At 37.7% G+C, this 72,089-nt stretch overlaps 1 long non-coding RNA gene across 1 annotated transcript; it reads right to left on the bottom strand.

The window, feature by feature from the left end:
- Positions 1-34,213: 34,213 nt before the first annotated feature.
- Positions 34,214-68,065, bottom strand: LOC109144728. The gene is made up of 4 exons (XR_005604008.1): positions 67,862-68,065; positions 41,402-41,573; positions 38,834-40,563; positions 34,214-35,176 (listed from the first exon to the last, which is right to left on the bottom strand). It is a non-coding gene; the product is annotated as an uncharacterized LOC109144728 (long non-coding RNA).
- Positions 68,066-72,089: the final 4,024 nt, after the last annotated feature.

Below are 72,089 nucleotides of genomic sequence, written 5' to 3'. Positions count from 1 at the left end.
ATAAGCATATATCTGTCTCTCAGGCATCCATGTTTTGTCTGTAAGTTTGGGATTTATCTCACATCATTTAAAACTTCTAAAAAAAGCTGCTCTCCACCCTAACACTGCTGAATCACTTTTCGAAGAGGCTTGTCATCTATGTCTATTTCATAGAGTCTAGCCATTTAGAACTCAACTTCAGCCACTTGGTCAAGGGTGTGACCGTCTGTGTGAAACTCCACTGTGTAGACATGACCCAGCCCAACTCTGACTCGTAGCTGTCAACATTAATCTGTAACTATAGTTGACAATGAAGTTGTACAGATTAAGAGAGCACAGAGTGAAGGAGCAAGGCTATGCTCATAAGAAGATATTAACTCAATTTAAGAAGAGAAACATTGGCATTAAAAGCTATAAAACTTTCAGGGGAAAAGTGGAGAGTAAAATGAAAGTGATTTAGCAAGTCTGAGGATAAACCCATTCCACAGTAGAGCAATAGAGTCCAATGCTTTTCCCAGGTGCCTTACCAACAAAGATTCCTAAAATATCTGCACCAGAGTGGTAAAATTAAAAATGCTTAACTTAGTAGTATTTTTGTCTCAGCCTTTGATATCCATATTAGCCAATAAGCAATTGCTGTGTACACAGAGACTGTGCACGTGATTCTGAGTGCAATTCTTTACACAATGTTGTCCAAAAGAAAGGTCTAAAAACTCACTAATGGAAGTTATTCAGACCACTAAACATAGATACCTAGTACCATTTTGGGTGTTTAAATGGTCTGACAAACCAAAAAATATACTTTATTCTGGCAGATAAAGATGCAAGACCGTCTGGACTACCCTGCTGAATTCAAGCATTAGAGCGTAGGGTATACCATTAAGTGCTTATTGTAGTGTCCTGAATCACATCCTTATAACCAGATCAAATTAAGCTTAAGCTTACAAACTAGACCTGAATACTAGGCAGTGAACTGCAATAGTCATTAAATGAGGAAGTAATTAATTTCCCTAAAAGCAGTGTATCTGTGTCTCCTTCAGTTTTTCAAAAGAGCTCCCGGTACCCATCTTAATAAGGAGATTTCAAGCACAGATCTCATATGCACATGCTGTCACTCACTATTTGTGTGCAATTTAGTAGCACAAGAAAGCATTCATCGTGGTCCTGGAGTCTTATGTTGTGCTTAGCAAAACATAAAGGACAAAAGGAGCATTTCCCAAAGACCTTAAAATGTAAACACAAGTTTCTCCCAGTAATCTGTTGGACCAGCAGTCTCTTTTTTATATCACTTTTTGTTAAGAAAAGACGTGGATAGCTGAGAGAGCTCATATTACACTGCAAGAAAAACAGAAGATGGAAGAGCTTAAAAAATGCAGAAGAGAAAAGCTCAGGAGGAGATTAAAAGGGTAAATAAAAAGAAAAAAGAAATATAGACACAATCTCCTAATAGGAAAGAACAGAAGAAATCTTTTTATAATGAAGCCATCCCCAAGGAAAACAGAAGAGAAGCATTTTCTTGAGAATGTCAGAAAAAAAAATTACCATTCTTTTCTCTTTAAGATGTTGCAGGGAGAGAAATGCCTCTGCCATAATTTAGTCAATGTATGAGAATGGAGATAACCCTATCAAAAAATCATCAGTAGCACAGAGATCTTATGGAAAATCATTGCAAAACTTACTCTGGAAGAAGATGCACTTCATGGTAGAGCATAATTATGCAAGAGTTTTGCTGCAAATTATATGAGAGTTGCCATTAATAAAAATGGAACGCAACATAGAATATCTCAGCATTTATTCCACAGGCTGATAATTTTAATGTTTGCTTTTGAAATCCATGTATGGTATAGCTGACTGCACACTTAATAACACCATACTAAAAAATGCTGTAACCAAAGTTTACTATACCAGCAATGAATTAGCCATGCATAATCACCATGTTGAGTACTTAATGCATTTTTTAGAACCTGTATTTCACTGTACAACTGTATAACACATAAATATGAGATACAAAGACAAATTACTGCGAAACTGTGGTGTACCTATAGGAATGAGCCAGTCAAAACGATGCAAATGTTGTGACTCCCCAACACTGTGTTTTACAGTGCATGTTAAAAGTCACCTCATTAGTCCCTCCAAAAATTGAGAAATAGATACATAAAGATCTTATGTGGAAGAAGCAATAAGGATATTTAGAGAAATAAAATTCAATCCACTGAGTCTTGGGGAAAGATTCAAACACCTCAAGAAGTCAGTGAAGTGTTGACCATGAACCGCCCATGTAATACCTTGAGGGTTACAGGTGTCCTTGGAGATAGTGAAGACGATGATGATAATTATTTGTCTTGCTAATGGCTTATAGAAATAGAGAAAACAGGCAAATAACACAAGGGGAGACAACCCAAAAGAGTAAGCCCACAGCTGGCTGTGGTCTGCACCCCTGAGTCCAGAAAGAAACCTCAGCCATAGGTGAAAGGGAATGAGTGGCAGCCTACCCATTTATGCAAGGCATTGTGCTCTCACCACTCCTAAGGTTTTTTCCCTACCCTTTCTTTTTTTTAATGTTTGGAAGATAATTGATAGGGATATTAAGGTGTTAATCTTTCCTCTGTAGGAATCTCTTTAGTGTCTAACATCATTGCCAAAATTTCAAAAGTCTTAAAAAAATCAACAAATGCCAGCAATCCTAGCAGAAGTCCTCATGAGCACCATTTAAACCCCTTCCACTTTATAATAGTCAAATTCTTGTATCCATTTAGTCTGACAAAATACAGAACATGGCTTCACATGCACCCCCCATGCTGTTAATCCCATCTGGCTGGAGACTGAGACCCCTTGGATTCAAGAACTAAAGAAACAAATGTTTGTGGTGGCCGCATACATTCACACTTCACACTGTTTGGTATTTATATCGTGTCAGTCAGTGTTTCCCAGCATAAGGAATTCTCATGGATTCCTGATGTAATTTGAAGTTTGTGCTGTCATTGTTTGACTTACCTGACTACATTAGAAAACACGCCTGAGTAGCAAAATGTTGTATGATTATGGGTCTATAATGAGATAAAAAGGAGAGAAAGACTTGGCTGTGCTTTCTTAGATATCTATAAATAGGTTGCATGAACCATGTTAAAATTTATAACCTTGCAATCTCCCCCTCTTTCTCTTCCCTTTCTCTTCCAGCTAATGAACACATGGTAAATTCTTCCTCCATTTGTTTCAATCGTATCTGATAATTATGCCTTTTTATTCGTGTGTTATTAATACATATGAGTTCTGGTCACGGACTAAGAACTTGTGGTCACAGACAGTGCACACATAGATCAGAAAGATATTCCTACTTTACCTTTTATTCCACACAACTTCGGCAAGCAATTTACTAGACAATAAACTATAGTCATCTTTTCTATGAATGCAGAGATTGGTATATCTTAACCGAGAAACTGGAATTGTTGTAGGCTGAGACTGAAAATCATTTCTATAATATTGATTCAAGTGGGTGATTAAGTCCATCAGGGCAACACAGAAGAATGCTTTATGACCCTTTTCTTAATAGGGAGAAAGAGATAGCTGCAAATTTTCAAAACACTTCACCTGCCATCTCCTACATTTCCATTCTAGTACCCCCTCCCACAGCTACCTTGAGCCAGAGATGGCATCCTGGAAGCAATGAGCTGCTCACAGGAGCCATCCTTTCCCATGAGAGCAAACAAATGGCTCCAGGAAGAGAAGGTGGACAGGAAAGACTATGCAAGTGGTAGGATCTGCAGGCTAAATTACATCCTGACAGCAGAGGGCCAGACCTTTCAGGTGCAAGACAAAAATTACAACTTTTCATGCACAACAGGTTCTTTTCCTTTGAAATGAAGTCAGAGTTAATAAGCGTGGTATTATATAAGAAAAGATTTGTTAATTTATTTCCCTAGAATTATAGTAGTGCTGGGAAAACATACCTTCTTAACAAAGCCTGGGAGCTGTGGTCAGCTACAGTGACCATGAACACTCTACAAAAAGACATGACTTACTCCTCCTCACCCCCTTCCTGCACCGAGGACGGCTGTCACTCTCTGACGGCTCTGCTTCGGCATTTCTCTTGCAGCTTTCGACATTTTATTTGGGCATAGAGATAAAGTTGTAACAGGAGAACAATGGAAGCAGCGTCACCACAGAACAGTTTTCCTCCCTCCACCTCCAGCTTCTCATCTTCCCCCAGCAATGCACAAACAGATAATGAGGCTGGCAGCCTTTTAACAGCTTGGGATCGAGTCCACACTTTCGTTCAGGGCACTGCCATGGGATGATTCGCGTTTATCAGAGCCACTGAAGTAGTCAAAACACAGACCTTGGTATAACAGCAGTTCATTGGAGCATTTCAGGCTTTTTCTGGCTACTTCTGGATGATCTTCCACAGAATGGATTCCAGTGAAAAATATCAATGTTAAAATAGAACAAGCAAGACTTATGCCCATCCAGTGCTGCAAACCTTCCATTAGTGGTATTTAAGATCTAGCCAGTCTTAGAGTTCAGAAGGTGAAAACTTCCTCAGAAGGATCAAAGTGGCTATTTTTGAGGTGAGAACAAAAATTTTAAATCACAGTGGAAAGACATGGAAAAGCAGATATATCTCTTTTTGTAAATTTACAATAATTCAGATGTTTTCTAACAGGCATTCTGAGTTTCTTGCATTATTTGAAAATGGGGTATTTGGTATTTTTTCTTAAAAAAAGATAAATCTCATTAAAATGCCAAACAGAAACTAAATACAAATATTTTCAGATACCTCATCATCTTCCCTTTACCTGGAACCCAAGTTTCTTTTCACTTCAAGAATTTAACAAGCCATTAATGTAGTCAACATTTTTGTATAACTTTAAATATTATTTTGTCTTTCTTATTATTTGTTTTTTAATTTCTGAGACTTTGAGATATATGAGTAACTTTTGTAGTTTCCTCCCTAGCCAAAATGTTGGAAGATTATGGCTTTTTGAGAGTTTTGTTCTGAATCACAGTTTCTGACTTAATTTCATAACTCCAGGTGGCCATCTTCTATACCAGTAAATAAAATACATAATGCAGTTACAATATTGCCCGCCTTTCTTTAATCTGAATATAACAGCTGGCAAAAGAAAATCTAAACAACTGTAAACAAAACAAAAATTTTGCAGAAGATTCTGCTTTCATCAAAAACCACACGTTTCCAGACAAAGATTTTCTTCTGAAATTTTGTTTCTCATTTCATCTGAAAATGCTACGGAAACCTGTAATTGATAGGAAAGTTGTGAAATCTTCCGATATATCTTTCCCCCACTGCTTAATCACCTTCTCTGTGTAAAGATGCTTATTTTATTTCTCCTTTGCAATTGTCTGACTTCAGCTTCCAGCTCTTATTCCTTGTAATGCCTTTGTCTTCTAGATTAAAGAACACTTCAGTAGCAAGTGTTTTCTCCCTGTGAAGTTACTCCATCTATGTTATAATCAAGTCACTTCTCAATCTTCTTTACTTTAAAGGAGTGTGAAGGATGAAAGACTGAACAGGCTATGAACTCCAGAGGGGTACTAGAAGGGGAAACCCAGTGTTCATTATGGGACCTATCGTTCACCCTCAGGCAATCCGGCTTATCTACCCCCATGTGTTCCTTCTTACAGATTTTTCTTGGTTGTTTAAATTGCAAAGCCTTCGGGTGTGTCTGCAGCACAACAGATTAGAGATCTTTTTCAAATCTTTATTAGTGCAATAAAAAGCAGCTAAACCATAGTACAAAGGGGTGTGTCCATTGTAGCTCATTTACACTTCTTTTGTTGGTAACTGTTCTTACACTTTTCTCTAAAGTTTTTCTTTGTTTGCTTGTTTGTTTTCTAGATGAAGCATTGATTTAGAAGACATGAGGATCTCTCTTGATCGCTGCTGACCTGATTTCAGAAAATGTAGGATCCAGTTAATATCTTTGTGTGGGTTGTGTGAACAGCCAGATAACTAACGTAGGAAATTCTGTTATTTTGGAATATTAGTTGCTCCATTTTAATTAAGCATAGACAGGAGGTCCTACCTTATAGAAAAAGCTTAATTAATAATATCAGTACAAAATGTGTACTTTATACATTGCTTTTGTACATATTTTTGCAGTAATTAAAGGCCTTAAGTGACTGAGGCAGAAGTAAAAGGCATCATTTAATGATATCTGAACTCCTCTCCATAATGCTTACAGGTTTTGATGTAGGTTGAGTTAATTAAACTTGGACTAAAGGATAAAATGTTAATCTAACCCAGGGCAAAGTGAAAGATTTTTGAAGGTAAGAATTTCCACAGGTATAACTGCAGTCAGGACAGAACAATTCTGGGAGTACTTCAAAAAGACAAAATAGCATAGTAGGATGAAATAGGCAACCTGTGGCAGATAATTTGTGATAGATAGCATTCCCTCTGGCCACACAATTCTTCCTGCATCCTATGGACGTCACCAATGCCAGCTAAACTATAAACACTGCTTCAGTAAAAGAGACCAAACCAATGAAACAAGAACATAGTATATTACTTTCATCAAGGTATTCACTTCTTATTGAATTCTGCAAACAGGACTGGAAGGAACAGTAAAGTCCCTGCTCGTGTACAACAAAAAAAAGACTGATGAGGCATAATAAATAAATAATTTTTTTGTTATTTTTTTCACTGAATTCACATGGGAAAAGTTGGAGGCACAAAAAATTAAATTTTGAACATTAAGTCAGGAAATTTTGAAACACTACAGGGGTTCTTTATCTTCATGCTGAACCACCTTAGATATGACAGCGATTGATTTTAGCATAAGCCCTAATTTTGAAATGTACCTTTTTAAAGCAGAGACCCTTTATGAAAATTGTGGAATCAGAATTAAATTAACATTTAGACAGGTACATGAATCTACAAAGAAATACACTTGCATGAATTTCAGTTAATTATTTCTTACCCATCCCAAGAAATAAATAGAAGTAGGGTTTATTCTGTGTCTCAGTCCACTCTGGGGGTCCTCCAAAATTAATGAAGCTGAATTTGAAGCATCACTCCAGAGAAGAGCAAGCTAAAGCGCTAAAGTGCTGTAAAAGACAGAAACAAACTGATCAGGACATTGTGAGGAAGTTTGCTTTCAGTAGCTAAGTAAGCTGACTTTACTTCATACTTCTGTATAGCAAATTCCATTCCAACCCAATTAATAAAGACAGAGAAAGACAAGGAAAAAAAGGTCTGAGATGAAGGTTCATTAAAGTGACACTCGATCTCATTTTAAAGTAAGTGTTAGGGTCATCATGGGTCACCTTAATGCCAGTACCTTATTTACGCTGTCCATTTTGTGCCTTTGGGCAGAAGCCTAAAAGTAAAGCAGGTGCGCTGAGATTTCCTCACAAAACCCATTCCAAGGCTGAATTCTTGTAACTGTGCAAGACACAAATTGATCCTCATGACAAAACTGAAAAGATGGTCAACCTATCCAAGTATGTTGACCCTGCTGTATCCAGGGATAACTACCGGTGTCATGAACCTATCATCCCTTCTAGTCTCTGGCCTAAACCTAGCTATCTGCGTTCATATTTTGTGCTGGCTTTTTCCCACTCTAACATTTACACTTTGGCTCTCATGGTTTGAACTTTAACTTTAGGGATGGCCCATATTAACCCTGAAGAGATCTGAATTGTCATGTGGGAGCAGTTCCTGTGTGAGCACAGTGCCTTTTGGATATGTTTGCCTGTACAAGCCTCTACCCTCTCTGGTCCTAATTTCAAACCAGAGGCCATTTCCATAGCCAGAGATCATAAACTGGGCACAGGTCATGCTGGCTGATCCTGCTGGTTGATCCTGCTCTAGCCCTAGTCCAGCTTGGCCCAGTTTGGCTCTTGACACCTCCTCCCTTGTATGTGTATATGTCACATAGACAAGTAGATGAACAGGTATAAAATTCAGGCCCATATATGTCTGTAAGTGTATGCACGTTGTACACGTCTACAAATACACACCAGAATGCACAAAAAAATATATGAATATACACATATACAAATATGTATGTATATGTTTAGCTATGCTGGTGACAAATACCACTGTTAAATTGTGACCTGTAAAAACACAGGTGATATCTGCCTATGTCAGTGTTAGTTCCTGCTATATGCATAGCTCAAACACATAAACCCCTTTTAGCCCCACCTCTCAAAATGGTCTCATAGTAGTCCTTTCTGGTACAATAACCTGTGCATGTTTCTCCTTCTCACTAGAATTCTGACAAGAATATTATTAAAAAAGAAAAACATGGGCAAGGGCTTCTGGAAGCTTGGTTTGAGTTTTGTTTTTACAATCAGCAAATCTGATGTGATTCTGAAAGTAACTAAAATGTTCATTATGTATCAAGGACGTAGAAAGGCCCTTTAACTGGTGCCCTGGATGGCTTAAAATTGTACTGGCGCCTTCCTGCCTGCTTCAGTATCTTAAACTAGGCATGAATCACAAGTAATTGCCCAGTTTAATCAAATTCTTCCTGAATATATGTTACATAGAGTTACAGAAAGTGTGCTATATCTTGAAAAATGGAAATACTTCAAGGTCTAATCAGATCACTATAAGTAGAAAAGCAGTGATCACTAACACCAAATGAAATTAGATTGTGAAAAGTACAGAGTGGGTTATTAGATAAAGGCCAAGTGATCGCTAGTATAAATTATTGATCACTACATTCAAATTCCACTGTATGACTGACATCTCCTCCAGTGTTTGTAAGTGTGGCTCAATTGTTATGTGATCTAAGAACAGATCAGTACGATATATAAAGCCTGATACATCACGCTTTAATTTCAGTTTTGGCAACATATGCAATGTTATTGTGTTCAATGGCAAAAAAAGTAGAGGTAGTGAATAAAGCTATAATGATCAATAAGACAATTGACAGACAACTAATCTTAAATTCCAGTTCTAGTGCTGCAGGATTGAGTTGAGGGAGAATGCTGAAGAAGATGCAGATAGAGAAACAGCTATGTGATTTTAAAGCACATATTTAGTCAGAAGCTAAATCTTTTTTCACTGCCATAGGTGCTCAGAGAGTAGAGTATGCATGTCTGTGTTGATGTATAAGGAAGACAGGAGTAAGAGCAAGGATATTAACAGCAGTGGGCTAAGAAATCCCTTTGTTATGAAGGGTAACATCCTGCCTATTTCTTGGAAGGCTTTCAGACACATCCAAGAAAGATTCAGTTTACTGAGAGCAGAGAAAGCCTCAAAGCATCCAATTGGCAGATATTTGGAAATACAGAATCCAAGCCCAGCAGCTCATGGAGGTTTACCTGTGCCACAGAAATAAGTACTGACAGCACTAAGCAGATACATAAAAGAAGAGAAAAACCACAGAATGACTCACAAAATATGGGTCATTGGACTGATTTGCCTTCAGAGAATCACTGAAAATCTGTATCTTTCACTTACACTGCAATTTATACTTCGTGCTGCCTAGTCTTCTGAACCAGGTGCACACACCAGGTTTTTGGCTCACTTAACACTTTACTTTCCTGTGGTTTTCAAGACTCTGCTCCTGAGTATTCTATCATATTCCTGTGAAACATTTAAAAAAGAAATCCATATTTCTTATGCAAGAACTCTACTGTCTCTCTAGGGTGTATGGGACAGATCATTTTTGTATGAATTCCAAAAAGGGAGTGGAAAAGAAGATGAGCAAAATGAGAGGAAAAGCCAGTGGCTCTGAATTGCTTTGTTGCAGTCAAAACTAAGAAGTTCAAGTACTGTGAAGAGAACAAAGGATGCCTTTTGGTTTTCATACAGAAGTGTACTCCTCAAAGATTTCCAGCTCAATATTCAAATAAAAAGCACTCAATAGAACTGTAATATGAGTTCACCTTCTGCTCAACATCACGCACTGTATGTCAAACGTATTATGTAGGTCAAAAGTATAATTTTCATTTGATCCCTTAGTCTGAATGTTCATATCTGACTTTGGTTTTTTTGGAGTGAAACAAAAATTAACATTGAAACAAGAGTTATTGCACACTAACTGTCCACATTTTTCACAATACTTTTGCTGAAACAAGTTTCTGGATCAATTGAAACCAACTGGCTTGGGAACTTGCTATCAATTCAGATTGCATAGGTATGAAATCAATAGAGCTGTTGAAATTAATGGTGCTATTCTAAAGACTATGACCTGCTAACTAACCAACATTTAAATAATCACTCCTGGGCTCAATATAAAATTTACTTGGCTTTAAACAGTAGTTTGAGCAAATATTCATTAGCATGTCAGATTTTTTAGATATGGTTTATTGATTTTCAAATCAATGAAGGATGGTTTTGAAAATGCAACAGAGACTATTTATTAAGAGCTCTAATTTAAATTCACAGAAGTGTTAACCAAAATTGCTAAAGATAAAACCCCTAGTATATGAAACACTGAGATCAGTTAAGGAAGGGCATCATTTTTGAAAGCAGATTATGCTTCTCTGCATCCATCTGATCTTCCTAGTGTACAAGCAAGTGTCAGAAGAAGTCGGAAGAGGCATATGAGAACATATCTACAGATGCAGCCAAGAATGTTTTTAAAATTCTTAAAAATCAAGAGCAAAGAATAAACCTGTAGAAATCTAATTGATCCCATGAAAAGAAAAAGTAAGGTCAGGAAAAATACACTGAGAAGCGTACACTTCAGAACAGTTCATCGCCACTCAAAAGTAAACAGATTTATAGTTACTATTTTACTCTTAAAATTCATCTTGCAATGTCAGTTCTAGATCAAGGCAAAGAGCTTCACTCAATTTTTAAATGAATTTCCCATTGTATTCACCTCCTCAGCAATCCTGTTTTCTGGCACAAATGCAGAAGTGTATTTCAAGTATACATGGAAATAGGATTTTCAGTTCACCCATGCAAATACTCACCCTGGAAGAGCATGCATGGTCATTCAGTCCAGAAATAGAAATTATATCATGTGGGTTTCTGACCATCTATAATTGAGCAACACAATTATAAACTTTGGCTGTTCACATATCAACTACTCATGGAAAATTGTTTATGATTAATGCCTTAAGGCAATAAATATTGAAGAATGGCAACCAGTGTCCACTCAAAGAAACAAGGAATCCTAATCTGAACACAGCTGTTTCAGAGAACACATACACACAAAAACGATGAACTCATATAAGTGATAGACATCCAACTATTTCTGGGATGGAAACAATCCATTATTATTTTAGATATGGTGGGTCTAAGTGCAAAATTAATTCTTTCTATTTATCCAAAAAAGAAAACCAAGTCAGCTTTGTCATTACTGATTCTTCATTTACTTATTAAACTGTACATGGGAAATTTTTGCAGTACTTAGCCACAGCATAATAAGCTACAGAGAAGCAAAAGTGGATGAATTTCTGGACACATAAAAATTCTAAGTGTTATATTCCTTTAACATATATTTTGTCTGTACTTTTGCATTTGATCTTCACTTGAAAAGATTTTTTCTTCTTTTTGCTTCTTGCAGGTATATACTCTACTGTAACACTATATTAATACGCAATTTTTCTTGTGTTTCTTTAAGTTGTACAATAAGGAGAAAAGTACAGTCCACGCTGGCTGTAAGAATACTGTCTGTATAGCCCTTCAGGAAGTCAGGCTGTACAGACAGATTATCAGCAGGTTATTTTCTGCTGCTTGACAGTAGCAGCTGCATTGTGGGATTTTTTTTCTTTTTACTCAGACATTTGGAATTGTTTGTTTCTGTTGGTAATGAGTCAGTGTTCCTAACTCATAAGTGCTTGAAATTTTCTTATTTCAGAAAAATGACAGAATAACATGAAAGATGCTGTCACTTACTGCATTTTTCTGCAACCTCTGTGACACATCTAAAGAAAAATAAAGAAACAGAACATTTACTTCCCCCCTCCCTCACTAGGAAGAGAGACTGTGGTGGATTCGAACCATTTTAACTCTTTGGTATCTGGCAGCAGAAGAGAAGCAAATGGCAAGAACTAAAAATGTAAGTATGGAAGGATGCGTCAGGCAGACAGGAAGAACAAATCAGAGATCCACCACTCTCTCCACGAATAAGGCAGAGGGACTAACCATCTCAGGGACTTGATAAAAGATGTCTGGAGTTCTTGGGAAGAAAGGATTGCTGAATCCAGCCCAAACCATCATGTTCCGTATGAACACAGCAGGACATTACTCTAAACTAATTAAACTGGATTATTTTTATTAACAAATAAACTCCAGGAAGAAAAAACAGCCCCTCTCACAGCACTAAGCTGAAGATATCTCATTTAGTACCTCTATCAGCCCTAGCTACAGGATCACAGAGTGTCAGCTTAGTTGCTTATTACCACAAGCACTCCATCAATGAATATAAAACTGGCTTAACAAGCGTCAAATCAAGAGAACTGTGACTGCGATGGCTAATACCTACTGTCTCCTCTCAGAGTGACACAATAGCAGTGATCTTTTGTGACTGACTGAGCATGAATGTTATTTTCCCCAGTGTGGCTTAATCTACCCTGTCAGACTCACAGGGGGTAAACTAACATCAGTGGGAACCCTACAGTTAAATCCCTGTGAACTATTCTTTAAATTTCCCCCCCACCACATCACCTTTTAGAAAGGCAATTGTACTGCACAACTACACCCCCTGAGTCTCTGGCATCTCATTGCTGCAGAAGGAACACAGTTTCAAGCTATCAGGGCAAGTAGGAGTAATGCAGACCATTCCTTCTAAAGAAATCTCTTCTAAGTGGAATGAGAATAGAAAATTTCTAATGATAAATGGGACACACTAACAGCAAGAGACCCTACCTTGTCACTAGTATCTTGTCTTCTGCTGAAGCTACTGATACTGACCTCTATACTCAAAAAACATTTCCAGAGCCATCTACTGTGTCTATATTTTGCCCACTGACTGAGAGAAAGAAATATTTGAGGATTCAGGACCAGATCTATGCAATCAAACAGGCCAGGTGAAGTTCGTGCTGCTCTACTTTCATTCTTAGGATTACTATCAGGAAGGCAAAGGAAGCCTTAGCTAGCAAAAATAGATTATAATGATACTTGTGGGCTGAGGCATGCTAACACCTGATTTACCTTTCAATAACTTTAAAATTTTACCTTTGAATATTAATGCCTTTCTTCCTTGCAAGTTCCCTGACCTCACATGTGTCATGCCTACTGCTCTAATTAGAGTTACAGCAGTCACCACCATCTCATCCTTCCCTACCATTTACCTTGCAATAGGAATTAATGAACTAAAGGACTAAGAAATCTTAATTCAGATTTTACTTCTTTGCTTTGCCTGTTGCCAACTATCTGCCTGCAGTGACACAGAGCATTGTTTTCTATCTACTGTTGTGTGTGCTGTCTTCCAAAGAGAGTCCAGGCACTGCAAACCCAGACATAGGTCACTTCAAATTTCTGTTTATCACCTCTCAGAGCATTTTTGCCCAGCAGTATTATTCTTCTACACCTCTTTTGCCAGGAAGAAAACTTTAGGTTTGAGATGCTGGTAAGTCATTTCTTCTTCTTTCCAAGGCCTGATTATTCCACCGAAAGCAATTCATTGTTACTGTTTTGTAACTAGGTTTGCATTCAAGGATACTTAATACCTCATTTTAAAAGGGACACATAGAAATAAGTGACTTTTTTTCCATTACAACTATTCTCCTTACACTCTAATTCTTCTTGTCTCTTTATATAAAGTAAGGAAAAAACTTCTTTTTAAATGTGATTTTTCAAAAAGCATTGAGAATACATAGTCATTTAAGACTACAAAATTTTGTCTTTTTTTTTCCTGTACCTATTTGCAGCATTCTTTTCATCAACTTTTCCTGAAATTCCCACCAGTTTCTCCCATTACAAACTCTACACAATTTTTTTTTTTTCTCTGTAAACATCCTGTGAATACAGACTTTAATTAGTAGAGTGTTTTCCCTAAGGGTAGATTTTATTAAGGACCCTCCGAGGCCCACTGGAGCTCATCAGCTTTAAGTGAAGCTGAGAAATAGGGGTGGAATGAAAACTGTTAGAGGAAATTCCTTGAAGTATTTCTATCCCATTATATACTGCAGAGGAGTATGCTCAGGTTAGTATCAAGAAGAGTGGCATGGAAATTTTCTCCCATCTTTTATGGCACTGAGTTACTGGTATGGGGTTCATGAAGTTCAGCTGCTCTGGACAGCTTAGATGTGGAAAGGGTAAAAATATTTTCACTCAAAAATGTGAAACATATTGTGTTAAAATTTGGATAAATGCACAGCCACTGTCATAAATGGAAAACATGGGAAAAGGAAAGGGCTTAAACAGTCCTATGGGGACCATTCACTGGCCTGAAACTTTAGCTCACCATGGAATGTTTGCTCATGTTATAAACATACTAAGCAATTTGGAGTTTGACTTTATTCTTTTTTGTATTCAGTACTGGGTTGTACTTTGTGTTTCACATACTATCTTTGCATTGTATAGATCAAATACAATCCTCTTCAGAGTGATAGAGAAAAGATGAAACCTGTAAGTAATGGCCTGAAAAGCTTCTCAGTGAAGAACAGCTTTTAGTGCTCTTGTCTGAGCACAACAGAGCCTGGTAGGACATGGTATTGAAATATTACCCATGTTTCCCTCTCTCAACTAGAAGCTCTCCTTTGAAGACTGACAGCTGTGCAACCCTTTTCTGCACTGCCTTGCGATGCTTATTGCTCGGATACCCTGTGAGGATCAGGGGTGAACAGCAGCTAAGGAATGAGGCAAAGCACTCAAAGGTAGTCAAACTACTGCACTTTCCATTCATCAGAACTGCAAACATTTATTCTTTTTAATTTCATTTCTGCAGCATTTAGATGGGGACAACCACCTCTTCATACTTCCACACAGGGGAAATTATTTCACTCATCTTCCAGTTTGATAGCCGCTGTTTCTTTTATTACCCCCCAACACTGTCTGAGATCTCAAATAAGATATTTATTCAGTGCAAACAACCTCTGCCCTCCAGGCCAGCACAGGATTTCTTAGATAAACAGCTCCGTATATGCTAATGATGATGTCTGCCTGGAAGTAGGGTTATAAAACTCAGAACCACCCCTAGCTGCTTTTTTCCACCATAAAAGAAACAGGTCAAAACATGCCCCTTGGGCTTCAAGAGCAGCTTAAAATACCAAAAGAAAAAAATCCATGACAGCGTAAAACCCCTGCATGTTATTGCACAGGGAAGGCTAAGTTCTTTTAAAAGAAGTGATGGATGCAAAGTCTAAAAGAGAGATGAATCTATTTTGGCACTTGCAGATGCAGGTTGCTCTCAGGTGCAGCACAATGTAATTCCTCTTACTAATTGACTAATTTATGCATGACAGAACAGTCAAATATGCCTTTCAGGAACATTTGCAAAGACCTGATCCTGCTTTCCTCTCTTACACTATCAGGTGAGATCTTTCACTGTGACTGGACCATTGTCAAAAAAGAAGGAAAAATGCCACAATGGTGGCTCAGACTACAGAGGATGGATTTCGTGCTGAGCATTCTTCCAGGACTCTGGAGCATCTAAATTACACTTGTGCATTTTGGGATCCTACTTCAGTGCTCTTCTCATACATCCTAACTGCCTCCATCAGGAAGGCAAGACAGAGCTGTAACACCCAAGATTTCCTCCTTCTTTGAGATAACCTTCTCTCCTTGTGACATCCCTTTTTTTTATCCTGACAAAACACAAAGCAGTAGCTAGGGGAGTGATACAAGGATCTAAGTCTCATCCATTTCAAGGGATGCTCTATTAAAGTTGCAATTTGGATTGGAAGTCTTCTTATAAGTGCCTATACATTAAGGTTGTTAACACCCTGTACAGTGTTTCTTTAAAACAAACAAGAGCATCTTTTTCCTGCTATTACTCATGGTTGAACGGTGAGGCAAACTAAGTAACAGATCTTTATTCTCAGCTGAAAAGTCAACCATCAGTTGAGAGAGCAGTCACTACTACTGAAAAGATGCAACAGCAATGTCAGGAAACAGGGGGGAGGGTGGGGGTGGGGCTGTTTATGAGACATATGTGAACCAAATGCCCAGACAAGCCTAGCCCACAAAAAAAAAAAGAAAACAAAAAACGAACACCAACCTAACTGTTCAGGTTTTCTCCTAGAGACTGACATGAACTTAACCAGGAAAAATTCTCATCAGATTTTTCTCAGGACAGATGGGTATAACACTATTAAAAGTAAAAGGAAAAAATTAACAAAAAAATAGGAATAGCAGGCTCATTACATGCCAGCTGGGATGTCTGGTTATATTACCCCACTCTTGTCTGTTAAATACTTTTATAGTTATTACCATGAAAATGAAACCACTGGGTTTGTTGTGTTGTTTGCTTTTTTTTTTCTTTACAGCGTTTAAGAATGACATGACAGAAATCACATTCCAAATGTTCTGCAAATTCACTGGTTTAATGGTTGTTAGCAGGCTTCTCTTTGGGAGGAATAGGTCCTCCAGATCAGTAACCATATCAGAAACACTCCCACCTTATCAGCTTAGCATTTGTTCCTATTTAGGAGTGTTATGGATGTGCCCAAGGAGGCTGGGTGGGAAGATGCCCTAGAGAGATGGTACTGCTTAGCACTGAGGTTTCAAAAGTAGTTTAGCAGAGAGAAGAATAAGATGAAAACACTGCCACTGAAAACCAGGAAATTAATGTAAGGAAAGTCCTTCCACTGTATGCATTTAGTCCTTGAAAATGGCTAATTGAAGCACAAAAGAAGAGCTTATGTGCTCAAACATTCCTGTATTTTCAATGTTATGACTTGCTCCCACAGAAAACAGTGCTTCTTTCCACAAACCTGGCTGATCAACAGGAGAACACTGCTTCAACTGAATCAGCAAAAAGAAGAAGGCAAAAGGAGAGAAAAATAATATTGAACCAAATCTCAGCAACAATAGTGCAAAGGCCTGTGTTAGTTTAGTAGTTTGTCTATTTTAGTTTTGGGTTAAATGTGCACAGATAATTTTCTGGTTCATATTAAGAAATAGGAAACAAGTTTCATTGTCAACAAACAATCACCTCCAACCAGGATGTGACAACATCTTGAAATTAAACTCACTCTTGGTCTAAAATAAGTTTAGCAGAAGGAAGCAATTTTCTTGCATTTTTATCATTAGAGATTTTTTTTGCAGTACATCAACAACAAAGTGACCATTTAGACTTATTCTACCAGTCTGGAATTTAGACAATGCTTAAATGGTTATTTTTGCTTACACAAGCTCTTGAAATATTTTCTTTGGTGTTTATGGGCCTGATTATCAAAAGAACTCAGCAGATTTTGAAAATCTGGCCACCACATTTTACTTGGAGGCAGAGGGAGATTGATTGTGTGACTGAAAACATTTGTTGTTTTTTATTTTTTAATTGATACCAAACATTCATCATCACTAGGCACTGTACCTCAGACCTTTGGCATCAAACTGCTAACCTCTACCTTTTGAAATAAGGAACTAATCTGTTGGCTTCTAACTTTATGTCCACAGTCTTTAGAAAAGAAAGAGTTTGTATGGATTGTTCATATACATGACATTTATATCAACTGAAACTCTTCAAATTCTGACACATGTCCTTTGGACAATCAAAATTGAGAATCATGTGCATAGACCAGTGGGTCACAGCCAACACGCATCTGTGAAACTACACCTGGACACCAAAATCCCATTGAGTCCTCAGGTAGGACTGACTACCTATACCTATTGGTAGCTACACATGCTTTAGAAAATACTGCCCTCAGTGAGCATGGAGTGTTCTTTAGCCATTCCACTTTCAGCTTTCTGCATGCCTGTGAAGGTATGAGCCTCACCACAGCCCTACGTGGTTTTATTTTGCAATGCAATGTACCCTCTCTCCACTGCACCAGAACAGTTATTTCTCATCACAGCTGTGCTTCCCAGTATAGCATAGAAGAAATCTGCTTTAACGTCCACAACAAACTTCCCACCCCAGGAGTGAGCTACTCTCTTCAGGTACTGGGGAGGTCACTGGGCTACATCATCAGGAAAAAGCTGCCTCCTGAGAGGACTGCTGATCTGCCTGGATCAACTTTGGATTGGACCTGGAGGAAGCAATGATATGAAAAAACAGATAGAACAGTACCTGGAGATTGCAGCATCATGTTGCGGTGACTGTTCTTGCAAGCAGTCACCTTCCAGTCAAGACTAATGCTGTACCTGTGGAACAAAAAGCAAAATATAGAACAAATATGCTTACATGTTCCCATGTCATGAGAAGAAAACTGTTTTCTCAAGAGCACAGAGTATCACTCAGCTCCATCCTCTAATGACTTCTGAGAGTTCAAAGTTCATCTGATAGGAAACATTCATTATTAAAAGCAGGATAAACTGAGATTACATCCAGTACTAAAACTTGTATTTGTTTTGTCAGAAGATACACCACTACCCAGTTTCACAAAAAATGAACTTTATTCACCTCATTGTTGTATGGGATAGGGTCAATAGGGTTTACAACCTACTGTTGTATAACAAAGAACTGTTATCATATTGGTGTACCACTTGTTTTCCCTGCAAAGTACAGATGTTTTACACCATAAAGGCTGTTAACTCTACCTTGTATCAGCTTCTGAGATCCTTGAGACTCTAACCCTAAATGTCACTAACTAGCAGTTCTTCTTGAGAAAGGTTTGCTGCTAAATTACTTTTATTGAAAAAATATGGCAAGTGACACACATTCATGGTAATATAATACATCACCCTCCCCATCATAATTCAGCAGGGTCAATTACCATTTTTGACATAAAACATGCATCTTATCATCACTACAATCTTGAAATGTATGCTAACTCATGGGAACACACTAAATCATTTCTTAAAGAAATAATACAGCATATTGTTGGTAAGGTATAAACCTTTTAATAGAATTATAATCTAGTCCGTCTGTATTTCAGCACAATGTTTGTGTTACTCTATAATCCTGGAGTGTGACATTCTGTGTCATGTATTAAATATTTACTTTTGACTTATTGGGCTCTCAATCTAATATAAAACACCTTTTGGGTCCACTTATCCTCTCATATAAACTAATATTATTTGCTAGGGAAAAGCATTCCATATTCCCAGGGGCATATTAACAGCTGCCTGGCTTAAATCCAAAATCAAAATGAACAACAAATAAAAAAAATTCTTTTCAATGACTATTTTATTTCTGAGGGGTCTAGTATCACAGGAGGCATTATGAAGTATGGCAAATGATTTTCTTGAGTTACACACAAAATCTCAGCCACATGACTCACTATTCTTTATGTTATACAGGACAGTGACTACATCCTTCATTTGACACCTCAATCACTAATTTGTCCAGACCATCTCTACATCAGGAAACTTTAATTCCAAACTATTTGAAGGAATAATCTGGCCCAAAATCAGTATTTGAAAAAAAATACAACAAATAATGGAGAAACCTTTACAAATTAAGACAAATTTCATAATTTTTCCCACCTTTCAGGCATGGCATATAGCCTTAGACTGCATCTGCAGACGTCGGGAAGGAGAGCATGTTTCCGTGAATACCAGAGTGCTTGTTTTAATGTGACTATGGCACCAGCTGAACACACTCACATGCACATTAGTGAATGACTTGCAGAATCAATTCCTTGGTCCTGCAAAGCACTTAAAAATACATGACTAATGACTTTTAACCTAGCATCGGAATGAACCTGAAACTTCAATGAACACTGATTAGATGACAAAGTTATGGTGGGCTGTCTTTTACAAGCATTTTCATCCATGTCTTGTTCTGCCTTTTTGGCAAAATGTTGTAGTCAAACAAAATTTATGAAAAGTACACAAAGTAATGACCCTCTCAAGGTCATTCTCTTGCTTCTGGTAGCCTGCCACACCTTACTATATAGCTTTCTTCAGCTTCTACCTAAAGTATTTTAACAGGAAGTGTTTCCCAGGAGCCATTAGTGTTGTATAGTCAAAATTTCACATTAACTGCAAATATTTTCTCCTTATAACTGCTCCTTTTAATTTCTTTCCATTAAGATTCTTCATTTGCAAACTGTTTTCCTTATAAAAACTAAGCATTACACCAATTAATTTCTTGGCTTTATGTGTGCTGTGCCTATGGACACATCATGTTATGTTCTAGCTCTAATGCTTGTCATGCAAGTTGTAGCTTTACACAACACTTTAGCCTTTATTTTATCGTGTCCTGTTGGGCTTACTGTATAGTGGAAAAAAAGACCTCCCTTCCAACAACCCATAGAAATAAAAAACCTGTCTAAATGAAAACAGAAATCAGTATGTTACTTTACTGCAGTCACAAGGAATATGAGCAGCTATGACCAGATCCTAACACAAAATAGTCTTTAACAAGCATCAGTCTATCTGTACACGAGATCACAGTTGCCTAATTACTAGGTGAAGATATTTTTGAAATGTTGTGGATGGAAGGAGTCACTGAGCTCCCTAACTGAAAAATGATACCTGGGAAATGGCAATTTTCCAAGAAGGCAGGGAGCTGCAGACCTTGTGCAGCTCCCTGAACTGTAGAGAAAGGATAAGGTAAAGAAAGATCCATGAACAAGCTTTGAAATAGGTATTCTGTAAATCAAATTACCTAAAGCATTTCTGGTTAAAAAAAAAAAAAGTAAAAACCCCCTAGGATTCATATCAGCATGGAGCAAGGAAGACAACAAACATGCAAGGAAGTGACAAACCTCAGAGCCACATGGGGACCCATGTCAGTGGGAATCCTCTGGGGCTTGGAAGACTGAGGAGGAAAACCAAAAGTAATACCAACTCTGCTTTGGGAGATCAAGATAGCTCCAAGACCTGCCCATGTGGGAAAAGCTTGAGTGCTTCATACACACAGATAGTCTGACATATGTTTTTTTATATATAACATATGGTCTGTGTGTGGACTGTAATTAAAGGGAACCACTCTTATGAATCAATATATGATCTCACATAAGTTCAATATGTAAAACATATGCTATTTAGGCATATATAGCACTTGCATATAGCTTACATTTATGATGCATCATGGGCAAGGATAACAGGAGACGTTTGGACGACTGTGGATGCAGAGGGAAGGAATTTTCAAGGTGGAAGAAGACAATGTTCTAAAAGAGTGTACAATAGTGGGAATGATGGAAAAGACACAAAGAAAAATCAGAGAAATTACTTAGAGACAGTAAAACCACAGTGTGAGAGGAGGAGGAGGAGTAAAAGGGGTACTTCTGTTTTTTAGCTTGGAGTGCAAAAAGCCTATAGTGAGAAAAATGCATCTTATAGAACAATTTCTATGACAGATGGGACAGAAGCAAAAAGAAAATACAAAATAAAAGAGTATAGGAAAAATAAATAAAAAACCACTATCAGGAAAAAAATAAAAGTAACAGAAGAATGAAAGAAAAATTAATGTTAAAAACAGGGAAGTAAAAGAAAATCAAATGCTAAAAAAACCTCACACTAAAAAAGAAATGGGGAGTACAAAAAAAGAAACAAAAAGCAGTTGATTATTTTATTGATAGCAATTAAATACATTAATACAGCTTGAAAAATAAAGTATCATTTTCTGTGTATTAACAAAGTAATATTAGACATTTTTTCCTCAGCCTTTGTCACATCATGCCTCCTCCGGATGTTGAGATTATACATCATTAGGATCCATTCTGATGAAAGGCACTATGTAAATTTAAACTTATTAGCATAGTAATTGTGACATTTTCACAAATGCATCATGATTCACTCTAATTTATTTGTTATTTGAAATAATTTGCCAACTAATTTCTATAATTCTTGGTCTGCAGCTCATCCATAGTTCATTGTGAAGAACTGAAATTCATAACCCAAGCTATTTTGGTTAAAGAAATAATCACATGGTGAATTTTTTGTTTCCTGATTGGAGGACTGTGACTCTCAGAATATTCATTTTTCTCCATATATCTCCTTGATTACCAATTTAAAATCTGTTTGTAGCTAACAGTCTGTATTTTTCCTATAAAACCCTGTGCTCTAGAAAGAAATCTTGCAGAAAACTTGTTTGTAAGAGTGGATATGGATGGAAAGTGAATAAAATAGTTATATCTACAAAGTCATTAAAATTCATTTAAAATTGCAAATGAATGTTCACAGTATGTTTCTTCTAGCATTTGCCAGCTCTGGAAATAATCATGGCCTAAATTACACCCAGGAACATGTGTGTACACCATATTTAAGACAGATTTAAAATTCTCACTAATTTATGTGTGAAAAATGGAGTTGATAACACTTCTAATTAGCTTGGTTTACAAAAGAGCAACATACTATTGTTCTTCTAACGACAATAACCTGATAGGCCCTAATATATCAGCAGCAAGTGTAGTTGTATCTGTATTTGTGAGTCTTTTTCTAAAATGTAGATTTTTTTGGATTAATTCAATGTTTGATACAAGTAAGACATGACTCATTAAACCTGAATTCACAATAAACACCAAGAAATTTCTTTATTCTTAAGGAAAGATTGTGTCAAACTCTGGGATGAAAGCACTGCTCATGATTTCATCTCACTTAGAAATATTGTGTGCATTTACATTTGTATTGAAGAATTGTCTTTCCATCAGAAAGATTTTAATTTGAATCTATAATCAATGTCTAGTTTCTATAATGGCTAATTTCTGTTTCACATGGCACTTTGCCACATCAGCTTGTGTTTCACCTATAAAGAGAGAGATGAATCATAGCCAGGATACAGCAAGATGCTTCCAGATGCAGACTTAACTGGAATTTTTTAATTACATCCATGTACTCAGTTATTAGTCCTGTATATCACATGTCAATTTTTTGGTCCCCATAGCCATGGCCCATCGTCATTCAAAGACACAGTTTCTTTTATGACACTTTCTGCCAATGAGTGAAGTTTTTGTGAGGCAGAGAGTTTTTGTATAGTCAAAGACATGAGATACCCAAATTTTGCTGAGAATTTGAAATTAAACTGAAGCTGTCAAGAGCCATTTGCTTATGCAAGCAAAATATCCACACTAGTTGTAAGTTTGTTGTCATGTGTGTCCCCCCAAACTACAGAATAAAGTGGCAGGTCTACACACAAGCAGAAACACATGATGTTCATAGGTAGACTACAAATTTGCACCAAGAATAACAAAGGTTAATTTCTAATTCTATTATTTCATTTTATGTCAACTTGATGCTTGCAAAAATGACAGAATAATTGTCTATGGGAATTAGTTCCTGTGTTCATCAGCTGTGAATTTAGAGTAGCAGTAAGAGGAGTTTCCAACATTTTCCCTGAAAAATGCCTCAAATCCTCATTTTGAAGATCAATAAAAAAATCATTCATCCACTTTTATGTTTCTGTGTTAGATTCCTAACAAGTGGTAACTGTCATGATTTTATGTAGGTAACACACTGTGGGCTTGGATACACAGCCGGTCAATCCAGATGTGTAAGATAATGTTTAGATTAGTGAGCAGATGTTCTAGACAGCTATACTTTAAAAGTGCAGGGAATTTCAGTATTGCCTGCATATTCTGTGGTGCATATAAATATTCTTCTATTGTTTCCTTCACATTTAGGAATTACATTCCATTGAAGCAGGTAAATTTGTGCAAAATACACTATACACTAGATGTTTGATAACGAAATTATTAAAATAAGAAAGGGTTAAAGCAGTGAATGCAATTAGATTGTCTAAATCAGTGTTATAATTTCTCACTGAAAATGGATACAGTAATGGATACATTTTAAATGACAATTGTCTGTGATGAAAGAAGGATCAGGCACTGAGGTATACGAAAAATAATTTTTTTTCTGCTAAAAATGTGTTCTGTTTTTAGCTCTAATTATACACTTCTAGGAGAATAAATTGAGCAGTTTGACGTACTTAGAGGTTCTCCATAGAACATCAATAAATGTCAATAAACTTCAGCAAATTTTCAAGAAAATCAAGCTGTGTTTTGGGCAAACTTGATTCAAGTTATGGAAACCATTCAGATTGTACAGTTTAAAATTATTCTTGTCACTAAATATAACAAAAATACTGTTGCCAGTCTGATTCCATTTTAAGAACCTAGTACTCTTCAATTTAACATGAAAGCAAAACTCTGTGGGTGAAACAAAACCAGAAACAAAATTATTGACGTGAAGTCAATCTGTTGAATCTCATAGAGTCCTATCAGTATCTCTGTGAAATCAAACATGATATTCAGAAACAAGGGGAAGAAGAAACAGTACAGTTGCAGTTTACTACTATAAAAGCTTTCCTTATTGTTTTCCTTTCAAAGCTATCACTCATTCTAAGATTTAATTGGCTAGCTATAAAAGTTGCTGAACATCTATTATAGAACTCAACATGGTACTTAAGCATATATATTTAGACCTTCGCATCTGTTCCCAAGCCCCCACACACTCTTCGATGCAAAGAGAATTTACAATCCGGTGGAAAACCTTGAGTCTCAGATCATAAGACTAATTCAAAACACATTCCAAATAGACAAAGAGTGGGCACAGCTAGAATCTAAATACACCCAAAAAAGCACAAGAAAAATATGTGGGCAACTTCCCCTTATGGTGGACAATACTATTTGTAAAGACTGTGCTTACTATATAGTAAATTACGTATTAAAATACAAATTAAACTAACCAGGTTTTATGTAGAAGAAACTATCAAATACAATGTGAAGAAGGTGCCACCTTACAAAGGGAGCATTGAAGTACAGAACAGGGTTACTGCTCCTCTTTGAATGAGCAGTATACACTCTTGTGTGCAACATAAATTTATTGAATGGCAGTGTAAAACATAGTGCATTTATTAAAGAAATAGACGATAATGTTTCCTCTCTAAAAGAAAAAAGCATCACATCACCGATTATCTTGTTTAACTGGGGCAGAAAAGGCAACTTACATAATTCTCCTAACAAATCAGTAGTGAATCTTTTTTTTTTCTACTGTATCACCTGAAATATTTTTCTTTGCCACTAGGGCAAGGAAAGGCTTTTGAAAGATAAATATCGTAGCTTGCTCCTGTCATTTTTTTCAACCACAGTGTTCCTGAGACTCTCTGACCATAGACATTTAAAAATCAGAGGTGATAGTTTGTATTGTGAGTCTCGGTAGCAATTCAGGTATCATCTCAGCCACACCACAATGGGCAGTCCAGCATATAGATCGGTATTTTTGGAAGACACTTTTGGCACCAAATTACAGGACTGAGAGTGTTTATGGAAGAGGGCTTCCATGGATCGATGCCGTGTGTGTCCCTACTGGGTCCCTTGTGGATCACCTAGGCAGCACTCTTGTAGCACCCACACGTGCACATGATCTCACCTTCGCAGGTGGTCACGAACAGCCGCTCACACCCACAGTCCATGCACAAACCGGAGATAAAGAGGCGAGAGGGGTTCCCTGCATGCAATTCCAAGGCATTTAATGGCAACACACCCAAGGGAACAGAGACAAGAAGAACCGCCAAACCAAAACCCGGGCCTGTTTTGTCCCAAAAACTCCCAAAGGAGGGCAGAGCATCCAAATCCAATTGTCTGAGGGCTAGGGAGCAGAGGCAAGGTTGAATGGCACCACAGGGGCCAATGGGAAAAGGGATGGGAGGGGGAGAGGGCCAGTGACCAGCAGGATCTAGACAAAGGGAGAACAAAGGGAGAACCTTCTAGCACAGTGTTGTAAGGAGAGGTGACCACTTTTAAGGCAACTTGGGGGGTGTAAAGTGGACTTAGCCACTGCAACAAGTGTTAGCTACTTGAATGAGCTGCTTGGCTGAACATTGCTAAGTGCTCTTTAATAAGTACTCTCTTTATTCTTCTCATGTGGAAGGCTAGGTTACAAAGCTGGTGAGCTTTGTAGGTGGAAGCAGGCAATTAAAGTCTTTTTCAAACATGTAAGCCTCTTCAGGAAGGAATTTTGTTTCTTGAATTTTATTTTAGTTGCTTTGAACTTTAACTTTGGTGTTAAATTGTTTTCTTCTGTTTTTATTGGTGTAATTTCTATGCAGACCTCCCACACACGTCTAATACAATATACTTCATGTTGCACTGTGTTTTTCTGTTTTTTCAGGCAAAATTTTCATTCAGGCTTGAGGTTTTTTCTAGGCTCCAGTGCTCCTGAAAAGTCAGCTAACTGCACTAAGAGCAAAACTGCTTCCACTTGGAGGTAGTAAGCATGCACCATCCTCTCTTGGGCTCACTCCTGCATCTCCCATACTGACCTGCAACATGTCCAGGAGGGAACTATTTATTGGCAGATCTTCCCAAACACAGGCAATTTGGTCACTGCCTTTGATCCCAGCACAAATCTACCAGGACTGAGAAAAATATGCAGACATATTTCAGCTGATCAACACTCGGCCCAGGTGTACAATTCTACCACTCACATTTAGGTAGCTGCCATGAAGATACGTGCATCTGAGCTAGTCACCCTGGGTTCTGTTTGTAATTGAGGGGGGTGAAGTCACTCTGAGATGCATCAGATCTACCATCAAGTGTTAACATTAGAAAAAGTTAAACCTTATGCTGGAAATGCCTAAGAGGCATAAAAGAGAAAGATGTTAGAGCAGGATGGAAGAACTATTGGGAAAGTTTTTCTGGCAGATGGAGACTTTTCAACTGTCAGCATGTGAGAAAATGGGAAGCTGGCAACAAAGGAAGGAAATGTAAAAGGAAAGAAGGAAATTACTATTCTAAAGAGGCTAGTTGAAATATGTGAAGGCATGCACTACACTGAAATTCCTGGACTCCTAAATGACCCAAAATATTTAAGTATGTTAAGAAATCTGATGTTTTTCCCTGGATTGAATAGCTGTTTTTCTTTCTGGATTTTTCTTTTAACTAACTAAAATGCAGTTGGCTCTGCAAAGCTTGTAGGTTTGACTGTTTTCACCATCAAGTGTCAAAGAAGCAATGAGCTGTAAGCCAGAGCTGTGACAGGGTGAATCTTCAGGGAAGTTTTCCTGGGGGCCTTTAAATATCAGCTAGTCTTGAAGAGCTGAAGCTCTAAATTCCCATTTCTATCATCTGGAAAGTCTTTTTACCTAAACAGCATGCAAAAGAGGCCACGAAAAGTACTGATCCTGGAATGTCCTTGGAAGATAAAGGCCCACGAACCCAAAACAGAATGTGCAGACCCAGTGCCTAAAACTGCCAAGTATTCAGCTGAAGTGCTTGGCCAGAATTTACTTTGCAGAGTGTTTGATCTCATGCCAAAGTAACTCTCAATCTCCTACAAGTGCTCTGTTGCAAATCTAAGATTGTATAACAGGATTTAGATTATGGCAGTAGAGTATTTAAGAAATAAAACCTGATCTAATAAGCAAAAATTCCCAATTCACTAACAGTATCACTGTGTCTTAAAACATTTGTTCTAGTTTTAATAGGCTTCCAACACAGTGACCCATACAGACAGTAAGAGAGAATTTTGCTGAGTCAAACAAAGTATTAAACCATCTATGGGAAAAAATGGTTAAAGGAAAGGAAATTAAGAAATGTTTTTGCACCTCAAGGTGCAAGTCTGGAAACATCAGCATATTAAAATCTGGAATTAGCAATTTTCCTGGGAAATAAGAGAAATTTCATTGTTTTAATAATCTGAATTGCACAATATGCTGTAGGTTATAATCTTAACATGGCCGAAAAATGGACAAAATGGTGTTGTGTCATTATTGTCTAATTTACATGACACTAGAAGTCAGATGCTTGGTCAATGAGAATTTGCATAGGTCCATTGAATTCAACGGACCCTTGTTGATCTACAGGCAAAGAAGGAAAAGAAGTGCACTCCTATGTACAGCAACTGGAGATTTATTAATTATGGAACAAGTGTTTACATCTCCATTTGAATGGAATACCATCCTATTTCTTTTGCAGCTCTTGAGCTCTTCAGTTTAAAGATATTCGAAGCTGGCTTTAATTCAGTTCTGAAGGTCTAACAATTTTTTTCAGAGCCTCTAATTCAGTTCTTGCATTTTCACTCTATAATGAATTGGAACATGTGCTCTTGACACAACATAACTACATGATTACGTATGTAAAGAAGTACTCAGGATCTTAACTCTTCTGTCAAAATATACAAAATGCAAGTGCTAGGTTAAGAGCATATGTGAATGCCATCACAGAAGCTGATCACACATTTTCCTTTCAACACCTCTTTTCATCTGTATTTAGCATTTAGCAATAGTAACATACATTAAATGATTTGGAGCCTTTGCAGGTGTAATTAAGTGAATAAACACAAAAAGAATGGAGAACATTTACCTCTCTAGCAACAACATAATATTTATCTTTCAGATATTGAGCAAATGAATATTTGATCAGTACACTTGATTTTTTTTCTACTGCTGTGAGGGCATCAAGCAGCCACAAAAAACAATCTTAGTCAAAATCTTAGCTAACGTGTAGTTTTCACAAACTGAGACAAAAACTGTTTAATTGAACAACAAATTTCAGAGAAATTTAGCAAAAAGTTTTATTTAAAAAAATAATTGAGATTTAGACAGGGAAAAAGAAAGTATGTGTGTTAAAGAACTGTGGTTCCAGGAATATCCCTATAGAAAGTTTAAGGGCTTAAATTAACTATGATCTTATAGAAAAAGGAGAAAGGTGGAATATAAAAGTCCAGAGCTGCATTTAACACCAAAAAAAATTGCTTAAAAGACAAGGAAGTAACCCTTATATAATTCAGCAAACCTTAATACTTAATTTTAAACCCCCAAAAATATTAGTTCTTAGCACTTCCTTATCTGAAAATATTAATTTCAACTGTAAATAGTCATCAGCTCATCATTAAGGCTGAAAGTTTTTTAATTATTTCTCAACAAAATCAAAGATTAGTCACATTCCCCTCCCATTTGGCAGACCTGTCCTCTACTGGGCCTTTGGCTAGAAGCAGCTTCTCCAAAGCCTGTGGTTTTGCTTGGTTCCCTGGCTCTGAGCTATCTGATCTTCCAAAGCCTATCCTAATGAAAAGCAAAACAAGCACATGCCCATACAGTGCAAAGGCTGAGCTGATTAATGCTTGTAAGGGCTTGCAAACATTAAATGTTAACATTCAGGAAACATTAAATGTTTACATTCGGGAAAACACATTCAGAACTATCTGGGCCTTGGAAGCCAAAAGGCCCTCTGGCCTCCAGCTTGCTTGGGTGTTTGTGATAACATTTCTGAGGTCAAATTTTGCAAGGCTGCCCATGCAAACTTGCGACACTTATAGCACAGTTGGCACAAACAACTGTGGATCACCTTGAAAACAAGTAATTTATGGTTACAGGAGAAGAGATGAGAAAAAGAGATGCAATACCTCCATTGCTGATTGACATTATCACATTCGTATTCCTTTACTCTAACTATACAATATATTTTCCAGTTGGATTTGCTTGATTCATTGGAGGCCAATACAATTATTTTTGACTTTTAACCACTCCAGAGCAAGGGAAATATATTTCAACACTTTTTTTTTTTTCCCAAGAGTATCACCACCTTACAGAACTTTCTGTACATAAATCCTTCTCCATATGATCATGATTTTTGTCAAGAGCCTCTTAAAATGCAAAGCAGTAAAATTTGCTTTAATTTGACACTGAAAATATCTTGACAGTTTTCTTTCTAAAAAGAGGATATATTTCTTAGCCTTGTTTTCAGAAAAGAAAGGACTTAAACTAATAGATATAAAATAATTATTATTGTTCATATTTCAAAATTTACATCAATTTCACCAGTAGAAAGACTGCAGCATATATCTCCATATGATACATATCAGTCATGCTTCTCAAAGCAGATCTAGAAAGTGCTTGTATAATATAATGGTGGCAGCAGAATTTGGGTTAAGGCAACATCTGTGGCTATGATTAATTAGACCCAGGCACCAAACTGATTCCACAATGATTGTCTGTGGCATTTATCACACGGCTAGTATGGGAAATGGGAAAATTTGTACAGGGTTGGAACAGTACATGACTCAGATGCTGATTGTCTAGAAACAAGCTCCTCCTTTTTATCCCATTTGTCAATTCAACCACAACTAGAAGGCAGATCTGAAAATAAATAAGGGTAAATGGGGGACCCAGGGACTGACAGATCCAGCTTTTGGTAACTGAACATCATTGCTGCTTGCATGATTTGGCCTCATATTTCTTTGAAGATATTGTTCCTCATGGTTTCTCTGTATAGACTGTCCTGTTGAAAGCAAAGACAAGAGTTATACTGTGGGATTTAGGAGTGCTCTGTTGTGGTTGAAAGAGGGTGAGTATCAGCCCTCTCCTTCTTACCACAAACCCAGGATTCCACATAAGGACATCTGAGTCCAAGCAGGAAGGAAGTTGTGGTACATTTTAGTGTATCTATAATGAGATAAGGGGGGGACCAGAGCTTCATTACTACATAGAATATCTATCACACAATATAAACACACCTGACATGTGACTTTGCAAATGTATGAAATTAATCAGCTAAGCAGAATAAAGGAATCTTAAAAGTGTCAAACCAGCACTGTGCTCAAAATTCTGAACTCCCACTTTCCAAATTTGTTCCCTCATGACATATACCTATACTTGCACTCGTCATCCATTAAAACACAGCTTTATTAGTCATGCTGGACAGGCACACAGCAGATCATGAAATTTCAGTTGTGCTGGAATTAATTGCTTGTGGTTGTTCAAGGTGATAAAAGTGGGCTATCTTCTCTCCCTCTCACACATAGTTTCTTGCTCAAACACATTAAAAAACCAGAGAGCTGGCACTTTGAGGAAAGCATCCACATTTTACTATTTTAAATATCAGTGGAATATCATGACTGAAAAAAGGAGATGACCTGAAAAGTTCAGAATATTTCTCAGTCCTTCAAAGTTAAGGTATTACATTTCAAAAACCTGATACAATTCCTTTAAAGGGCAGAAGTCAGAAACTTGAAAGCTGCTCATCCATGCTAAGTGCCTACTTTCCAACTGAATCAGTCTTTTTCCAGGACATTCTTCGAGTTGGAGGTCTGTTTCTGAACTATATATAGAGATCACATCCCACTGCAATATTTGGTGTCACATGTGGAAACCAGCTGAAACAGCTGTCTCATATTTTGAAGCCAGGCTATTAATTGTTAAGTACCCATTCATCCCATTCACAAACCTGTATCTACAGAGCTTTATAATATAAGCAAAAATAAATATTCTATGAAACATCTTGGCATGGAGCAGTATTTCCAAAGACCATATTCTGCAAAACCTTAAGCATGCCTGCACAGGGAAATTGCCCATTACAACTACAGTAGAATAAGCTCTCCCTGTAAGCTCTACCAGAACAGCTATTCAATGAATACTTCACTCCAGAATAAAAGTGATTTAATATCAAAATAATTATTCCACTGAGATTTACTTTGCCATTGGTAAGCTGAACAATTTCCTGTTTCCAATTTTTCTGTTCCAACAGGAATACCTACCTGAAGGTTTTAATCGTGTACTAAAAATAGAAAAAAAGTCAAATGTTGTTTGTGCTTTCATTATACTTCTGTTAAAATGAACATTATTTATTTGTTCAAATATGGTCCAATTTATGTGAAATTATTTATTATTTCTACACTGATAGAGATCTTGCAATTCAGCAATCAGTTACTGCACATCTTTAGCAAATATTTCAGAATAATTTGTTGGAAGGATTTTGTTCACAACATTGCTACATTTTCTAATAAAGCAGAACTACCTTCAATGAAATTACTTCCTATGCATATATAAATAGAGATTTTATACATAGAACTGGAAAGTCTTTTGGTACAGTCATGCTCCATTCAGATATGATAATGTTTTCCTTTTGCTTTAAAGACTTTATTTGCTAGAGACCATGTATTGGAATTCACTAGATAACAGTCTTATATTTAAAAAAGGTTTTGTGTTATTTTTAATAACACAAATATTTTTAAAGGACAAACAAGTGTGACTAAATATTTCTTTCACACACTTATGCCAAAAATGCTAAAATTCAAAGGGAGTTTGAATTCCACTCACATTAGAATTTTGCTCTTACTTTTCCCCTTCTCCATCATGGTCTTCTCATCCCCTCCTAGGATATGACAGGTTAATTGAGGACTGTTGACTTTCCATTTTATTTTCTGTTTATTTTCAGCTTCATATCAGATGCTTATTGTAGATCAAACATTTATGATGGAACTTAATCTTTTGAGTCATGTAAATATCTATGATTGAGATTTTTCATATACATATAATATGAAGTAATTTATGCAGCATAAGTTTAAACAACTGAAGAGCTTTTGTCTTCCACCACTTCCTCTATGGCATATATGAGATACGCTCACACAATGGGGATGAGACCCATGCTGAACCAACAGTCGCCTCAAGCAGTGACTTGAGGTCAAATTGACAAGAGAAGAGGAAAAAAATTCTCAGGAAAGTCCAGTCTCCATAGAGTTCATTCCTCAGCTGCTTGTTTGAAAAGTGAACAAGGAGAAAGTTTGATTAGCTGATGTATGTGCAGATCCTTCAAATGCAGCAAGGAAATGATCTTAAAAAGCTTTGTGATACCCTTATACCTGAACATCCCCAGAAACTTTGGTTTAATCAAATTAAAAACATTTAATCAGCCTAAAGACTTATCTTTTTCATATAGAAAATATTTGAGGGAAAAACCCTAATCCCAAAAAACGTGTAGATGATCGGGCAAAAAAGAGAATGAGAAATTGCATAATTATTTCAGAAAATGATATAAAATGTGGAATAAAAAATATGGAATTAGTATAAATTCCATATTTCATTTAAAGAAGTTTGTCTACACTTGTGTCCTTGAGCAGCACCCAAAAAGAAATACAAAAGACCACACCCATGGTATTATGAAGTCTAATCTCCTTTTGAAGATCATAACCCTCTTTTAAATCTGGGAAGTTGATACTTGTCTTCAATAAATGAGGAACTAGAGTCATTCTTAAACAACTGCCAGAGGATTCCTTTTCACCCTGGAGGAGACACATAAGGTACTGGCCATCTTGCTTCTTCTGGAGCTTGAACCACATCTGATCTAGTGGGAACCACTTATCACCATGTTATTAGCCATTCTCCTCTGCAAACCCAGCCAAGGTACCAAGCTCCAAGGGTTAAACTCAGAAAAGCAGTAAGTATTGTGCTATCATCGAGAGTGATAAAATCATCATATAGTTATAAAATGAATATTTTTGCTATTGATGTTACAGCTATTTTCGCAAGATGAAATGCATTTTGATTCTTGAAGCTCAATTTGTGTGTGTGTCTGTGTAAGATCTAAATATTTATTAGACCACTGTCATTGGAGAATGACTCTGCACCTTCTATCAGCACTCAGGTAGGAGTACAGAAACTAAGCTTCCATGCTTTAAGCTAGAGCTGTAATATATTAGTGAAGCAGATTCTGAGCGTATCTTTTGTAAGATGAAAAATCGGATACCAAAAGTATGATAAGAAAGGGAATTATTGTGTGAACTTTGACATGGGAAAACAATAAAACAGGTATCTACTAACTCCTTGCTGCTAAAATTGTGGAAGTCATTCTGATGCCTTTCAACAGAAACTTGAGTATGAATGCAGTTTTAAGCACCTATGAAAAGGTGGGAGGGGTGATGCGGGGGTGTTGAATAGCACTAGCATTTAAATGTCAACCCTGGCTGCCTGAAGAGGTATTTATGTGCCTACATTCTCCTTGTTAATCTAGGTCTTTAATGTTTAATGTGGATGTTACTGATTGCTGGAGTGAGATGAATAATTCACAATTAGCAATGTATTCATCCAGCCTAGCTCTTTTCTGCTTGCAGAATGTGCAAGAGTAAATCTAGATTTTCCTGAATTTATTTGCTTTATTCCTTCCAATTCCTAGAAGGATTGCAAACAGCCTCTGTCAGAGATTTGTCCATCACAATAGAATTCTGAGCTTCATAAATTAAACTGTAAGAGTTCAGATTATTCGGTGCATTTTTCTGATCTCTGATCATGGTTTCTAATATGTTTTGAACCTCTTGGGGAGTTTCAGTAGATAAAGAAGATTAAGAAGTTTTAGAACACTTTAATTCTTATCCTCTTTAGTCACATAGCTTTTCAGGAATTCATAGCCACCAATATTAGTTTTCTATTGAATACCTTTCCTGAAAACTGAGTTAAAGTTACTTTTTCTTTCACTCTGTTGGGAAGTCTTTGCATAGAAGACATATGAACTTGAGTAAGGGCAGGGGGGGAATGACAGAAGCCTCATAGATCAGCCTCAGTTGCCATATTTGTTACAAACATCTTCATTCTCTTGGACTGCAAATATTTGCAGTCAGTGCATGGCATTGCTACCTCCCAGTCTGTAGAAGTCACCCATTCTCAGTGGGGCAGCTGGATGCCACTGTTGTCCATCTCTCTGAGTGATGTGTATCTCTGAAGGTGCTCTTTTATCTTGAGACATCTAACCTGCACTGCAACAGGCAGCATTAATCCAGTTAGATTACAATAAATCCCTAAGAACACAAAAACTATTTTTGAATCAGTTTTGCAGCCAGGTGTGCCGCTTCTCTGTTTCCTCTGTACAGTAATAAATGTCACCTATTGTGTAGAATGGTGCAAATAAAGCCTGTTTGCTCAAGTCTTTGTTGAAAGTAAGTGCAAAAGGAATAGGAAATGGATGTAGAACTCAATCAAAAATGCACAGAAGATATTTTAGAGTATTTGTCTAGCTCTTAATGATTAAACAACCAAGATGTCAAGCAGTTGCCATGCAGAATACATTCGCTGTTTGTTTGGCAGTTTAAGGCACCTAATGTACTCCAGTGTAAAATGCTGATGTTTTATTAACATATCAAGATTTTTAGTGTGTCTTTAATTAAACATTAAAAACAATTCTCCAGGATAAATGTTTTGATAAAACTCCAGTATTTGTCACTGCTTTCCAACCATGTGCCCTATCCACTAAATCTCTACAGAACCAACTGCACTGTAGCAATGGGAATACTCTAAATGTCCATCTTGGTTTTAGAATAACAATTATTTTGCTTCACTTTCTTCTCTGGACAGTCTCAGCTCTTCTTTCTCTGGAAGTGGAGAGGTTCATACTGTCTGGGGTTTCAAACAGGCAGCCTATTTACAATCAGAAATCAGGTGCTTACTTCTTCATCAGATCTTGGCCTAACCTGGCTGGATTCAATGGGGAAATGTCACAGCAGAAAGAGCAGACTCTCCTCTAGAAATGCCCACAAGGATCCTCTTCACTCCATGAAGTGAACAGAGACCTTGAAAATATAAGAGAACACTTCTTATACACATATTTTGCATTTATTATAGCAGCAGATTTTGACATTATGCCCCTGGGAAATAAGACAGAGGTCAGTAACATGTAATAAGGGATCCAAAAAATATAGCAACTTAATTGCTGCCACAAGCAGCTGCAATTGAATGAATATTAAAACATCTTTTGATGTTAAATCTCTAACAGCATTGACATTTCACATACTATCGAGCTTGGACAATCATAATATCAGACTCAAGTGTCTGTTTCTGGTTAGCTTTCATTTCATAAATTTACATGTAATTCCTTGTGTTTCAATGTAGTACTTCAGATTTCTTCCAACGTGAAAGAATATTTAAAAGCCCCTAAAACACCTTTCCATATAATAAATAAATAAATAAATAAATAAATACGTAGATATATAAATTATAGCTCATGGGTATTTCTGCAAAATTTAGTGGATGGGAGAACAAAAGTTTCATTAGTAGAGTTCTTTAACTTAGATCCTCTCATAACTTGAGCGTAAGGGTAATACTTGTAGGACACAGGTGATACACAAACCTTTGGTGTGGATTTTGATTCAGGAGAACCTAACTTACACTCTTCCTGGCAACATCACTGCACTGACAATGGATCACAAGAGAGCACATACAAGGGAATATCCAAGTCAATAGGAGTCCTTTACATTTCTGTTTCTAGAAATACTAACACGTGGTGCTTATTCAAATAGGCTATATTCCAGTATATTTCACAGCATAATATAACTAAGAGACATTCATGCCTTTGAGCACATAACATTTGAAAAACTGCAGTTGCTACAATAGGCAACTAATCAAACGCATGGAAAAATCTTTCCATGAAAATTTCAGAAGAATGAAGTTTTCCCACTCCTGTGGCAAAATAATACAAAGAGAGGATGTTTTAAAGGACTGTTCTTGTCATAAAACCCCGTATTCATAAGATCTAGGCTGGTCCCTGTGGGATGAATAAAAAATACAGTGCTAGAGTTACAGTAACTCCCCCACTTGAAAAAGAGACTCTGATAACAGACTCCACTGACCTTTCTTTCATTGGCAAAAGCTTCTTGAAATCCAAAGGCTTTTGAAAGTTCTTGCAAGTCTTTTCATCAAAGATCAAAGAATTATTAAGGCTGGAAAAGACCCTTAAGATCACTGAGTCCAACCTTTAGTCAGGCAGTCATGTCCACTAAACCATGTCCTTAAGTGCCACATCTACACATTTTTTGAACACTACCAGGAATGGTGATTTCACCACTTCCCTGGGGAACCTGTCCCAATGCCTGACCACTGTTTCAGTGAAGACATCTTTCCTAATGTCCAATCTAAACCTCCCCTGGTGCAACTTCAAACTCTTTCCTCTTGTTCTATTGCTTGTCACTTGTGAAAAGAGGCCGACCCCCCGCTGGGCTACAGTCTCCTTTCAGGCAGTAGAGAGCAATAAGGTCTCTCCTGATCTTCCTCTTCTCCATGATAAACACCCCCGGCTCCCTCAGATATTCCTCATGACTTGTGCTCCAGACACTTCACCAGCTTCATTGTCCTTCTCTAGACATATGGCACCACAATATCTTTCTTGTAGATCTACTGTAGCTCCACAAAACATTATTGCTATAAGACTCAGAATCTTATATTCCTGCTGTCTTCTTAAAAGACAGGCTTTCACTTGCAATGTTCATTGCTGCTAGGTAATATGTGCCCATAATTTTATATTTCCTGCCAATAACACTTCAAGTGATGGGTCACAGTTGTACAACTCCTAATTTTAAAAAAGCATGACAACTCTAGTAAATCAAGATGAAATTTCTACCAGTTCAATTTACTCAACAGCCATGGGTGAATCTAGTGACCTTGGGATTTTGTCTGCTTTGAATGGTTGAAATCAGGTATGTGGCTCAATGATGAGATTTTTTTCAGAAGAGAAAGTGAAAATAATCACTTTTTCTCAGCATCTTTCTCTAATCTTGGCCTGGAGGTGCCATTAATGAGAGTCAGATGACTGTGCATTTCACTCTGCTTGTTTTTGTCATCAGCTTTCCTGATTTACTCAAGTCTCTCATTAAACATGAAGTCAGTAAGCATTCTAGAGACCTACATATGTGCTCATTTGTTATCTGAAAATGTACTTGTTTGTTTTCTTTTAATGCAGAAGTTCTGGGGCAGGGTAGCCCTGTACTCAAGGATTGCATAGACAGAGCCTGCCTGCATGACCTCAGCCCTATGCATTTACACTACAGATTTATATTCCTGTGCTCAGCATTAAAAAATAACCTGGTAGCTCCACCTCTCTCACAATTTAGACAGTTCCCATCCAGCTCTACTCATTTTAATGGTGCTTATATTCAGCTGGCACTGGTGAACAAACCTACAAGGGAATTCTGGACAAGCATTGAATGGAAAATTTAAGTTTCTGAGGGACTGATCTGCCTAACAACTGAGACTTCGAGGTACGAGCTTAGACAAAGAAAATGCAAGGTGATTAAGATCTCTAGATACCCAAGGTTGCCTTCTAAAGGAAGGTCACATGGGCACTTGAAAGTGCCCACTATAAAGATTATATTTAATATCTTTGCCTTGCTACTGAGCATTCAGGAGCCAGTCCTGTGACTATGAACTCTGACAAAAATAATTTCATTCCACCATACCCACTGGCTCTAGTGGCATCACTGTTTGATTAACCTTTCGGCCCAAGAGCAGGAAATTGCCAGATCAGTCCAAAATGGTGGCAGGAATAAGAAATATTTGTAACAAAAAGTGATTATTAGAATAAGGGGCATAAGATCAGAATCTCTTCTTATTGCTTCATAAGTAGTAACTTATGCTTTTAGGCCATTTGAATATTTTCTAGGAAGATTGACATATAAAATCTGAATATTTCTTGCCCTTTCAGAAAAATATGTAGTTTCAAGCAACAGTTAGATTTTCTCAGCTGTTTTAGTGGTTGTGTTCATCCACAAAATAATCTGATTGTGCTATAAGAGTTGAACAGTACATAATATATAACAAGCTAATCGCATCTCATATAATCTCTATTTTATGATTACTAAATATATTTCTTTTCTCATAAATAAAAATAGACAACTAAAAAAATTAGACTAAACTGCATTTCCTATTAAGTAGATGCATGTGGATTTTATTTGCGCTGTTCTTCATTATCCAGAAATCAATTAAATTAAATTAAAAGTCCTCTGTATAAGGAATAGAATCAAAAAAATTCCAATACTTTCACACATATGGACAAAACTTGATTTTTATGATATTTCCTGAAAAACCTCTTTTTTTTAGAAGAGCTAGCATTTGAACATTAACATTCATCATCCTTATTCAAGAATGTATGGGGAATTATAAAAGAGAGTTGGGTTGTGAGCTGTAAAACCTGCCTGCAGAGGCACATGGCAGCACAGAGGAGCACATGGTGGCACACAGAGGCTTGTCTCCACCTGACCCTGGGCGGAGCAGGTATCACATGGCAGACCCCCATGGAGAGGAGCCTGCCCGGTGCTGACGGACGGGTGAACAGCGAGTGACCACCCCATAGAAGGACATTGAGGAAGTGTGTTGCTGATGTAGCAACACGGGATAGGTCATGCCATAGAAGGAAATGCTTAGTAAGTGTAAATGCTAAGTGTACAAAACCAACTCACTCCTTTGAATTGAGATTCCCTGCCAATCTGGATCCGAGATTCAATTGCCCACAGATCTGGACCTGTATATCACAAAAGAATCAGAATTCTTATTCTTAGTGGGTTTTCCCACCTAAATAATAATACCTTAATACCAGTATTAATGTTAAGGGACTGAAAATAGATATGAATGGCCAATTACCAAGAGGTCTCCAGGACTAGCTAAACTAGTCATAAGCCCAAGGAACTGCTGTAGAAGTGGCTTTTTCCCAGAGGCTTATGAAGATAAAGAAGATCACATTTAATTACTGCATAAATAGGATACCATCTCATATTTCTCAGCATATGTTCTCACAGAAGATAAAGGTTACTTTTGTGTTAATTTCCAAACTTGTTTTTATACATAAATTATCATTGGATGGAATTAATTTGTCACTTTCTTTCAAGAGAAAAGATCTTCAAAGTACCACATAGAGCAGGTAGAGTTTATTTAAGCTGAAATGTAGAATTTCTCCAACAGTCTTCCTAGGAAACTTCCTTAATCTGTGCCCAGTTCAGAATGCAGAAACATGGGGAGGATCCTGGCGAAGATGGAGATGGAGAATGAAGGGTAAGCAGGTACAGATTTACTGTGCATGAGGTGGGGGTTACTTTCTTTGCCATAGATAAAGTGTATTGAGTGGATAATACTTTTGTCATATTCATCAGAGGTCCCTATTGCCACCATGAGCTGGCAGCCTCCCAAGTGTAATTGTTGAGACACAGGAAAGACAGAGTTATGCAGATGTTGAGCAATTGTCAATAAAGATCAGGGGAGCTGTAGAGGGAAAAATCCCAGTAGCCTAGCACAGTATCTCCATAACACAAGACTAATTTTAACCTAGGAAGTTAAACATTGCCAGAGAAGACAAACAGTACAGAAACACAAAATGAGGTCAGGAGATTAAAATAACAGTGCCAAACACAAGTGCATGAAAGCCAGGACTTCAATGAATAGCTTGCTTCTGATTTTTTTTTATAGTACAAGCTTCAGAGCAGCAAGTACCTTTGAGTTGAGTTTATCCTTTGGGCTACTATATCCTTTTTATTTTTATGATCAGCTGAAATACAAGCAGTAATACTCACCATTTTCTTCTCACAGTATTTGTGGGAGACTCGCTTTTGTGGGCACAAACTGCTACTATCATATTCACCCTACTTGTCCCCCAGAGCTACAGCGTGAGCAGGCAGACAGACACACTCTCCTAATCTCTGAGACATCTCTGGTACCTTGTGTCTGCTGAGGAAAGGCAGGGGCATCACACAGAAAGGCAGTGCATGTATCAAGCTGGCCTACTCACTTGCATTGCTTCAGGTCAGGAGTCATGTGCTGCTCTGGCTTATTCAGGTGGAAACGGCTAATAAAGAAGGGCCCTGTACTACCCAAAAACAGAGGAGGCAAAACAGAGGGATAGAGGGAATGGAGTCACCAGCTCAGCATTGACAGAGTTTATACAGACCAACGCTTAAGGATATAAAAGCATAGGGAAGGAGGTGTCCAGTTGTGGGTAGGCATTGTCGGATGGGTTGCAGGTAATTAATACTGGGAATAAGAAGGTAAATTTGAAATGTCATTCAGCCAAGAAATGTGATTTCTGATATTCTTCTTCACACATCTTCAGTCTGTCCTTCACAGAAGGGAAAGCGCTGCAGGGGAATCCCTGTAATATTCCTAGAGGGTCTCGCAGATGGCAGTTTACTTGGCATTCCTCCTTCATACAGGAAAGAGAAAAAAACCAGAAACCATTATTAGTGTTGGGTATTCATATACTAATATATCAAGGACTGTTAATACTCACAGGCACCTTCACTGCTTAAAAGGGATTTTAAAAAAACTAGCAATATAGTCTCTACAGTATGTTTCCATAGGATACTATTCCTTCAATCTAATACTTTCAATCTCCCTCCCTCAAACAATCCACTTCTTCAAATGTACTTCAAAATTAGCTGGTTGTTATGCAGTGGTAAATTAATTGTCATACTGCTACCAATTTTAACCAAACAACTAGTGTGGTCCAAAGGAGAACCCATCCTATCACTTGTACCAAGGCTGAAGAATAGAGTTCTGCATTTAACAAACAAACAGAAACTCTACCTAGTCTGCTTTTTCCTCAAATCAAGACCTGTTTTAGTGGAATTTATTTTAACTGTATTTCATTACTGAATGTCATAAAAAAAGTAATAAAAAGATCCATATTCGTTTCCCTTGAAGTGATGTGAAAACACATCTTATTGTATTTATAATCTTTTTAGGTTATAACTTTATGATCAAACAGCTGTTGAAACAGTGAATTTTATCTTCATAATCTTATCTAGTGATCTCTCTTAAAAATTGATAATATCTTTTGTCATATTAATAATCTACAAATAGCTACACAATATAGATGTACTATTAAAACAAAAGGACAGTGCTGGCACAAGGACAAATGAAAATAAGCTGATTATGAATAAATTTAGGCTGGAAATCAGAAGAAGGTTTTTAACCATCTGGGGACTGTGGTTCAAAAATAGCCTTCCAAAAAAAAAGGAAAGAAAAAAAATGAAACAAACCTGTAGTGAGGGCAAGGAAGCATTTAATTTCTGGAAGAATTTGATTCCTGCTGTCTCGGCAAATGTTGCTTTTGAAGGCATATGCTCTTTGGTGTTCTTGCTCAGTTTGGGAGAGTCTTTGAATTAACTAGTTTTTCAAAATTTTTTCTCCACATTTATTCTGTCCTTGACACTGTAATAAAGAACAACACCCTTTAATGTCTATTTTAACACTTTCAGAAGACTTTTGAGTTTTGAATATTTTGCCATGAAAAACTGGAGATCTCTTCCAAAAACCCCACAACATGTTCTTGGGAACTCCACATAAGGGAAATTATATTGTCACGCTTGAGATAGATTTGTTCTTAGGGCTTTGCTCTTCACTACCTGTTCTAGATCACTGCCAGCATTTCACGTGTGTTTTCATACCAATGAAAGCTCCTCTATTTATAAGAGGGAATTTTTTTCTAGAGTAGAAGATGAAGTTCATGTCTTTGAATTTTCTCATTCTCTCCTCTGTGGGCTGCTCTAGCCAAAGACACAAAGACATTGACATAGAACATTGTAGTTATTCCCGTAGAATTTGCTAGCTATTTCAAATATGCAAATTCTTTCTGCATGTAAGTCTTTCCTTCAGCATATTGTTTCCCCATGTCAGCCTGTACCCACAAAACACTTGAATTTCTTACATGTTCCTGTTTGCCCTAATAACAGAAAAAGCTTGTACTCATGCTACTTGTCAGATCATTGACATTTCTCCTCACTTCACTTGCTTTTTTTTTTAATTCTACCTTTTCTTTTCTGTATTTTTCCTTGTTTAGTTGTGCTCTATGTCTCCTTCAAGGACCACAACATGTTTTCCTGCTTGTTTTTCAGCAAAAGTGTCAGGTCTCTGAATGCATTTCCTATTTACCTTCTATTCCTGCACCAAAAGTTATTTAATTTTTAATGAGAAAGTCTTTGAACAAGACTTTTTATCATTATGAAAAATGACTGTATTGTTTTCTCTTCTTATTCAGTCAGAACTTTTTGGAATACATGTTTCTAGAAAATTTATTAACTTTTTCTGACTCTAAGTCTGCCTGCCTGTGCCCACCAGTGCAGAATCAGAAAAATCAAACAGCTCACACTTTCACAAGACAACTGATTGTGAGAGGCTCTAATTCCCTCTTTTAGGAGAGACTTCAGACCTCCTGAAGATTTACTAACACTCTTGCTGGCCAAGTGCTATGTTAAAGCTCCTTTGAAGCCACTCAGCTCAGTGTTCTCTGGGAAGGCTTGAAAATACTGTAAGCACTTGGAGTTTGTATTTTCCCGTCATGTCTCTCTTTACTCAAGACTTACCACAACCTCCTCCTGTACAGGCTCACATGTGTGTAGGTACAAGTTCTCAGGAAAACTCTACAGGCAATATCTGTAACTGAAGCTTTTTCACCTTGTTCATTTTGAGCAAGGAATTATTTCAGGAATAATGAGATACTGTGAACACGAGTTTCATGCATATAGAATTGCATATTGCTGGTGATGATGTTAAAATATCAGCAAAGTTTGTTTTTTCTCCCTGTTCTGCCACAGACTTTACTGTGATCCAGTCAAGTCAGCACTCCAGTTCTCCCAATGAATGGTCCTTCAAAGGTATGAGGAGAGTAAGTTCCCCACTGATTGGTTGATGCTCAGGTGTTGTGCAGACAGGGAAGCACAAACCTAATATAGCATCTTTCTCTGAATCAGAAGGTTCTGCTGATTAAAGCATGTAGCGACAGACAAATTGGAATGGTTTTGAACTGGAAGATAGTAGGTTTAGAATAGATACAAGGAAGAAATTCTTTATTGTGAGGGTTGTGAAGCACTGAAACAGGTTCCCCAGAGATGTTGTGGATGTCTCCTCCGTGGAGGTGTTTAAGGACAGGTTGGATGGAGATCTGAGCAACCTGGTCTAGTGAAAGACCATGGCAGGGGGATTGAAAGTAGACAATCTTTAAAGTCCCTTCCAACCCAGATCACCCTGTGATTCTTTAATTTTCATCGACAGTACCTTTCTTAGATTGTTGTTAGACAATCAGTGGAAGGTCCTGAATTCACTTGAAATTATCTGAATGTTTCTTTTTTCCTATCTAAATTATACTCTGACTAATGTTGTGGGTAAAGCAGCATATTTTTTCTTTTTTTTTTCTGTCTGAAAACTGCACTTTTCATAGAGACAAAAAGCACATTGGAAGTTGTTCCTATCTCAGTCTCTATTCTGAATATCAACTTCCTATAGTCTAGGGCATCCAAGGCCACTTATTTGATTATATTTATTTGAATATTTTCGGCTATTATTTAGAGAGTTTTGTCCTTCCCTCAAACAAGAAAACCTTCATTTGTAAATAGAAATACTTGCAGATCTTTAGTACATGAAGAAGGTGAGGAGGACATCTTTGGGGATTTCTGGAAAAGTTAAAGACATTTATTGTAAAAAAAATGCTCTTCACACATACTGGAGAATATATTTTATTTCTACATCAAAACAATACAGTTGCATTCATTAGCAGTGCAACATCAATATTCAAAGGCTTTGTAGACTCCATGATAGCGTACCTAGTTCAGAATTATCAGAGCCCCACCAGATGTAATGCATACTAATCTTATTACACATTGACAGCTTACACCCTAATGGGTCTGATGGAGCTGTTATGATGTATTGTGTCATATCCTAATAGGGATATAGCACTAAAAACAGCTGTATCTTGACAAGCTCCACACAAACTAGATCTGAAGGATCAATGACTGTGATATGCTGACAGTGCATATAAGCTAAAAAAGTTTATATAAAATGATAAATTAAGTGCTCAGGAGAGGTCTGCTTTAGTAACAATAATACTTTGTTCTTATCTAGACCCTTCTGTGTGAAGATATTGAAAGACTTTGATTAATTGAACCTTACCAACACTTCTGTGAGCTGGGAAATATTTTAATATCCCCCATCTCACACTGAGGCACAGATATGTTCTGTGACTTGTCAAGGTCACCTTGCAAGTCTGTGACTGGGAACTCAATGTTCCTTGCTTCAGCCCTAAGCCTTAGGCAGAGAGTTCATCTTCTGCTATTGCTTAGAAATATTAACAAACTCAACTTTCACCCAGTTATCACATTCAGAGACCATTTAGTAATGTAAATTCATACTAATTCTAGTGCTAATCCTTCAACACTGGTAGATAATAGAACTGATGACTCTGCCCTTGCCTTTCCTTAATTCCATTCATTAGACTGGTGATAGTATTTGTATATAATTTTTGGAATTTAATTTTGAGTCAGGGTGAAAGCAAAAGAAAGATTTTATATTTTCTTCTCGTGTCACAAGCCTGTGCTTCTGCATAATTTAATGCAGTCAGTGTGACTGAAGAAAGAACTGCAGGACCATAAAATATAAAAACAGAGAGACAGTTCAGGTGCAGTGTAAAATGAGATTCTTGTACTGGTATCATCCTTTGTTTTTCCCATGGGGAGGAGGGGGAGTTGAAGTTTTGAGCCTTTAAACTCAAAAAAAAAGGAAAAAAGACCACAATATTTTAGTACAAATGAATATTTGAATATTGAACCTGGATGGATGCTTCTGGTTAGAAACATTTAAGCCAGCTAGGAAAGTGAATAGGAGATACACCATACTTGTTCTCTGTTGCTGCTGCTATACAAGAACAGGGTACAAAAAGGCAAAATATTTTAAGTATAATTGGCGGAGAATGCAACCAAGAGATCTGTGCAATAGAGTTAATTTTCTTCTCACCATGCTATCTTTCAGCAAAAAATTTGCACTGTCAAATAATTGATGTGCCAGCATTATTCAGAAGTGTGCATGGGCATGAATTGTGCTCCTAATTGTCCCACTCAAAGTACAAGCCGCCAAATATGGCCTTCCACCGACAAAGATCAGCCAAAGGAAAAAGATTTTATGTGGCTTCCTCCAAGGCTCTGCGTAGGCAGTTTTACTATGTCCTTAATCATACATATTTACAACAGAAAGAAGAGTGAAAGACAGATACCAGGAGATGAGAAATAATATATTAAAAGACATTGGCACCCATTTAGAGCAAAGAACCAAGCCTGTCACTTTCATGTCATCACACTAAAACATAATTGCTATTGCAACTTATATGAGGCTTAAAAAGTCATGAAATATCAAAATGTAATGAGTAGTTTAAGACATGTGCTTGAGAAGGTATAAATACAACAATTTCCAGATCACATCCACAAGAGCTGCTTAATGGTCAGTACAGCAGGAGGAAAAAAGCCACGGCCTAAGGGGATGAGAGACTTAATGTCAGTTAATAATATTCCATGCAGCATATACATGTACGCTTCCTAAAGAGAATTGCAAGAGGATAAAAGGATGAAGAAATAATAGGTATCCCAGTGGCTCTTTTATACTGGCTTCTCAATTTAATCTAGTCTGCTTATTATAGAAGAGGAAATAATTCAGAAAATATATTTAATTCAACAAATTTCTTCTCTAATCCAAAGGAAAATTGTCTCTAATTTGTTTAGTATTCCAAATGACTTATGAAATGTTTTTTGCACACAATGATGGGTCTGAAATGACTTCTGAGATTTGCTGTGTAAGTATGCAAACCATATTGATTAGAGAGAGAGAAAGAGAGAGATCTGTACTTCGGTGAGTGTCGATTGAAAAATCAGGTACCCCATTTAAATTTAGCAATCCATTCAGTCATTCTGTAATTTAATATTACTATCTACTGATTATTCAAGGGAGTGAGATAACAGAGTAAATTTACCTGCATATTGCTATTAGTATCAGGAGTACTTTGTGTCTGTAAGCCTAATTATCACTATGTGTTTTACACGACCATTATTTTCTATCAAATCTAAAATAAATAAATACATAATGTTTTTTATAAAACTATCAATTTATCTTGTAGGTATGTTTTTCCTAGGACAGTGCAGGACAGTATTTTAACATGTTCCTAATTTTATTTCTAATCAAAATAGCAGAGAAGCACTTGCTTATCTTTAAGAATGTAAATAAAATCTATTTATTTCATTGCATTATGTAAGTGTCCTAAATAAAAATTATTTTCTCAGGAAAATAAAAATTATATTTAGCCATCTTTTCACATAAAATTACACTGTAAATCAGAATATTTGACTATTTTTAAGCCTCCATGTAGAAACCCTCTCACAGTTGAGTGTAATCATAGACACTGAATAACTAAAAAATCCTCATTATCAAAAGTATTTATTAAAGGTATTATTAAAATAATGCAACAGTCTTTATTTAAACACCCTGATCATGTATCCTAAACAACCCAAATTACCTGTAAGACCATTTCTGAATGGAAAAATTTCACCTCGATTTCTCCAAACAAGGCCTACTGGAAACTGATAGTACTTTATAATTCTTGAATGGTTCAGAATAATAGAGTTGCACTTCATCATTTGTTGCAATGTTTATTTGAAAGATCTATAGTATACAACTTAATGATACAATTAGTATACAATTTAATGATGTCAATGTTTCCCCTATGCAACACAGTCTTCCTGTGCCATGATATCTAAAACTTCATATGGTGCATGATTCTTGGACTGTCCAAAATAAAGGAGAGACTACTATGTCTCACAGGCAGAACAAATGCCAATACATTCCTTTTGTTTGCCATCTGTTCATTATTTTCCCATATAGTCTCTTTGAAATAAGAAGTTCGCTGTGCCCTGGTATTTGTTCTCTAACTCAATTATATGTATGTTCCTTACCCTGGAAAGAAATGCTAACATATTTTGTAATATGTAACTCAAGGCTCATAATCAGGTGGCTCTTCCTTACAGAGGCCTGTGGCTATGTAACTTACCAGTTAGGTAAATGACACAAAATGTGCCACTGGACTTCATTTATTCCACTTCTATTTGCCTATGATATTTATCCCAGAAACCTATTGACTTGTTACCACCTCCTTAATTTTCTGTACATGACTGTGACATTAATCTGTATTTGTTACTTGTTTTACTGGCTGGGAAAACAAAATGGCATAAGGAACTTCTTTGTCCTTTCTGCCAAGGGATCACTGGTTTTACCCTTCTTGTATATTCCATTTTTAGCATTGCCTAACCTTTTTGGGACTTGCAATTTACTTGTTGATTTACCACATTAAGCAGAACCTATAGACTATCTTGATCTCTGCATAGAAATCATTATCTAATAGCAACACTTTCACAGTGTCTGAGACAACGTGGATGCTGCAGAGATATATGCAGCTCTCATTGATGAGACCATAAAAAAGTCACTCTTGCTTAAAAAATAGATTTGGCATTCAATAAAAGAAACCATATACAAAATTCTTTGACTGAATAAGGGAAAAGGATAGGTAAGAAATGCCCCTGAGGGGCAGGTTAATGCTCATGCAGCCCAGTATGCTTCTTCCAGTAACAACAATGACACAAGAAGCTTGGTCATTTTCTGCAGTCCTTTTCCCACATGGATGTTCTCAGCGTGGGGAATGGTTTAATTAATATTGTCAGTGGGTACACTCCTGCCCAGTACTAAAAGAACTAAAGGGATCTTTGTGAGAGAGTTATCTATGACTAACCCTTTTCCAAACCTGCCAGTAGAAGTTTCCTCCACCCTTTCTAGTGAGTCTCAGTTCAAGAAATTCACTATGTTAATGACTATATTCACTGGCTTTAAACAAAAGCCTTACTGATTTCAAGTTCCCATAGATCTAGGGTTGTGGGATTTTTGTGAGCAACCTTTGTGTATTCAGTTTATCTACTGCCTATATGATTTCATGAACCTCAGTCATAACCTTCCTCGGCCTTCTCTTCTTCAAATGAAGTGTCCTAGCCTTTAAGTGTCTCTGCACAAGGCAGCTGCTCCATCATCTTGAACATTTTTCTTGTTTTTCTCCATACTTCTTTGGATTCTGCTATACCCTTCCTCATATGTGAAGACAAAACTGCACATGATACTCAGGATATGGGCACAGCAGTTTTCAGAGTGATGCCCTGCTGTCCTCTTATTTCAGGCACTCTCTGTTCCCAAGGATAATCTCATTATTAACTTTTAACTTTTCTACACTTGCCTAACACTTTTTTGTTTGACACTGAGACTTCAGAGAAATGTCAGTGATCCCTTTCTGAGCTTTAAGTGTCAGTTCTGAGTCCAGCATCATTTCAGCATGGTTCATGTTATTTTTTTCTAGATGCACTTCCACTGACTGAACTTGACCTGCTGACTTTTGGTCTGCTCAGTTTTATTTTGGAGGTTCTCACCATTGAAGCCATTGGTATTGAAGGCAAATGACATTGATTGTCAACAGAGAATTTATCCACAGGCTTGCAGATTTCACTGTTCATTGCCTTCTCCAGAGCAGAGATGCTGATTAAAACTGGTCCCAGTATCAATTCCATTCTGAAATGTTGCCATTATTAAGGCCTATCATAGATTCCTCTTCTATAAAAAGCTTTCCTCTAATCCCATGGCAACACAATTTCTGTAATGAGCCTTTGGTGTGGAGCCTGATCAAAGACATTTTAAAAAACATTGTGTATTATGTCCATTTGATCCCATTTATCCTTATTATTACTGAAAACATCCTTCAAATCCAGAAGCCATGTAACTTCTTCTAAACAGGTTGTTTTCATTCATACACATATGCACAGTCTTAACAGAAATGGAAATCAGGCTCACTGGTTTGTCATCCCCAAGATCATCTCTAAAGCTCTTCTGACAGATGGCACATACAACAGCTGTCCTAGTCCTTTAGTTCAGTGTCCATTTGTAATGACATTTTACATCCCTTAGCCAGAAGTTTGGAAATTTCATATTCAGAACTCTTGGTTTTATGCCATCTGGTCCCGGTGACCTTCCTAACCTGCCTGACTGGTCTAATATTTCCTGTTCATTTACTTCAAATTGATCTTTATCTTATAGACAATCTGCTACAGAAATGCATCAGGTGTGAGAGTCAGAGCACTAAATGCCTATACAGAGATTTCGCTGAGTTTCCGTGCTATGTCTTCGTCAACCCTGCATGTCCCTTCTATGCCCTTGCCATGAAGTAAAGATTAAGTCCTTGATGATGCTCGCCTTATGAATTATCCATCTTTGTCAAGGATGAAAATTAGTTGTCCCAATTGTTAAGTGAGTGGAGTAAATTTTGAAGTTTGTGTACATAACCCTAATGTATAATCATGATGTGATCTTAGTCCTAAATAGAAGTTCTGAATAGTAATGTTCTAAGGAACACTAGAACATAGAACCTAAAACATAATTTTCTATTAGGTACTATTTTCACAATCTGCATAATTTGCAAATATTTAAAGACTTTGACATCCTTCAGAAAAGCATAGGGCTGAGATCGCACACTGAAAAACACACAGAGTTCACTTCCACAAAAGGTGTATCCAGGAGAATCAAAGGGCAAAGGTGTGAGAGAAAAATTAGATACCACTTCAACCAAGACTACAGCAGCTTCATCCCCTTCTTAATGGCTTTGGAAAAATTAAGTTCTTACTTTTGGAAATTAAGCCCTCCAAAAAGATCAACAACATTATTATCAAAGTTTGTGTGCTGCTACATGTGTGCTGTTCCTATGAAGCAAAAATTTTCAGTTTCTATACTTCATGCAGGCTAGATTTTAGGAAAACTATGGAATATACAGGAGTGTAAATCAGAAGCACTCACCAACCAAAGCAGAAAGAAAGATTATCAATTGCCTTTGGTAATTAAAGTGATAAGAGGAAATCTATGTTATTTCACTAGAACTACTTAAGCTATTAAAGAGGATTTAGCTCTCACACAATGCCTTTCAGTTTTAAAATATTTACAAACACAAAGCTGTAAAAATTCTGAATGATATCTAAGCCTGCACAGGGAATAGCATAAGGTTTATATGCCTCTTATTGTGTACTTCAGACTATATTTTGGAGGCATTAGAGTGTTTGGGGAGTGATGAGAGAGTCAGAAATTCTTCACCTCAAATGGGTGTTTGAATTAGAATTTGGGACCCCTAACTCCCACAGCTGTGCTCTGCTCATAACAACCTTTTATAAGTTTGGCTCAAAAGTCTGCAGGTCTGAGTTATTTTGTTCATGGAAGAACATATTTCTCTCTGAGAATAACCACCTTTTTTATACCAAAAAGTTGTTATTGGTTTATTTATTGTGAAGGCATCAGTCTTATTAAACATTAACATGCATTATTAACGTTTAATTTTAAAACAGAATTTTCAGTTAAATGTTTAAACTTGGGACATATACCCAGGAAAAAATGTTCAGGAACTCATGACACACAGTGAGAGTGAGATCAACCCTCAGAAATATGTCATAAAAACAGATTACTAGTTCGATGGCAGTTTGAAATCTTTTCTTCTGAAAAATATGTTTGTATAACCTCAAGGAGACCAGAATGTACTAGCAAATGCTTATACACAAACAACTAGATGTTTCCAACTTCATGTATGGCATTAGTTCTAGTAGCCTCAACATTTCCAACTGATGTAAGTAGTTTTAAACAGATTCAGGTGATATTTGAAGACCAAGGGCTGCTCTGCTTCTCAAAGGGCATAAATGTCCGCTATTCTTAACATTTCTTAAGAAGTTCCTTCTTAAAAGATATGCAAAGATTTTTTATTAGCACATTGATTTTACTTAATGGTAGGACACGAAACGAAACTTTGGCCATCATCACTCCTTAACTGAAAAGACAGAAATCGCACTACCTTATAACAGTCCATTAATTCACATCTGCACAAATAACTGACTGGAGTGGAATACTGAGGTAATATTTTGTATAACTCTATTAAACTCCCTTCTCAAACTTTGGGTTAACTCTTTGCTGGAGCAGAGAGCACTCTTGGCTTTTTCTGAGACATTAAGCATAATTAAGCTGTGTGCAGTAACTTAAAACCTGAAACTAAGTACTGACTACATTTCGCACACCGAGGTGCAATTTCTATACTCAAAATGTCATAAAACAGTCTAAATATTGCCTGAAAAATGACAGAAAGCTTGAACATAAATATAAACACTAAATTCATTGATAATTGCTCCTCAGCTTAACAGTATATGTTACACATATATTCTCATGTGAGGTTTTTGCACAACACCTTCATGTTTAATCTTTAGCAAACATATCAATTCTTTTACCTTTGAATTCTATTCAAGTACAATTTCATGTTCTTTGTAGTTCACCTAGACTTTAAAGATTTGAGAAAACTGTACTGGTGTCTGTTCTTTCTGAGAGTTAGACATGAGCTCTGCGAACAAGACCAACCTGCTATTTTCTCTCCATCAGTCTTTGAACACATGGCTCCCATCCAAACAGAGTACAGATAGGGGGGTTTTGGTCAGATATGAATACCACTGCCTTCATCCAAGGTGGTACAGATGGAGTTTCAGCATATGAAATAATCATCTCTAGAATTCCCTAAGACTATCATTCTGCATGTCATTAAAAACACTAAATAACCACCATAAGTAAGTTTACCTCACTGACTTCTCATTCTTTCTGCTGTCCATGTCCGAGACAAAAATAACAAAAACAAAAGACAAAACAAAAAAATAACAAAAAGAAAAAAAAACCAACAACAGCATGAATTTCATTAGTAAGTCTGTTAAGCTCTTTAATCTTTGGAACTAGTGGAAGTTTCCCCCCTGACCTGCCAATTGAATCCATAAAATATACCGAGAAAAGTTTCCCTGAAAAATAAAGTCAAAATAACATACAAAACTGAGGAGTTCGTGTAAAAAAACTTATTAATATATAGGACTCAGTTCTTGCTCATCTTTCAGCTTGACTTTAACTCCAGCATTTGAACTACTCCCAGCTTGAACTCTTAAGGTTTGACTTCTCAGATTATGAGAACTATAATGTGAGTAAATGTCAATATACAGTACATGAATTGTAGCAATGAAAACTGTAGTTGTACATGGAGTGAATTTTATCCTATATTATGCAAACCAAAACTGGTGGATCAAAGATGAGTCCAACTTGAATGAGAAGACTCTAGTACAGGGTGTTCACATTGCCAAAGTGAAATTTGTTTAAATTGCCTTTGTGAATGAGAAGGAGGAAAATTACATTTGGAGAATGGGAAATAGAGAGAGTAAAGTAAAATCAGTTAATCCTGGATTTAGAACAGTTGTAGTAATTTAAGCAGAATTCAAAGGAATGCCCATAAAAACAGGGAATATAGCAGGAGAGCAGAACAAAAAGTAATGGAAATTGTTTTCTATTTGAGAATAACAAGGAAAAAAGGAACTGACTTCGCAGTGTACGAAGAGAGTATCCATGCTTCAGAAGACAAACTAGAGGTACAGCAAAGACCCTGGGACATACATTGGCCATTTCAGTGCAAACAAAACATCCATGCAATCCAGAACATTGTCAACAGCAATGACCATAAACAGATACAAAGGGAAACACAGCAACACAAGAAATTTTACTTTCCCCGCTATTTTCAGCTATGGGGATTTCCTGATTCTGATGTGATTTGTCTGTTTCATGGCATTCAATACATCTCTCTTTCAATTTCTTGTACAGTTTCTCCTGTAACACATGTAAAATTTCTGTATCTCCAACACATTTTGGAAAGGAAAATTCCATAGTTCTGTTTGTGACCTTGTCCTCTAGCAGTTTCATTTTATGGTCTTTTTGTCTTAAATTGGAAGAAATGGAGATGAAGAAGTTCAGACCTTAACATTTGTATCTCTTCTACTCTGTTTTTTTCCCCAATCTTAAACAAAAGAATGCTGCTATAGAAGCTGCACAAGATTACTATAGAACTGAAAAATTAGCACAGCATTAATGTTTCTCTTATAGATGGGGAAAGCACAATGTCATATTTGAACCCCAATGATGTATAAGTAGCATATGTCCTGTACAACCCCGACAATGTGGCTATAAACTAAAGTCCTACTATATTTAGAGCACCGGTTGACAAAAAGGCAACCTAAAAAGTGATACTTTTCACTCTCACAAGCACCAGTTAGTGGCCAACAAACAGTAATGTGGCAAGGGATGTCAGGTAGTCATCTTCAAGTCATTTCACATCATGAGAGTGTGAAATTAATTTACAAATTAATAACTTTATAAAGTTAAAAAGTAGGAAGAAAATATGTGGGCCTGAAAGATCATGGTGTTGGCTCAGAATACACAGGACAGGCAGAGAATGGCAAGTTGATAATCACCATTCTCATCATTGCTATTATTATTATACAATCCCACCCATAATTCAGTCTGAAAGTGTCCTTGTTAAAGCAGCTGTGGCCTGAAGGATAAACAACAGTACACGTAGTCACCATCAGGGAAAGAAGGAACTCAACAAACAAAGCCTCTTGATTTGCTATCAAGGTTGTCTTGTTTTCAGATGACCTGCCTTTTTCTGAATTCCCCTTGGTAAAGGTTATTTGCAAATGCTTATTAAACACTGCTTCTTAACATTCTCTCTGTGCCTTGTGATTGTAACACAAAACAAATTAATAAACTTTCAAGCTGATTGTTTTATTTCATCTTTTTCCAGATTTCATGGTGATATCAGAAAAACTTGACACTCTCTTGAGCTCTTCACCTCAGAATCTGGCATGTGCTGTATTTCGTATACCCCCTTGGGATTCATGTCCTCTAGTTAATCTTCAGCATGCAAGAAAACTAAATGGAAAGCAGCTTTTCAGCTAAGAAACCTATCTGAAGAAAAATGTTATGTTTTCTACCCATCTTAGTTTATATATATAATTTTTTGTTTTCTGTAGCTCATTCAGTTATTATATTCATGACACTATTGGTCAGATCACTAATTAAGCATGTTCTACACAGTGCACTATCTGATGATACATTACAGAAAAACCCAATCCAATTACAAATATTTGTGAACAGTTGAAATTCAACCATAAAAGAAATATGTATAACATTTGTGCAAAATTTGATATAAATGGCATACAACAACAACAACAAAAAATCAACAGGCGAGTAAACCTGAAAGACACTGCATGATGAAATAACTGCTGGACAGAGATGTCAAGACAGACCCTAAGAGAACAGGGAGGAAAAAGCATGGGATCATTCTGGATAGGAAACTCCAGGTGGAATCACCAACAAGAATCCAACAAAGAGTATCTCTAAAAATGGAAACAAACAATGGAAATTTCAAAATACCAGCAAATATTTTTGTGATGTATATCCTGCTTTTTCTACATTCATCCTACTTTCATATTGTTCTTCTTGATAAAATAAAGGAAATTGGAGGGGAATAAATAGTTCTATATTTTAGGTGTTCTATATGGACTGTTGCATTCACTGCACATCCTTCAAAAAGACTTGAAGTTCAATGCTTATAATTACCTACATTTCCATTGTAAGGTAAGATTTCTGCTGTACAAAACTTTCTCCCTGTTATGAACTGAATGCTTTGCTTGCACTACACCTTTTGCACATTTGATCAACAAATGTAAGACTTCATTAAATCGCAAAGAGCTTAAGCTAATACAGAAGGGGTTTATTTTTCTAGGCATGGTTTGCATTATAACTACCTGCAGTTCATTTTAGACCTGGACAGCTTTATTTGCCAGGAAAAGAAAGGAATATGCTTATCTTTAATATATGATCATTAAATAAACATCTTTCATGCAAGAGATTTGTTATATTAAAGAGTATTAAAATTATATCAGCCAGCTCTTTTATTTTGAAAGACTGCATACAAGTGAGGAAATACATATAATAGAGATGTAGAGAGGTATAAATAATAAGAACAGCTTCTCTCTCTCTCTCCAAAGAAAAACTCTATTATTTTACATGCTATCCTGACAGTCCTCCCTGGGATGTAAAATTACTCCAATCCATAGCTAACTTTGGGTAAGATACTTTGAGTTTCTACCATGGGTATGCAACTCCATCTAATTTTCCATGAGACCCGAGTATCAACCTCTCTTTTCAGTCCTAGATCAATCAGGCACCCCCAAATGTCCTATTTTTCCAGTGATTCTCACACTGTTAATGAAGGGAGAAAATGTAACTAAGCTTCTCTAATTGCTAGCAGCAGCCAGTTGCATGAACATGATTTGTCAGCTAACAAATCTGTGGTTCACTAAGGACTATTAAAATTCTCCTTGGGCCCAAAAACGCTTAAATTTTTCAAAAATACAAAGTATTTCTCTTGTACCTTCAGAATAAATCTTCCAGAAAAGTGTGTCATATGGGTGCTGGCTGTTTAGAACCATTAATTTCAAGCAAACTGGTCACACAAATTAACTGTTCTCTCCACCTACCCTACACCATGCCCTGATCTGACCATCCTTGAGTCTAACTCTTCCCATTCAGAAATGGGAAAACAATAAGCTCTTGGGATGATCCGTTATATCAGTGAAGACAGGCAGTGAAGAACTTCTGTGTAAAACTTTCCCTCAAAAATAGCAAAAAAAAAAAGGCAACCACATAAAGGAGCAACCTCAGAAAAGCAGAATTATTGGTAGGTCCAGAGTGAAATCATGGAAAGCATCGGTCCCCCACACCAGATCTAGCAACACTCTGTTATGCACTGGGTTTTTAATCTTAAGAGTTGCTACGGCTCTTGGTCACTGTTAATGGAGTATTTGCCCTACATCAATATTACGTGCAATTATTATCAGAAAAGTATTGCCCTAGATCTAATGCTAGGAAATATCTGAAGAGTCAGGGTTCACCTGTGTTCAAAAGAATGTGTTACAGGTAATACGTTTTTCTGAAGAACTCAGATAAGGTATTACTTGCGGATTTTTGGGGGGGGTTTGTGGGGTTTGTTGTTATTATTGTTTATTAAAAAAAGTTTAAAAACATGAGTTCATATGAGCTGTATGAAATTTGTTGTAAAAAATTCTCACTGTTTTGTTAAACGAGAAAAAGCAAGCTTTAGTTCATATCCTGTTCCTGCATAAAATTCATTTTCATGCACAGTTTCTCCCTTTCCATGGGTTTTGTTCCACAGAAACCCTCATTTCTACTGGTTTCAGTCAAGCAACTCTAGATTACTCAGACAGAGAAACAGGTTTTTCAACAGTTCTATAAATCTCTGATACTCCTCTGAAACTGCTGCCAACAGGTGGTAAACTGTTATCATTCGCTGCAAACAATTTTGCAGCACGGGCATCAGGATGCTACACTAACATTTAGTGCAAAACAAATGGACTTGCAAAATTCCTGGGACCACACAGTAGGTTTATTCCAGCCATGAAGCAGCCGTCAGATGGCAACAATTTTGTCACCACTAGTACAGAACATAATGGAATATGTGTCCTGGAGCTGAAAAGCTCCATAACTCATTAACTATCCCCTGAGTCATGCCTGTCACCACTAGCTTTAAGTTTTAATTTCCTTGCTTTCACTGGTTGTCAGGGCTATTTGACTATATCTCTTTTGTGTTTAATCAGCAGTACCAATGCTTTTGATGAGATTATGTTGCTAACCTGGTGCTCCAGGAAGCCACAAACATAGATCTGTTTGTACAGGAACAAATTAAGTACAGCTCTTTACTTTGAGACAGAAAAAATAACTAGTCCTATGAAACATAACATCTTTAGCAGAAATGCTTTGGAGAGCTAGATTATCAAATGTAACAGTTCAGTGGTTCAATTCATACCTGACAGGCTTCAAAGAATATATATGCAAATTGATCTCCCAGCTGCAAGGGTAATTAACATGGGCTGCTGCAGGGGGCTCTTCTTCCACCCATTCTGTTTCATTATTATTTTAGTGACTTTACATTTTTCTCAAGCCACTGTCTTTTGGTATGGAAATAAATTTAACTTCCTCCTTTATGTAAACTTCATTACACCACAATCAGCAGGGAGTCTAGCCTGCTGGAAGTGAGAATGTTTGAAAACCAATATAGCCTGACATAAAGCTTAGCGCTGTACAAATACTTTTGTTGTTGATATTCTTATGTGTATTTTTGTGGTTTTGCCCAGTACACATCTTGTAGTGTTAAAAGGGACTACAGTAAGCTCAATTCATCCCTTGCACTTAAACCAGTTTAACAACACTGAGACAGAGCTAGCAAAGGATGAGGGAAGACAAAGAATCTTGGAACATGCTGTTTAATCCATCTTTTCCTAGGGCATTAAAATCGTATTTGTACTCAAGCCAGCACACTTTTTCCCCCTCCCAAAGCAAGAAGGACACAGCCCTAAGGGTAGAGCACTTCACGCAGTATTGGACCTGTTGGCCATGTACTGGGTCATGAACTGAAGTATGTGGTTCTGTTTCCACAGAGATGGGCTCTCTGAATTGTATATTGTTAAATGTTCTCCATATGGTTATGAAGAAACACCAAAACTATTTTCCCATTATCCAGTAAGAGTGAAACTTACAGGGAAACAATCACATTACACACGTCTGGGAAAACTATAGACATAAAAATATTACTGCTTTTGGATACTTTTCGTAACTAGAAACTTCTGTACGAAGCCATTTCTACAAACTATGAAGGAAAATCATATGTTAAATCATTTTAAGCAAATGGTTATGAGTAGATATAAAGTAACAGGTATATCTGTAATTCATAAGTGGCTAAACTTTCCTTTACAGAGGGTCACTCAAGTCAATTGATTTACTACAGAGATAAATGTAATCCAGCCCACAGCATGTTTCCATGTTACACATCTTTATATCAAAGTTTGATAACGTTTTTTTCCACAAAAGCCTTTACAAGCTTGAAAGAACAGTGTGTATGTGAATGCATGCATGTGCATAAACACAAATCTGTGTTAAATAAGGTTGGGGAAATCCTGTCAATTGTTATCCTATTATGTTAAGCATTCAGGCAGTTTCCTCATCAAATCAGTGTCAGCTACACAGAAAAACTTCAGTCTGTATGTTACTAGATCTAGGCCAGTGCCCTGAAGGGCCAGGTCATGCCCTGTATTTATTCTCATCTGATGCCAGAGTGCTAAACAACTAGAGGATCTCTTCTGCTGCCTACACACTATTGCATATCCAATACTTAACCGAGGTTAATTGTATGTATGCGAAGAGGGCTCTGGTGGGAGTGGGAACAGAAACACTACTGCATGGCTGGATGAGGCCAGTCCCAACTCTGGATATCAATTCCACATCTTTCCAGAAAGTCAGTAAATGAACTATGAGATGGAAAAAAGAAAAATATGAAAGAAAGAGAGAGAGCATGCGTGCGCATGCTAGCTGTTTGAATCAATTTAATATTTATGAAGATATATTGTTTTAAGCATTAACAGATGGGATTTTTCAGCAGTGCTTTATAGAATTAGGTACCTATTTTCCCTTGAATTTTATTGCTGGTTGAGAGTTTATCCTTCTTAGCCTCCTTGGAATAAGCCAACCTGCATTTTGGTCTGAAAAAGGAGACTTCATAAATTACGTGTTGCCAGTATGGCAAATTGCACCTTTATGAGGCAATTTCTGGCAGATTAGCTGATGTGCATCACCACAGCTTCACATTCAAGTGATTTGGACATGGCCCATAATGAATAAGGCATTCCCAGCAACAGAACACTGATTTTGCATTATTATAAACCAGGGGTTGACAGCAGAATACTGATTTTGCATTATTATAAACTCAGGACTGAAAGTTACTGCTGTCTGGCAAGTGTTCAGCAATCATTTGTTGGCAGTCTCAGTTGAAGGGCGAAGGACTGGGAGAGCAGGGAATCTGAACACACATCTTTCTGTATGAAAGTCTCTCCAGTCAGTGTTGAGAAATACTTCAGTGCCCAGAGAAGGGGCTGAGGGTTAAGCTTCCCATCATCACTCCTGCATCATGGAAGAACAAAATTTGCATTTTCAGAGTGGACAAACCTCCATGTCCCACAAAACTCAGGTTTTAAAATAGTTACAGAGAAAATGGCAGACCTGTAATAAAAGCATGAAATGCTGACAGGATAAGCTAACATTCACAAGCAGGGAGCAGGGACTGATTTTTTTTTCCACCTCTTTCCAGTTCTGCTATAGAGTTGAAAAGGATGAAGTGGCCAACAAAAATTCCTCTTCTGTAATTTTCCACTCAGTCTGCAGAATGGTTATTTAAATGCCACTTGACCTTGAATGCAAAAATAATCTGTCCTTTATCAGTCGTGTCTTTTCATGGCCTGACTTAGAGCATCAAATTTACATCCCGCCTTACTGTTATAATGTTATAACTTCTTGTTATAATGAATGCAAGCAAGTACCTGTGCTCCAGAAATGCATTCCTCTTCACTGTATAAAATGAGGAATGCAGATGCCTTTTGTCTGTCACTTGCCATTTGACTCTGACCTATGGGCACCACCACCCTGTGTTAGATCTGGCTCAGAAACCCACCCCTCCCTTCCACTCAAGGCCTCCGTGTTTTACAGGAATGCAGTGCTCAGGCTTTTGAAAACTGAAAACCTCAAGTCATTCTTATGCAATAAAAACATTTCTCCTTTTTCACCCTGCACATGTCTTTCTCCGTCCACTCTTCCTATTATCCTGTGTTACTAAACTTAGGAAGATTCCTCAAGTGAAAAAAATACCCACCTGAGTAAGAGCTGGCAAAGCCAAGCACTTAGATTATACAGCTGTGGATTCAGCTGAGTCCTTCCCTCATACTGCACAGTGCAGGGCTGGGATACTTGGCAAGGGTGGGCTTCTTGTGCAAAACTGCAAGGCAGACAATGGAGTGGGATATGGAACAGGCACAGCTTTGACTCCTGTTTAGCACACAGGAGCAAGAGGCAAACAAGAGGAAGGAAAATTTAACTGTGGGGAAGGGAAGCTTCACTAGCCCTTCCCACCCACTCCCATTCACATGAGAGTGTGTGCTTTTCTGGGCAGAGGCAGTAACTCTGTGCTTGAGAATGGTTGGCATCTGCTGGGGCTGTTTCTGATTCTTTTGGAGCATGCTCTGAGACAAACTGCAACGAGAGGGAAATTCAAGAAAGAGTAGAATAACATGGGTAAAACAACATCTCCTCACAGAATAATTAATGCACATCTAAATTATTATGCATTCAGTTAAAATGCAAGTATAAGATTTTATTCCCCTGGCTCTTTACACTGAATTCAACACACTGATTATGCAGCCTGGAATAAAGATGTTTCCCTGACAAAACCTAACTCAATGATCTGCAAGGCTCCTGATAGAACCTTTTAACAAACTGGAGAAATTATGGGTCTGTGGAAAACAACACTGCCCTTCTACATCCCCACCAGCAGTAGTTTAAATGAAAATGCCCCAGAACAGCTGAGGCCACTGTAATTCTTTTGCCCATTTTCAAAAGGCCTTTCAAGCACCACGCACGGTGCACTGACTCTCCCTTCTGAACATTGAGTTGTGCAAAACTGATGTCCTATGTCCTCACTGCAGCATACAGTCTACAAGCAACACCGCTGGACAGCAGAAGCCACTGGGCTTTCTCTGTGAAAGAGCTGCTATTCTGGGATTCTTTTTGTCAAGTCGTGAAGGCAGGAGAAACAAATGTCCTCAACATCTATAAGGGGCCACCAAACTGCAGATCTGAAGAAAAACCTCTGATTAGACACTCTCCAACTAATGTTGGATGAGTGTCAGCAGAAAAAGCAGCAAGTTGCACTATGCTCAGCATGTGCAGAATGGAGACAAATGTATTGGAGAAATTGCAACTTACCAAGGGAGAAAAACTGATCAACTCCACTCTCTTACTTTGATTCATAGTCTCAGGACCTGGTAAAAATATCAAGACATCAGAAACACATCCCTATTGTGCCTCTCAATGGACTTCTGGAAGGAATTGTTCTGTAGTCAGGAAACAGCTGCCAGGGTCCTGCCAACTCATATGGTCAATAACCATTTCATTGCAGTCCAGCCATTAAGCCAGACATCCCCTTGTACAGACCTATCCTCAGTTTGGCCTCCCCTTCAAGCACAAAGTTTATTTATCCCTTTTCAAAGCCACCTTTTTAAGCAGATATTTACCTTCACCTACTGTGCCATGAAGTATGTCTGGGCATGACTAAGTGCCCCAATGAACTGGCATTCTTCTGGCCAGTATAAAGCTCAAGGCAATTTCTTGTAATGTCTTCACTGACTTGGAAAATATCAGATATGGGTCATTTCACATGTTTTTAATGAAAAAATTCTCAGCAAGACCCAGCACCTGGACACTTTCAGGTTAGTCTGTTTCCTGCAAGACAGCAATGTGTCTTAAATAATACTACCAAGTTGTCAAGTGAGGGTAAAAAAAGAAGAAACATTTGGAATGCACACACTATCACAGTGTCAAATTTTTTTGTAAAACAAAAAGAAATATCTCTCTAACTTAGAAATATGTTGGTCATTTAATTAGTTTTGTCAAATAGATGATTCTGCCCTGGAAAGTGATGATGCAGGATGGTATTTCTGAATCTGGTTGGTCTCACCATGATACAAAGTGCCAAGGAAATCTTTTACTGCTCCTGTGACTCTGTATTTACTCCAGGTACCTCAGAAATTCCCGCAGCACTAGAAAGGTGCTGTTGATCTCACCCCCCAGCCCAGTGCCTGCAAAAAAGCAAAGTAAGAACATCACAGACATAATGTCCTCCATGGGGGGGGGGGGATCCTGTTAATCCAACACAGAGCTGACAGCTTAAAAAGTCCTGGGGACCTTTCACGTAAATGTTTTCAAGGGCTGAAACAAAATATGAAAGAAACCATGTATCATTAAAAATGTTCTAGACCTTTTGGCACACAATCATATGTGCTGAGAGTGGTAAGTGAGGGAGTTTGCAGCGATGTCTGCAGGTTGAAAAACCTGGCAACGCTTCATTAGTCCTCCCCCTCCCCAGTTAAGGTCCTGCCAAACCTACACACAGAGCACAGGCGGTATTATGGACAAAGTACAGGTTAGACAGATCTATAAAAGCGTTCTGAATCCTTGACACATGGAGCAGCCAGTGTAACACTTAAGAAAGGACACACCTTTGGCTTTTCTCAGATGACCTACCCCCAGCTGTTGCCAATGGCTATGCCCTGATACCCTGATAGCTGTGTATCACCTGGTGGAAGGCACGAGAGCCGATGCGGTAACCCCACAGCAGGTGAGTGGGTCCAGTGTTTTCTGGGCTCCCTGGCAAATGGGTGCAGTTAAAGTTCCCACATTGACTACTGCAAACTGTGTCACCTGCTGAGGATCAAAGCCTTGAAGGATCTGCCCTTTTCCAAAACAACAAAACTCAAAGTTTCTCTGAGTCTTAGTCTTATTCCTTTAAAGCACAACTGGGAAACCTGAGCACTGAAACTGCAGAAACAACGAGAACCAAGAAAAACAGCCAGGTGATAATGAGAGTTATGATGTCCTGTAAAAAGAAATATATTTGCAGGGCTGAATAGCTTGGAAAAACTCTGGGGAGCAGGGAAAGGGAAATGGAGGTGAAGGCAAGAGTGTGTTAGTAATTAGAAGAGAACAATAAGTCTAATATCATTTATTTGCTTTACTTGGTGTATCAGTTCCCTGGATATGAGGTTAAGAACATGTAGGAATAGCAGCTGTGGCATCATTTTCAAGACAATTCCTGGGAAGCTGCCCAAAACACACATGGCCAAGCAATGTTAGGGGATGTAAAAGCATCATCCTTCTCACAATGTCCTGATTTTTTGCAATCATAAAACAGACCCTGCATTTCTCGGGTAGCTTGGGGCTAATTCCAGACTCCTGGCATTCTGCTTTTCAGGTATTCCTTATCAAGTTCAGATATGCATACTATTTCTTCCTTACTTCCCACTTTGTGTTTGGAGGTGACTACAGTTCAGTGATGGGGGTTCGTGAAGCTCAGTGATTCAGGTAGCTTTTAATTCCAAAGTTTTTGCATGAAGGATTAGGTCCTGTAAATATCCATACTGCGACATAGAAAAATACTGCAAAAAAGTCTCTAAATGATGTGATCACCTAAATTTTGGATGGATGATTTTACTTTTAATTTTTAGCACTCAAACTCTTAAAATAAAGGCCACATTGACACCTTCTACAGCCTGGCTTTCTTTATTAACCCTATTTCTCTTTCCTAGACCAAGTTTTCTACCTTGACACCCCATCTGTTTGGCTCTGCTCACTCACTTAGAGAAACATAGAGTCAGTAGTTTAAGCGCAGGGCTGACACCGAAATCCAGTGCCAGGTGACTTCCAGCCACAGGGACAAAGTCAGAAAGGCTGGGCTGGATTACCAGCACTACTGGCAGCACCCCACTGCCCACATTAGCCACCTCTAGTCTGTTGCTGGTGTTCATGCTTTTTTCCACTTCAAACAAAACTACATTTATTATTTTAGACAATACAAACACTGATTCTTCAGTAACCTTGTTCTTTTTGACTGAGGCAGGTGAATTCAGCTGGCAGATCAATGGGTAGTCTCTTTTGGGAGAGGAAAGGGCTGGAGGTGATAATTTCTTGATTCAACACAACTAGATGAGGACATGAGAATGAAACTACCACTAATAACTGTGGTGAGAAAATCCAAAGCTCAAATAAGCAAAAATTTTCCCTTTTCTTGGAAACAGCTACTTTATCTAAGTGCTAAAGCAGTAGCTAAGTGCACAAAGATCTTTGCATATTTGTATAAATGGTTTTTTAAATGACAATATTATGAGAAATTGAAAGTAAAAGCTTTATTATATATGTCTATATTTCTATATAACTCAGTTTCTATTAATATTTTACAGGTTCTGGCTTCTGGGATTATCATATTACTTACATGTACATTCATACCCATTTAAAGATAATTGAAAGTTGTGATTAATGCGATCATATTTTTCTCTTTATGAAGAGGAGGTTTTTAAAACACTTTTATATTAGAATTTTATTTTTTAAAAATTTTGGGAGGATTATATTAGAAGACTAATTTCCAAGAAAAATTTTCTGGAAGGTATAACTAGCTTTTTCAAAACAGTTCCAGTAAAGAGGCAGAAAACTAGCCCTACCTACTGTTTTTATTACTTATAAAAAATTGCAGGTACTTCTAGATATCACAGGGATGTATTAATAGCTTCTGTCAAGCCTAAATTTTGTCACCAATCCCTGCTATTTTCCAGTAGCAGGAAGCTGTGGACTTAATGTTAGAGATTCTCTGGTTTTCAAGAACAAATATTTTTCCTCAAACCCTTTACAAAAATGTTCCATAAAGCTGTGCCTTCCCATGCAGTGACAGAATATCCTTTCCCACAAGAGTCTCCAGGAAATTATTCCCATAGATAATTTACTCCTGTAAATTCTGTGCTAGGAGGATCTTGCACACATCTTGAAGTTCCTCTGCTAGTAAATGGTATCAGCTGCAGAAATAGTAGATGTAGAGAATGTTTGTAGACATGGAGCTTACATCCCAAGATGCAAAATCTTGCTTTAACTGTGAGATCTACATTTAAAAATAACACCTACTTACATTGAAGGCCCAGTGGCTACATGATGAATGATAAATGAGAGCACAACAGATTCCTATGTGAGAGGAGGAGGAGTACTTTCAGGACCTGCAATTTAGCCAATACCAATTCCTACTACTGTTTCCCAATCAGCCAAAAGAGGGGGCTAGTTCTTTCCTTTTTTCCATGATTTTAAAAAACATGTTACTACTTCCTGACCTTGGGTTATTGGAATATTTCTGACAGAAAATGAGCTGGAATCTTCTCCGGCGGCACCTTTATTGCTAGCAGATTGACTCACAGTGAGGACCTTTGCTTTCCATTTTGTTCACAACACTTCCACCTGCATGACTGTGCTTCATAATAAAAGGCCTCTGCCTAACCACGTACCCCACATCTCCGTTGGACCATTTAATGGCATCAAATTGACTGCATCCAGCAAAGAAGACCTGTTGGACGGTGCAGACTGTGCATCTTCAGCAATGGGAATGTGCATTGTACTGTTCTTTGCCTATAGCCCAGCAGAAAACCAGGAGCAGAAAAGTTGTTACGCAAGTTTCAGCTTTAAACATCTTTGACTTATTGCTGTGATTATACTAATTGCTCATCTTCCTAGTGGGAGGTTGCAGGAAGCTGTTTTGAAGTAATCAAGCTGAGATGCGGTCTTCTATTTATAAGAGGCCTAGAAATCTTACTCTCCCAAAAAGAGCATCTAATTGAATCTCTAAAAAAGAGCAGATACGATTTCTCTTTCTCTTCCTTGGAATCTCACACAAGAGCTTGTGACTTCATTCTTCCTCACTGTGAATGTCTGTGAGTGATGCTGCCTGACAGTACTACGGGCAGTGCATGCTCTCCCTTTTTCCCAGGCTTTGATCGCACGGCAAAACCTCTGCACCTCTGTAGGAGCTGCAGGATCATCTAATGGAGCTATATGGTGCCAGATGAACGTACTTATCACACAACTCCTAAGTATGAAGATAAAGTTTCGTATTTACACCAAGGGTTTTTGGCCCAAAGCAGTTTAATGCTGTAATGTACACATAGAGCACCAGTTAAAAAGAGGAGCTCCTAGCTGTTGTACAATCGTAGCCCCAAGGAAGCTCTCCCCCTCAACTGATGGGAAAGGGTAACTTGGGTCAAGAACACTTTGATCTATGCTTATCACAATAAGGACCACTGAACATTTTTCCTCATGTAAGACCTTTCATAGCAAAAAAAAAAAAAAACAAAAAAAAAACCAAAGGCCAAAAGCCTTGTATCTATCTCAGACAAATGAAGGCAGAGCCCAGCACCAGCAGGATTTTAACCAATATTTCTAACTGAACTATTGAGAACCTTTGTGTGATAAAGCCAGGGTAGCCTTCCTCAGAGCAACAAGATCATTCTGCTGAGATGAGGTTAAATTTTATCATAGATTACAGGCATGAGTTTGCTGTTGTAGATAATGTTGTTATGTTTGGGGTTTTTTTTCCTAGTTTATGACTACAGTTTCTTGGTAAAACTGGGCACGTATTCTTAATAAGTTGTTCCAGGAAAGTCAAAATTACTTGATAGCAAAGGTTATGTTTTCCCCAATGCTTTCAACCAAAGAAAAAGAAAGTGGAAAATCTAAGTGAACTGTTCTGACATTTCTGAAGCACTTCATTTACAGGCACATGCAATAAACACAAAGGAAATAAAGAGCTAAATCCACACTGGTACTGAAGGAAGCAGCAGAAGTGACTTTTTTATCACAGTACATTCACTAGTAGGGATTTTACGGAGGCTGAACAAAACTCAGGTTAAAATCCCTCCTCAGCACAAGGGGATTTGAAGGCATGTGTTTCATCTCCCAAGGAAACATCTTACTCAGTGACTGTTCTGTAAGGTACCCCAGGGTAGAGAAAATGCAAGACAAGATGCTTCTTCAGTCTATATTTGCCTTGAATATGAATATGGATTTATAGGAGGGGCTTTAAATATTAATTAAGATGGCTTAAAGTCTTGGTTCTTTAAATTCTATCTAAGAGCTTCTTACCTAAACACTGGTATTTCTGGATGTAGCCCCATCTCACCAAATGTCTCCCAAAAATTGTGCAACAATATCAACAGGACTATGGATAAAAACACATCCCAGACTAGCATGCACGTCAAAGCACTTTCCTGGCAATGATATCCATTTGAGATATCATTTCAAATCACCTTTGGCAAAAGGATCTCTACTGAGGTCTCCTACACCGTGTATGAATGCCCCCCAGCCGAACTTTTCAGGGACAGGGATTGATGGCTGTGTAAGGCCTATTTTTAGATACCCACAGATACCGGATGCTGAGACACAAGGAAAGAGGGGTTTAGAGAGGAGAACTTAGCATGGGAAACGGGCAGGATTAGGGACTACCATTTGATTGTTTTATTAGACAGACTCATAGGAGTCAGAGGCCAGGGAGAAAAGATTGCTCTTGAAATGGGATTTGAAGACAGTCAGGAGGTCACTGAAACAAACAGCAGGGTATCTGTTAGAGAAGCTGAGATTCACAGGAGAAAGACTAGCAGAAAAAGGTCCAAAATTAAAAGTCCTCATCTCCCTCTATACATCATCACAAATCAATACAAAACAAGTAATTCACAGAAAGAGGCAATTTTGTGTGTTTGTTTGCAAGCCCTGGTGGGTCTATTGGCTGGAATGCCTATTGTTTCTATCCTTGGCATGACATACACAGCACAGGTATCATGATGTATATAAACCATGAAAAACTCCAGTGTGTTTCATTACCATGAGAAATACAGGGGCTGGCTGCTTTTGACAGCCAGTGATGCTATTAGCTAGCCTTTTGCGTTGGTAGCTGGAGAAAATTCAGTCAACATATTTTAACCTTCTGAGCAGTCCCAGCACACTGTGATCTTACCAAAGCAGCTGATAACAACAGAAGTACAAGCTCTGCGTCAGACAAACAGCAGCTGGGGGAAGGGAGCTCTGCTCTCATTCCTCCCCCACGCCAGCCCAGCATGTAGATCAAGCTTGTCATCCCTTTCAAGGCAAAAGGCATTGACAACATCTTTCTTCCTCAAATAACAGAGAAGGAAGGGATCTTACCACTGCACTGGATTATACAGTGGCGAAAATACACAAAAGCACTGGACAGCTCAGAGAGCACAGGGAGGACAGTCCAAACCTACCTGATGCTGGGACTCCAGCATAGACCTTGCATTATAAACTGAATTAGGCTCTGCTCCAAGACAAATCGTGAACTCTGCTGACTTAATTTCAGCTCTTCTCTGCAGCATTTCATTAGGAGTTGTAAAGGTTCCTTCTGAGCTCTTTCAAAGTAAGGAAACCCAAGTGGTCTCCAATTTCAATTGTGCACTGTGATGAAAGTAGGCTGTCTGGGAGGAAAAGGGGGGTAAACTGGCCAGCCCTTTCAGTTCAGCCTGGGACTCACATATGTAGGAGTGCAGGAATTCCTCAGCTTCGCATTTGGAAATGGGCCCGGGTCGGAAAGTAAAAATAGAAAAATGTGTATGCAATTCTAAGAAGCTCAGCTGCAAGGAAGGGGGAAAAAGTTTCCTGTAGACCTTGATTCAAACTTTTTCAGAAATTACAAGGACAAAGATGAAGCAGCTCCAGGGCTCCATTTCATTTTGGAAGTCATAATTCATTTTTCTGCACAGTGGAAAACTATTCCAAACCAAATGAAACTTTTTTTAATCTTGTTTTATAATTTGCATAAAAAAAAAAAAAAACAAAACACTCAGGTAAAATATCCATATATAGTTTCCATGGTTATTTTATGTCAGGACCACATTTTAACCATTAGCCTTTCAACACAACAAAATGAGAAAATATCTGGTAAATGAAGAGAATTAACAATAGATAACACTGTTTCTTTAAGCTCTAGCCTTAGCAGAGAGCAGCTGTATTATTTCCCTCAGGGAATACAGTACAGCTTCCTTGCTCAAATCCCAGAATGGGTGAAACAGGTTTGCATGAGCATGTGTATCAAAGAGAACTGAGTTTAGAGCAGGATGCAGAAATCGTCTGTATATGTAAAGCTCATGCAAATTCCCTGTAAAGACCCTCCACCTTGAGAAGGTAAGTACACAGGAAACCAAGGAGTAGCCAATATGGGATTAAAATATCCATCTCTTGATCCTGTCTTCTCGGTGATGGATTGTGCAGGACTTAGCCAGCAATACCTGGCTGTGTGAGTGTGTGCGTGTATGCAGATACAGCTACACACAAAGGAGACAGCTGCAAGTGAAGACACAAAGGCCAGGACACCATTGTCCTGGCTTCTTTTTCCTTTTTTTCCTTCCCAATAAATAGCCTGGCTGCTACTGCTGTTGCTAAAGAAAGAAGTCCTGAATGTAGCCCTGCTGCTCCTTCTTTCCCATTTCCCCATGATGCTGGACTTTTAAACCTTCCCCTGCCAGTCCTTGTCCCTGGGTGTGTCCTTACTCCTCCCATGACAGAGCACACCAGGGCATGCCCTGGAACACCACCCTGGGTAGAGTAACTTAATTGTGCCTACCAAAAGCAGCCTCGAGGTAGCTCTGCAGCAAAGCCCCCATGGCCTTCCCATGCCAGTTAACAGGGGCCTGAATGGTTTTTCCCCTTGGCTTCTGGGGCTTCTCATTACCCCATAGCCCCCAGGCTGGCACTACATGTCCCACAGCATGGGACCGACATGGCGACAGGGTAACTGCAGGTGAGAGGGACACAGAAGATCCCTTTGCGAGGCTCCTTCCCATCACTGGCAAAATCTACAGCATCCCTGGACAGCCAAGGAAAAGCTGTGCTTTGCCTAGGACTTACTAGACCCAATAGGATAAGGTCATCTTCCTGGACCTTTTCAGATATATTTTTATATCAACACACAAATGAGGAGGAAACATAACTGCTGAACCCCAGAGGAAGGATGCATGCATGGGAAAATGCATGCACTTTCAAAAAAGTTAACAGCACTGTCAATTCACTGATGTCCATTTTGATCCAAGATTCTATTCTATTCCTCTTTCACAAGTTTTTTTTGGGGGGTGGGGGGAGTAACAGTATTAAAGTAATTTTACATGAAACAAGAGCACTCAAAATTTCAAACAGATCATGCATGAAACAGCAGAAATGTAAGAGCAGCATTTCAGCAGTTCTACTTGCAGAATCAGAGCAGAATATAGCTTAAATGAATAAATAAAATTACAAGTAATTTTATTGAATTATATCATTCAGTTTCAGTTGTGTCCCCCAATTCAAACAGCCTAGTGATTGATATGTTATTGTGAATTTGTGTATTGTGTCTGTAATTAATGTGTTTTGGAATGACCCTCGGAGAGTAAATCAATAATGGAAATAAGAGACCTCCAGTGATTTGGATTTCTGACTCTTCTCAATCAGTTTTTGAGTGGTAAGAATTTATATTAAGAACAAAAATCATCCCAAAATATGTATGGTAACAGTTTCCGCAATACAGGTCCTCACATCCCTGAATGTTATTACAAAGTACTTTGTGACTTTCAGGTAGGTAGGGGAACAAAGGCAGATAGGGGAAGGAAACAGGTACACACTTTCCAAAACAAGTTTCCAGCCTTGATCACCTCAAAGCCACGAGCTAAATGGCATACAAAGAGAATCTATGAAGAACAAACTAGCTGTGAATACTCTTGATTTGGGAAGGAGTTCACAGATCAAAACTCATGAAACTCTTCTTTTACAATGGAGTAAGGCAAGATCTTCGAAGTTCATCTTTCAGCATTCAATCAGCAGGAGGCTGAGGCAATGCAGTCCTTTCTCCTTGCTTTCAGAGTGGTCCACAAAGCCAAGTCCTTTCATTTGAGGGTACGTCTGGATGGTAAATCTCTTTGTCTGATATTGTAACCTTGAAAGTTTCACTATTCCAAGCACTGCTGAGGGTTTTGCTACTAAAGTCATGCAGGAGCTGGAGGCATCCCTGAATATCCCCATCACTATCAGCTCTATATCCTAGAGCAGCAGCGTGACCACTGTCTTGTTCTTGGTCTTCACATTGCTTATCAAATCCAAACAGAAACCCAGAACTAGATCTCCTCAATTCTAGTGGAGAAATGTCTAGCTATGTAACCAAAGTTTTCTAAACACTCTGTAATTATTTTATTAAAGTCTCCAGGCTGGCACTAGTTCATTCACTTCCCTCATCTGTGCTGCAACAAAAGAGATGGGGTTTAAATTTTCACAAGGATTTAGCGTTGCTGAGTCACTGCTACTGAGCTCCAGTTTGGTTTTGCTGCTTTCAAGCTTCTTTTACTGTTTGTTATGAAATGGATAGTGCTCTGCTGTAAGGCTAAATGGGGCAGGGAAGCCTTGATTTTGCTGATGAGCAACTTCATTACTTTGGGGGCAAAGAAGAACAAATTAGTTCAGCAGCAAAAAATGAATATACATACTTTAAGAAGAAATTACTCAGATAGTGAGTATGTATAGGGCAGGTGACAGTAGAAGTCATAAGTATCACTGCTACAGAGCTGCTAAAGTGGGATAATATTTATACACTGCAAACAGATTTATGCTGCTGAGAAAATTTGACTGCTTTTGGGAGTAAACCTCAGAAATGTGTTCCTATGCAGGCAGCACAGTGGACAAACAGACATTTTGGTGTCAAATAAAATGAAATATAAAACAATATAGAAAGGCTCAAATGTGAAAGTGAGAAGTGGATATTCTGTATTATCACTTCTCAAGCCCCTTGTTTGGGAAAGGGTGACTGGGAAGAATATTTACTACTCTTTGTTACTATCATAAACTCAGTGCCCCAGAAGAAGCAAAATGGGTATACCAAACATAAGGAAGTTGCTAGTAGGAGAGATTACAGTCACAGTCATGTCCTCCTCTGACTGCTAGTCATCAGCACCCAGTTCCAAAAGCACATCCCTTTACTCTTTCCAGTACCAAGCCTGCATTGATGGCAGTCTAACTGTGACAGGAGGTGTCAGCGTTCCGTGTACAGTGATCAGCTCTCAACAGCAATGCATTCAAGTATGGATCAAAAATGAGCCATGGTTCAGCCAATCCTGTGTTCCATTCTGGGGAGAATGTGGTGTTTAGACACACAGGAAAACAGAGGCAGCACGTAAAATATGCTAAAAACAGCACACATATGGCTGTTTGTTATTTATTGAGTTCCAATGGTATGTTCAGCAACTTTCATGGGAATCTTCCAATGCAATTATTTAAGTCGTTCCAAGTTATAGCAACTCATTTTTCCACCCCAATATTTACAGATTGGCCTGATTCATTAAGCAGCCTCCAGCTCTTACAGCCTGTGTGGAAATTTTACCAGCAGGATGTATGGGATTTTGCATCTTTAGTATCTGTAGCCAAATGTCCATGACCTGTCCCATGGATATATAGATTGCCCAGTTCTTTTGAATGGGCAAG

The sequence above is a fragment of the Corvus cornix genome, chromosome 3, assembly GCF_000738735.6.
Source record: "Corvus cornix cornix isolate S_Up_H32 chromosome 3, ASM73873v5, whole genome shotgun sequence".
Taxonomy (NCBI): Eukaryota; Metazoa; Chordata; class Aves; order Passeriformes; family Corvidae; genus Corvus; species Corvus cornix.
This window is presented reverse-complemented; position numbering and strand designations above follow the sequence as displayed.